The sequence below is a fragment of the Silene latifolia genome, chromosome 3, assembly GCF_048544455.1.
Source record: "Silene latifolia isolate original U9 population chromosome 3, ASM4854445v1, whole genome shotgun sequence".
NCBI lineage: Eukaryota > Viridiplantae > Streptophyta > Magnoliopsida > Caryophyllales > Caryophyllaceae > Silene > Silene latifolia.
Genome location: NC_133528.1, coordinates 142,842,445 through 142,913,994, shown reverse-complemented (window position 1 = coordinate 142,913,994; position 71,550 = coordinate 142,842,445). Strand labels below are relative to the sequence as shown.

The following is a 71,550-nucleotide window of genomic DNA, read 5'->3' as shown; positions in this document are numbered from 1 at the left end:
AAATGATAATTGAACACTCGCCTTATCGCTGCAAGAATGGTTACTTCTCCAAGTTTGTTATTATAAGAAGTCTTATACCTTCTTCAAGTTTGTCGAAATGTCACGAGATGGGGTGTAAACGCGTAGGAGCCTTAGGGAGTTGTTTAAGGTCCTCTTGACGTGTTTTAGCGTTATTGGTGTCGATTAACAAAATAAGGACGGGCAACTAGCACAACTTATAGTACGAAACGTGTGTAACAAGAGAAAATCAATACAATTTGATCGTTAATAATAAAATCGACCCATAAAAATCCAGAGAACGAATCTATACTAAATTATAAAACAAGAACCACTCATCACATATTTTCCCGCTTAACCAAAAACACTGCTTAACTCTATTTTAAAGGAAAACCTAAACCCATATTATTAGCCGTCATCCTCACATTTAATCCCAAAACTAATTTTCTATCATTGATCACCCAATTACCACCTTCTCAGAATCACATGCATGTGATATTTAATTATCAAATAAGATGGATTATTACTGATGTTGATAATTTCGGTTTTGAATAATTATTCTCCCCCCAAATTTTTAGAGGTAAAGTTGCTTTAATCCTCCGTAATTTCACTACTTTACTTTTAAATTGGTTGACAATCTTTTACAAAATTGAGTTTCTTCATCTTTATTGCATCTAATTTTTGGATATGGATCTAGGTTTGATTATTTATTATCCATGACAATAGCATAATTAAGGCTGTGATTTGATTGAGATTGCATAAGATTGATTATTGTAGGATTAAGTTCCTAATTCCCCAGATTCATCCTTACCTATTCACTCAACTTTACATGGACATCTTTAAGAAGAGTGATAGTAGTGATTGAGTTATGCGATAACTTTTTTGGGGACAACTTCATCTTGATCATGCAAACGTGCAAATTTAGCAACACCAATACACCATATGCTAATTTCACATAGTGATTTAATACTCCCTTCCGTCCGCTTTTATTGTGCCTTTTTTTATTTTAGGATGGTTTAAAAAAAGATGATTGAAATACCAAGTCTACCCCTTGAATTAAAGGAAATGGGGATAACATTATTGATGAAGATGGTGGTACCTAAACTATCTAGGGCAGTATTGAAAGTTTATAAATTTTTTCTTTACCAAATTTAGAAATAGACCAATAACTATGGGAAATTTAGGGGGGAAATGGGACAATAAAAATGGGATGGAAGGAGTGATATTTTTTTTGGTCTAAACCATCCGGTAATCCGAACCACATTGGGCCGTAATCCGGATTTCGGGGCGTGTCCAAGGATTACGGTATTTAAACCCCTCCCAATCGCAGTTGTGGGGGATCGATCCGCAGACCTCTCTACCAAGCGCAGTCCCATGCTACCACTGCGCCAACCAACGATTGGTAGGAGTGATATTAAAAAGCCTATTTTATTAAGAGATTAAATACTTTGTTGCTATAAATTCCTAGAAGACATTATTTAGAAGAGCCTTTTGTGGTTTTATTAGGAGATTATAAATACTTCATACCCCCAAAAGGAGGAACAGATATTTACTACTTCTACTTCTGAATCAAATAAGCAAACAAAAGTTGTATTAAAGTAGTTAGGCAAAACATATAAATTTTGTGAGAAACCGCTTTTACAAAAGTATGGCCAAACAACTAAAACTTTTCCGAAAAGTAACTTGTGAATAAACTCCTTTTAAAAAGGAAAATTCATTTTCGATAAGCAAGGCCAAACAGAACCTAAATTTGAGTTTCATTTGATTTTGTCTTATTGGGTAAGACAATCTTAATACAGTAAATTATACTCTCTCCTATTTTATATTTTTTTCCCTATTTCCTAAAACGGATTATTCAGGTTTTCTTTCCCTTTCTTATTTTGGAAACTTTTACTATTATTTTATTCATTCCTCTCTCCTATCACCAAACGCCACCCAACCCTTTTACTCATATTTTATTAATTTCTTTAATGGTTTGGCCCCATAATTCTTTATTTAACTTCTAATTATTTATCCCCTTCTCCTATCACCAAACCCCACTCAACTCTTTTATTCTTATTTTATTCTTTTCTTTAATATTGGTGCCCACTAACAAAGGGAAGAAAATATAAAATTGGAGGGAGTATCATAATTTCTCAACGACCCTACAAAATAATTGCACGTTGTACAAGTGCTTAGAGAAGTACTCCCCCCTTTTTAATCGTTTGTTAACTTTTTGTTTATATATATGTTTGAATTACACAAACACTTTGAAGAGACGGTCTCTTAATAATGTTATTAAGAGATCTCTCACTTAATGAGGTGATGGATTCACTGAATTTTTTTTCCCCTATTATATCTTCTACTAAATTAAATAAGAGACGATATCTCATAAGACATACTGGACCAAATGTGAAATAAATGATTCGGATATAGTGAGAAGGCACTAGATAGGCGTAATAGTCAAGGACTCCGGGATTAATAATTAATATTTTGTCTAATTGACGTCCAATTTACTTATTCGGTTTTGAATAATCCTTTACTCCATAATTTTTATTTGAGTGTATGTAAATTTATATTTGTTGCATTGTTAATAAATTAACCGGGCATTGATAATGCAGGCTAAGACTCTGTTTGGTAAAACTAAACTAACTGAAAAGGTTGCTGAAAACTGAAAACTAGCTGAATCCCGGAAAGGTAACTGATAAGGTAACAGAAAATTAGGAACTAATAAGGTAGTTGATTATATAAAAAAATGTTTGGCAAACTAAGGTAACTGATTTTTGATGAAATGACATAAAAGGATATGATAATTATTTAATAGTATAAATTTAAAGGGTAAAAACGAAAAATCAAACCAAATCAGGTAGCTGAAATCTCAAATGCTACCCTAGGTAGCATTTCATCAGGTAACTTATTTGGTTAAATAGGCTACTTGCCAAACGCTTACAAAAAAATAAGGTACCTGAAATTTTGGTCAAATAAACTACTTTGACCAAATCAGGTACCTGAAATGCCTTGCCAAATGGAGCCTAACACAAGGACTCGTGTAACATGGTTTTACAAATAAGACGAGGATACTTATGAGACAGTTTTATGATAGTATTATTCAGGGTTACCAAATTCATAATACGCCAAATTCGAATTCACGATTCGCTCTAAATAGGGAATCCGCTACGCAAAGTATTACGAAAAAAAAGCAATTCGCGAATTCGTAATTACTAATACGCTTCATTTACTTGCTGATAAAAACGAAAAAACAAAATAAAAAGTTTATTTTCATAAAGATTAGCATTACAAAACACAAAACACCAAAATAAGGTTGTTCCGGGTGTAATTCCAGAGCAGTTATTTGGTACCACCCGCGCTTGTAGAATGACGTCTTTGATTGAATCCTCCTTTCGGTCTCCTGAAATAATGAACAAACTGAGGGCTCGGCTTTGCACCGAGCGAACTCACTCCGACGCTCAAGTCAGTAAACTTAAAAGGATTAAGTTATGTGTTACTTGGCGAAGTATGTATTGTAGAGAGAGAAGGAAGATATTACCAGATTATAAGGTGTTTAGGTTAAATTGTCGATCCTTTCCTCAATGAGGGTTGAGGAGTATTTATAGACTTTCGCCTTTTGTCACGTAGTGGCCAAGTGGCTAGCAGGTGGAAAGACTGATCTACCCTCGGCCGAGGGACCCATGGCAGGCCGGCGGGCCCTGTTGACTCGCCGCCGAGGGGTCTTGGATATGAGTTCGCGGATGTGTGCCCCGGCTGGCTAGTTGTCCCAGCCGAGACCCAAGAGACAGGCCGACGGGCTGCGTCGGTTAGGCTGCCTAAGTCGTTGACTTGCTGTGGATACCTTTGACCTCGCCCAGTCTGTTGACTCGGTCAGCGGGTGCAGAATATGCCCCATCAATTTGCCCCCAGCGTAGTCTATGCCGTGGTATGGACCTTCGATGAGTGTTGAGCGTATTCTGCGCAAGTTTGAAAAAATTTCTGCCCCGGCTTCTTCTACCTCGGCTTGGTTCTGCTTAGGCCGTACCGTATTATATCCCCCCTCCGCATGAATGTGTAATGGATATCAGATGTGGAAAAGAAAGTGGCGCTGGCCGAGACCGAGGTTGTGAGTGCCGTGTGCTTTTGATTGCCCCCAGCCGGTGCTGCCAAGCTTGGTTGAATCAGCGGGCCGTTGGGCAAGTAGATACCAAGGAGCATGTTGAGGAAGATACGTCGATTGACATTCTGTCAAGGAGCGTGTTGAAGAAGCTTTGTGACTGTTTGTCGATTGACATTCCATGGCTGCATGCTTGACATGTGTCTCGTTGCTGATTGGTTGACGCTTCATGGGCTTTGCCCTGATTGGTCGGATTGAGTGGGCTTTGCCCTATAAATAGGAGAGTTAGCCCCTGAATTTTGGCCTTCCAAATTCATTTTCTCAAAAAATTTCTTCTTTCTAGCCCTCTTTGACGAAACTTCTCTCTAGCTTTCAGAATCGTTACTTCGGCGTAGCACTTTTTCTTCAAGGTAAACAAACAAATTTTCCAACTTTTATTGTTAAGTTTTTGTTGTGAACATGTCTTCTGCTGATGCCGGACCTAGTAACCCTGCGCCGAGGGGATCCCCGTCGCGTTTTGATGAAGAGGAGGCACTAGCCGCCATCCCGCTGAGGTCCGGGGGCCCTAGGTCTCCTTCTCCTGAAGTTGATCCTAAAGCTCTGGAGGATTGGGAGGATGATGATGATGTTGATGATGACGATGATGATGTCGGTGATGATGTTGGAAGGACTCGTCCTAATGAGAGGAGGCAGTACATCATGGATCACGGCGACGCCTGTAAGGTCTGCCCTGACCGTGCTTGGGCCCATAAGTTTGCCAGTTGTTCCGGCGAAACACTTTTCGAGGGCCATTTCTACTTCGGCAGGGGATACAAAATTGTTATCCCTGAGGAGGGTCAGGCCGTCTGTTGCCCTCCCCCGGGTTGCACCGGCGTATACATCCGGCACCTGGAGTACGGGCTCCGGTTTCCGCTGAATGAACACGTTATGGCCATCATTAGAGCCATGAACGTCGTCGTGGCCCAACTGCACCCGTTGGCTATTAGGACCATAGTCGGCTTTGTCTGGCTCTGTCTCTTCAAGGGGGAGGTCCCAACGGTTAATTTATTCCGTCGCCTTCACCACCTTCGGCCGTCGTTTCCTGGTCGCGTCGGGTGGTACAGCGTGCAGATGGAGCCGGGTTACGTCTCCGTGGATAAGCTTTCCTCCTGCAAGGACTGGAAAGATCGGTGGGTGTACGTTGAGGTGCCGGATGACTATCCGCTGCCCCGGTCCTTCCAGCACCAAGTCAATTTGCGGTGCGAGAGTAAGGCGGAGCATGACAAATGGGTCACCCGGAGTAAGCTTAAGATGGACGCCAGCAAGGTCCCTCTTAATGCGAATGAGAGGCTGGCGATGAGGCTGTTTGAGGCGGAGAAGAATGGGGTGCCGAAGAGATGGATTCCCCCGACGCAGATCATTCTTCAGGATGAGCTGCTCTGCCATGTCGGCCTCATACCGGCCCTCGGACGGGGTGAGTGGGGTCGGTGTGAGGCCCATTCTGCTCTTAATGTTTCTGTTTTTGAACTTTGATTTATTTCTTCTTCCTAACTCTTGCTTCGTTTCTTTTGCAGACCATTTTGGCCCGGACCTGTCAGAGGATATCCTCCGGAGAATGGGGCTTGCCAAGGACAAGACAGTCGTTGATTTGCATCCAAAGGCCCAGGCCCGTGATCGCAGGCCGGCGCCAAATGATCTCATGGATCAGCAGCGGAAAGGCTTAGATGTGAAGGCGGCCCAGGCGAAGGTTGCTGGTAACATGCCGCGTCGAACGCGGAAAACAAAGTCTTCGGTGGCGACGGCGTCGACACCGGTCCCACCTCCCATCCCTTCAGTCCAGAAAGAGACGGTGGAGGTCGTCGATATTACTGCCGAGGACGAGGTCACCGTGGCAGAAGAATCTCCTCTCTTTCGTAAGAGAAAGGAGACAGCTTCTGCTGCTGTTGTCGCTGCTGCTTCTGCTTCTGCTGCTACTATTGCCGGGGCCGGCAAAGAAACGGGTCCTCCGGCCAAGAAGGCCAAGACTGGTACAGATCTAACCTATGGCTCAGACTTAGCCGGTTCATTAGGCGTTCCTGATGACAGGCTCTCTGGTATGTCCATGATGATCGTGTGACACGATGCCTTGATTGAATTTTTTGTAGATAAACCACCGCCTCGTCTGCACACCGGCACACTGCTTGTTGAACGGCGTCTGAGAAGAAAACTGCGCAGTCAAGTGGTCAAGATGCCACCGTCGTCACCTCCTTCCCTCAGCCTACCCCCATCCAGGTTAGGTCGGAGGGGCTAAGTTTGGCCAGGATGCTTTGTCGAAATGGGCGATACGGCCGGTGCTCTTATTGTGGAGCAAGAGAAGGCCATTCTTGAAGCGCCCCACGCTCGAGCGGCTCGGGCTCGAACTCGACACCGCAAACAAGGAAGCCGAGAGGGCCAAGGCCGAGGCTGAAGAGGCGTCCGTGCTGAGAGAAAACTTAGGGAGGACGCTGAGAAGGCAGTCCTCGCTGAGAGAGCCAAGGCCGAGGCTGCGGCGGCTGAAGCTGTTAAGCTGCTGGAGGGGCGTGACCACCTTCAGAAAGTCGCCGACTTTCATGCTAAGTAGAGGGACGAATGGAGGGGCATGTTTCAGGCCCAGGGGAAGGTGGTCCGGAATAAGGATGCCATCATCGCCCAGAGGGAGGAGGACATTGAGACGCTTCAAACCGTTATCCTCCCTAACATGTGCGCCCAATACCGGGACCTGGCCGAAGAGGCCGCCAGGGAGGTGATAGGGGAGCTCTTTCTTGATGGCTCCTTTCCGTGGCCAAAATTCGACGAGCTGTTGGATGATAAGCTCGAAGCTAAGGAGAAGACCGCGGAGGCGAAGGCTGCTGAGGAGGCCAAGGTGAAGAGGGAGGAAGAGGAGGCTGCGGAGAAGGCGGCCCGTGCTGAAATTGCGAAGGCGGCCAAGGAGGAGGCTGAGAGGCTGAAGGCAGCCGAAGCTGAAGCTGACCAGTCAGCTTCCGGGTCGCCCACCAAAGATGATGCTGCTGACGTCGCTGATGGCGAGCAGCAGCAGCAACAGGCATAGGGAGACGGGCGGTTGTCACCAGGTTCCCCCGGCATCTCGGATAGCTCACTGCTCGGGGCCAATTATTAAGCCTTTCCTCCCTGCCATCTTTTGGCGCTTAAATGATATGTCTGTAACCTTTTGCTTTTCTTTTCCTTGTTTTTTGTAAAACTTTGGTAGGTTGTGTTTTGGCTTATCCCTATGGGGACGGCCGTCGTATGTATTCTCCTCACTTGTAATCATTTTTAATAAGACTTGTATTTTTCTTTTGGGCCCTCGGCTTTGGCCGGGGCTTTGATCACAATCCTTCACTTGTCTTCTTGCGTTATTAATTGAGCGCTTTTTCGTTTTTACCTTCGGCCTGGCCGAGGCAGTTAGAATGCGTATCTCAACTGTGTTTAACGTCTTTTTGAACATGTTGGCATGCTGGTCGCTTCCTCTTTCACTCTCGGTCTGGCCGAGGCGTCAGATTTGCGATTCCCAACCGCCGCTGTGAACATGTTAGCGTATTGACCGTTGTGTCCCCTGCCAGGCCTTCGGTTGGCCGAGGCGACTAGGGGTTACGGCGCGACAGCGTTCGTATCTGTAGACATATTGATCGCTTCCTCTGCCAGGCCTTCGGTTGGCCGAGGCGGCTAGATTTGCGTCTCAACTGTACTTATACGTTCCTAAGGCATGTTGGTCGCTTTCGCGAGTATTAATCTATTTGGTAGTGACTGTCGTGGCGTCTACTTCTTGGGGTGACTGCCCGGCTTGGGCCGTGGCGTCTACCTCGATATGACTACGGAGGGGATAAACACTTTGATGGAAAACTTGGACGATTCTTCATTAGATATAAACATGCGTTGAGGTGCCAACAATTTGTTTCGGACACCTCCGCCGCTATACAAAGTATTTCCTGAGATTGTCAGTGTTCCAATGGCTCATCAAAGGCACACCCTCCATGTCGGTCAGCCGGTATGTACCCGGCCTCATTTCTTTAACCACTTTGTAGGGACCTTCCCAGTTGGCCGTCAATTTACCATGAATGTTTCCTTTGTTGGTGGCGGCCGACTTTCTTAGGACTAGATCTCCTACTTTTAAATCCCTTTTGTGGACTCTCCGGTTGTAGGCTCTTCTCATTCGATTTTGGTATACTGCCAAGTTGAGGCGTGCTGTATCTCGGCTTTCTTCGACCAGGTCTAGGGAGGTTCTTAAACCTTCCTCATTTTCAACCGGGTTAAAGGTGGCCGTTCTGAATGTCGGCACCGTTGCTTCAATTGGCAGGACTGCTTCGGACCCGTAGACCAAGTGGAATGGACTGTACCCTGTTGCTTCTTTCTCCGTGGTTCGCAGGGACCACAGGACGCCGGGTAGTTCATCGACCCATCTTCCCTTTAGGTCTACAACTGTCTTTTTCAAACCGTTGAGAATTGTTTTATTGGCTGCCTCCGCCTGCCCGTTGCTCTGTGGGTGGCAGACGGAGGAGTATGCAAATTTGATACCAAGTTCTTCCAACCAGTTCATTATTGTGTCACTCCAAAACTCTCGGCCGTGGTCAAATACCATGACTTGGGGTAACCCAAAACGAGTTATGACATTTTCCCATTACCTTTCTTACGGCCGTTGTCTTCGGCCGGTATCTGCTACGACTTCAACCCATTTGGTGAAGTAGTCAACGGCGACAATCAAGTACTTTCTTCCTCCGGATGCCGTTGAAAATGGCCCTAGTAGATCCATCCCCCACTGTGCAAAAGGAAGGGGACTAAGTACCGCCGCAGTCTCGGGAAGGTGCATGTATCACCGGAGCATGCATTTGACAGTTGTTGCACTTTTTGGTTTTGGCTCTGGAATCCGCAAGCATGGTGGGCCAGAAGTAGCCGGCTCGGAGAGCTTTGTGGGCTAGTGTTCTTGCCCCCATGTGATGGCCGCAGATGCCTCCGTGGATTTCTGTCAGTATTAGCTCCGCGTCAGCTGGGCCGACACATTTCAAGAGTGGCCTTATCACGGACCTCCTGTACAGTTCCCCTTCAAACACCAAGTACCTTGCTGCGATCCTCTTTATCTTCTGCGAGAGACTGCGATCCTCCGGTAATTCATTTGTCAATTTGTATTTCATTATCGGGGTCATCCACGTCGTCTCGGTTTCTATGCTACCCACCATGCCGGCGGTCTCAGTAATGCTCTTGGCATTCCTGATGTCCACCAGCACGGTTCGGCTGACATTCTTGATGGTTGAACTGGCAAGCTTTGAGAGAGCGTCGGCTCGGTTGTTCTCAGACCTGGGAATGCATTGTATCTGAAAAGATTTCAACTTTGAAGTGTCAGCTTTTACCCTTTCCAGGTATCTTACCATCCCGTCGTCTCGAGTCTCGTACTCTCCTCTGATTTGATTAGCCACTAAAAGTGAATCTGTTTTCAAAATGATGTGCTCCGCCCCGGCAGCCCTAGCTAGCTCGACTCCGGTTATCACCGCCTCGTACTCGGATTCGTTGTTGGAGGCCGAGAAGGTAAATTTCAAGGCATACTCAAACTCGTCCCCGTTTGGGCTGATGATAAGGATGTCGGCTCCTGAACTGTTCGCCGTGGAGGACCCGTCGGTGTATACTTCCCATACACCGGGGTGTGATTCTTCTTGGTAAGTGCACTCGGCAAGGAAGTCTGCAAGTGTCTGCCCCTTTATCGAGGGCCTCGGCTTGTATTGAATGCCGAAGCCGGATAGCTCTACTGCCCATTTGATGAGCCTGCCGGATTGCTCAAATTTTTCCAATGCTTTCTCCAATGGTTGGTCGGTTAAGACCGTCACGGGATGTGCGTCGAAGTAGGGTTTCAGTTTCCTTGCGGCGACGACGACAAAGAAAGGCGCTTTTTCAATCGGCGGGTAATTTCTCTCGGCGGGCAACAACGTATGGTGACAAAGTAGATTGGGTGTTCTTGTTTGTCTTCTTCCCCGATGATCACGGACCGACCGTGGCCGAGGTAATCGCTATGTCTGAGATATAGCGTCTCCCCAAAGATCGGCCCGGACGGGGTTGGGAGAGTCCGAAGATGAGCTTTCGATTGCTTGAAAGCCGTGCTCTGTTCCCCCGGTGATGTCCTTATTCCCCTTCAACACTTTGAAGAATGGGGTGCTCTTGTCGGCTGACCGAGAGATGAAACGGGCTAGAGCCGCCATCCTCCCGGTCAGCATCATAACCTCTTTTCGATTCCTCGGCTCTGGTAGGTCCAGGATTGCTTGGACTTTCTCTGGATTGGCATAAATTCCCCTGGCGCTGACAAGTACGCCGAGGAACTTACCTGCCCGGACACCGAAGTTGCATTTCATTGGGTTAAGTTTCATCTTGTATTTCCTTAGTGAACAAAATGTCTCGTGTAAATCGGCTAAGTGCTCGCTGTCAGACTTGCTTTTTACAATAGCATCGTCGACGTAGGCGTCAATGTTTCGCCCTTTTTGATTTTGGAACACTTTGTCCACCAGTCTTGTGTAAGTTGCGCCGGCGTTCTTCAAACCGAACGGCATCATTTTATACATGTATGTGCCGTTAGCAGTGATGAATGCGTATTTAGGCATGTCTTCCTCGGCCATGAATACCTGATGATACCCTGAGAAGGCGTCCAGCAGGCTCAGCATAGTGTAGCCTGCCGTCGCGTCGATTAAACTATCTATTCGAGGCAAGGGATAGCAATCTTTGGGGCACGCTTTATTAAGATTGGTAAAATCTACACACATCCTCCACGCCCCCGATGACTTCCTCACCATTACAACATTAGCCAACCACCCAGGATAAGTACAAGGCATGATAAAGCCCGCCGCTAGTAATTTATCTACCTCGGCCTTAATGGCCTCATCCTTCTCGGCTGAGGAGTTCCTCATCCTCTGCTTGACAGGGCGAGCGGTGGAAAGCACGTTCAGCTTGTGAACAATTACCTCCCGGCTCACGCCTGGCATCTCGGCCGCTGAGTAGGCGAAGACGTCTTTGTTCTTCCTCAGCAGGTCTAGGAGAGCGGCCCTGAATTTTGGCTCCAGGTTGACACCGACGATTCTGACGCCCGGGTCAATTTCCACCTCTTCGGTCTCGGCCCCCTCGACCATGCTGACGTTGTTGGTGCTCATTGGGTCACCCTCCTGTTGTAAGGATGGGCTTTTCCCCTTCTCTGACTTCTTTGCCACTTTGAGGGATTGCATGTTGCACCCTCTGGCAGATATCTGGACGTTGACTACGTCGTCCTTCTCGTCCTTTGAGACGAGCTTATGCGCTTCCCCCCGATCTGAGACATACATCAGTGTCAGGGCCCGGATGGACATTACTGCATCGGCCTCGCTCAGAGTGACTCGGCCTATGAGAACGTTGTAGGCGGACGAGCCGTCAATGACAACGAACTCAGCTAGGACATTCTTAGCCGCATTCCCCTTGCCGAACATCACCGGATCCCGATTGACCCTGGGGTACCAGGCCGGCCCCTAAAAACCGTACAACGGATTGGTGCAGGGGCTCAAGTCCTCAACCTTCAAACCGAGGTTGAGAAAGCACTCTCTGAACATGATGTTCGTGTAGGCGCTGTGTCAATCGGCACCTCTTGACCAGTGGTTGGCTATGTCCAAGTGTAATACAAGTGGGTCGTCGTTTGTGGGGCGATGACTCCCTCGTAGTCCTTCTTTCCGATAGTCATATCGGGGATGTTGGAAGCGGGGATCGCTGTTTTGGGCACAAAGTTGATGGCCTGATACAGCTCGTTCAGGTGCCGTTTGTGCCCATGAGCGGACCCACCGTTCTCGTTGCCCCCGATGACAACATGGATTACTCCTATCCGTTCAAAGACGGATTTCTTATTTGAGCCGCCGGCATCAGTCTTTTGGCCTTTGGCAACATATTTGCCGAAGCTCCCCTTCCGGATCAGCTCTTCAATGGCATTCTTCAGATGCCGACAGTTGTCAGTTAAGTGACCGGTGTGGCCGTGGTACTCACAGTACTGGCTCGTGTCACCGTCACTCCTCGGCCTGGGAGGCCTTTCCCACTTCTGACCCTCGTTCTTGCTCAGGGCGAAGACCTCGGCGGCAGATACGACCAGGGGGGTGTGATCATTGTACCGCCTTTGGTAGTATGGTCCCGAACTTCCCCCGGCGCCCGCCGAGTTCTGTTTCCTGGCGGACCTGTCAGACCGTGGCCTATTATTGTCACGGCGTCTTTCATCCGGGTTGTCCTCCCGGCGGATCTTACTCTCTGAGTGCCCGGCCTCGCTGGGGCCTACCCAGGTTTTGTGGTAGTCCTCCACCTTAATGGCTTGGTCGGCCATCTTCCTGGCGGAGTCTAAGTTCAGGCCTCCGCACTTGATGAGCTCGTTTTTTAAGTCCCCTCTTGGGAGGCCTTTTATCAGCGCGAAGGCCGCCAGCTCGCTGTTCAGCTCACGAATCTGCTGAACCTTGGCGTCGAACCTCTTTACATAGCTTCGGAGAGACTCGCCTCCCTCCTGCTTGATAGTCAGGAGGTCCGATGTCTCGACGGCCCTCCTCTTATTGCAAGAATACTGGGCCAAAAGTATGTCCCTTAGGTCGCCATAACAGTATATCGACTCACTAGGTAGCCCCTTGTACCAACTTTGTGCCATCCCATGCAGGGTCGTTGGGAAGACACGGCACCAAACCTCATCAGGCTGCTCCCATACCGACATGTAAGACTCGAAAGCCTCGGCGTGGTCGGTTGGGTCGCTTTCTCCTTTGTATGATATGGGTGGCAACTTTAGCTTAGTCGGCACCGGGGTCTCTAAGACATAGGGGTTGAGGGGTCATCGACCACGTGTCGAACGACACGCGGCGATCGGCTCCTCGCATCCCTAGTCCGGCTCCTCTCCCCCGTGGCGGGAAGGGCTTCTTCTCCGACTCGGTGAGTCGGGCTTCTTCTCGACTCGGTGAGTCGACTCCTTTCACTCCTCTGGGGCATGCCTCGTCGGTGCTGCGGCGACGCCGTCCTCCCGCGAGTGCGGGAAGGACTCAGGTCTACCACTAGCACTCTGGGCTCCCCCGGCGTCTTGACAGGGTCAGCTTCCTCCAGTGCTCCGTTCAAGTTTCTCGGAGTCACATTTTGGGCCCTGGTCTCCTGTACGGGTGCCGCAGCTCTTGTCGGTGTGACAGTGTGAGTCGGCGTGCTACCAATTAGGTCCAGGAGTAGCTTCAGCTTAGCTGCATCAACCACATGTCCCATGATGGTGACTTGGTCGGCGGGTAGCGGCGTATCTGGTATTATTGGCATCCCGTACTCCGGTTGAATCACTCGGCCGGTGGGGGGTTGCACAACTCCAGAATTGTGGACGGTATCATCTTGGCAGAATTCTGTTTCGTCGGTCACAAATACTTCTTGTTGTTTCGACATCTTCTTAGCTTTTTGGGTGGGTTTTTGTGTGTGTGTTTTTTTTTTGTTTGGGAATGAATGTGACTAGCTTCTAGTATCTTTTCCCCACAGACGGCGCCAATTGTTCCGGGTGTATCTCCAGAGCAGTTATTTGGTACCACCCGCGCTTGTAGAATGACGTCTTTGATTGAATCCTCCTTTCGGTCTCCTGAAATAATGAACAAACTGAGGGCTCGGCTTTGCACCGAGCGAACTCACTCCGACGCTCAAGTCAGTAAACTTAAAAGGATTAAGTTATGTGTTACTTGGCGAAGTATGTATTGTAGAGAGAGAAGGAAGATATTACCAGATTATAAGGTGTTTAGGTTAAATTGTCGATCCTTTCCTCAATGAGGGTTGAGGAGTATTTATAAACTTTCGCCTTTTGTCACGTAGTGGCCAAGTGGCTAGCAGGTGGAAAGACTGATCTACCCTCGGCCGAGGGACCCATGGCAGGCCGGCGGGCCCTGTTGACTCGCCGCCGAGGGGTCTTGGATATGAGTTCGCGGATGTGTGCCCCGGCTGGCTAGTTGTCCCAGCCGAGACCCAAGAGACAGGCCGACGGGCTGCGTCGATTAGGCTGCCTAAGTCGTTGACTTGCTGTGGATACCTTTGACCTCGCCCAGTCTGTTGACTCGGTCAGCGGGTGCAGAATATGCCCCATCAAAGGTATTTCAAGTTTGCTACATCTTTTCCTTTCCCTTTGATGATCTTTGAAATTGATCACCACAATCAAGCATTTTCCTCAACTCTTCAAGCCTTATGGATGAATCTACTACTCAATGAAAGTTGATCATCACTATCAAACACAATTCACTGTTTTTTATATCTAATTCGAATTCGTGTTTATTAATTCGCAAACGAATTGCGAATTAATAGGTTGATCCTTTGCTAAAAAATGATATTCCATCTGTCTTATTATTTGTTGGAAAAGATTTCATATGGCTTGGTGGCTTTTCATGTACAAATATCATGAGCGGTATGTATTTGTAAGCTTTTTTATTTTCAATATTATCATAATATGAGACAAGAGTTTCAATATATGCTTACAAATGCTTGTGTAAAAAGCACAACACACAGGTGTAGACATGATATGAGACGCGAGTATAACATGTCCTCATGAATTCATGATTAAGGTTTTGTATAAATGTATAATGATTTATAAAGATCAAATAATTTTTAGTTTGGTATGTATATTAATTATTAGTCGAACTAGAGAATATTATTACTCCATATGATTGCCGAGTGTTATCAATATCATAAGTTCTCTTTTTTCTTATGAGGTTGATTTTCGAGTGTATAATTTTTCCTCTTATTATTAACCGTTTGCATACGTGTTATTAAATATTGAAACTAATAAAAAATTAAAGATTATCTATATATATTTTTATGCATGCCCGTGCAACTTTGCACGGGTATTAAACTAGTATTTATTATATTACAAGTTAAAAATTTAAACAATCGAATTGTAGAATTCCAGTCTAGTTATAATGTTGTAAATCAGGAAGGCCAGGAAGTGGGACGTACTGAAACACCAAATAAGCAAAATATGCAGCATACCTTAGAGCTGCATACATACAAAATAAAGCGATGACAGAAGCTATAACACCTAAAACTATTTGAACCAAGACGACAAGAATGTCGAATAACATATGCAAATAATACGCAGCAAACTCACACCACGGACCCCATCCTTGCTCGTTTATACTTACACTTACACTTATAGGTAGAACACCCCTACTGCTTCTGCTGCTCTTTGCCTTCGTCATTCTCTTTCTTTTTATTTAATCGACTCCTTCAGGAAATATTGGTATATGCTGTAAGAGATTTAAAACGTTTTGTTTTGTGATTGAATGTATGAATAATAATAATATGATGATACATAAGTTGTATTTATACGAGTTGTAGATTGTCGACTTCCGTCTTTCCTAATCTTAGACTAAATCGGAGACAAATAAACACAAGTAGGAATAAGAATAGAAAATTCATAATACTGAAAAACTAATGAAATTAGGAAAATAGTCCTTTAATTGGTTTAGGAATACTAAAATGTTAATGCAGGTTAATGCTTGAACGCGGTTTTGATGTCATTTTGATCCTACAATGTTACTTCCAGAAAAAACAAAGAATATTGGGAAAATGTATGTATCTGTATTCAGTTTGTGTAAGAATTTGTACAAAATTGATGATCTTTGTTCTAATTACTAACGATATTCAAAAGAGATGCTCTAGTTCTAACAAAATGCCTAAACAACGCTTCCAAGATTTCGTCAAGTTCCTGAATGTCTAACTCAAGGTTCACCATCTGGGTTTTCAAATCCTCAATCTGCAATGCACTGATGCTGTTCTTTTTCTTCTGGCAGATGACAGAGAGCGTATCATCAAGAGCCTCAAATTCACTGCAGGATGCAGCCTTCTCTTCCCTGTGGTGTACTAGTTTTGCGGCTACAGACCAACGACTCCTTGTTGATTTCATCTCGGCCCCATATAAGTTAGACAACAAGGATTTGAAGATATCAATAGTAATTTGTTCAACTTCTGCGAAAACGTCATTATTTGTCTCAGAGGATTTGATGCTTTGCAGGCACTTTCTGATTGTCTTTTTTGCTGTTTTTCGGGTGTTCAGGTACTTAGTAGCTTCATTGGCGATGTTCAGTTCGCCATTGCACCTTCTGCGAATAACTGATTGTATGTCTTGGAGATGTTCTTTCGAGTTTATCAAAATGTCACGAGATGTGGTGCAAATGTCGAGTACCCTTAGGGAGTTGTCTAAGGTCTCCTCAACATTCTTTGGTTGGTTGTAAGGTAGTTGGAGAAACTCATCGACACAAGAGTAGAGATCTTTAAGGCCATTTAGTTGGTTGGTTAGGGAGGATGATGACGTTGAGGCAGATTGAGATGATCTCAATCTGCACAACTTCTCGGATAGTTGCTCAACAACTGGATGAACTGTTGATGGCAAACTGATAGTACGAGCATGGTAAGAAGCTTTAGAAACTGAAGAAGAAGCCATTTTTCGCATTTATTTTTTTGTGAAATGAAATGCAAAAGAACTTGTAAGAAAGTCTTGGTTTGTTGAGTTCTCCTCATTGCATCTGCCTATATATATCAGAACAATAGATAGTCAGAAGGAATTAAAATACTTAAATTTTCCAACAAATGCTTCATTATTAGGGTTTGTTTTCGGATTGTCCCTACTTACTCAGCTTGCCAGCAAATTGATGATCAGATTCCTGATTATTATACATGGCATAGTATCCATGACGATCATAACAAGCGCTATCATAAGGGTAGTTGCGATGCTACTGTCTGTTACTTGTGCAAAATGAAGAGATTACTGGTTATCTGTAATGTTCCCATCAATAACACTTCTTGAGACTTAAATAAAGCTACTTGGATGCATTATGCTAAATTCTAATCCACATTTTGCTGAAATCCTTTTTCGGATCAGTTTCCAAAATATAAAATATTGGCCTGCACACGGGTGACATCGATGTATTGTCTGCTGTACAATAAACAGAAGTTCAAAATGAACTGTCAAAAATCTCAGAAGATGTGGCTGGTGCATCTACCAAATAATTTAGTTAATAAATGCACGAATGGCATTGACATTAATTGATTTTTTATTGAGATAAAGTATTGTTTATAGGTCCTGTAAGATGAATGCCTAGCATTTAAAGTCCAGTCAAGATTGTCTAGATGCACATGATTGACAGGTTAATCCTACATAACTGACTTATGATTAACATATTTTATCACTTATCGCGTTGTTAGTTCCATTATTTCGTTTGATAATCATCGTGTGGCTTCGTTCTCATTCCAGATCCTGCAAGATGAGTTTACCAAAGGATTATTTGCATTTAACAGGCGCTTAAAAACTCAATTTTGGAGATCTGGCATTAATACTGTGAACTAGAGCTATTCAAAAGCGGGCTTGGGCCGAATATGGGCCGGACGAAATGGAAATAATTGCCCTTTAAGACAATAGCGGGCGGGCTAGGCCAGAATAATGGGTCACTTATCCTTGGCCTTACCCGCCCTACGGATAAAAGTCGGGCAGCCCGTGGGTTACCAGGCTCCTACATATATCCGTTAATTTGTGAACCTATAAATTAATTGAAGACATCAAGTGATAAAATTACAAAGTTAATATTGAAATAAGTTCCTACTTCTTATGTCTTACTTAGCTATCCAAATCTAAAAAAAAACGAAGCAAAAATTAAAACTAAAAGTACAATAGTATAACCAAAATAATGAATGATAACATAAGAGTTTCTAGTACTCCAGTCCGTATAGAGTATGAGTATATATGTAGAGCTTTTTTAATGAGTAGGTTGGATTAAAGATACGAAATATTCAAGAGGTACTCGACTACTTGTAGTACTTTAGCGGGCCGGGTGGGCTAGCCCATCTTACAATTCCCTTGTCCGTATCCGGCCCATTTACTAAATTGGGCCGGACCGGGTTATCCCTTGGCCCATTTTAAAAAAAAATGGTTGTCCAAACCCAGTAAAAAATATGGGCCGGATTATCGGACGGTACACCCCATAAACAGCTCTATGAACAAAGGTTGATTAAACCCCATGAAATAACAGCAGTCTGATAAATGGAGGGACTTGGTGAACTTGGTGAACAGATGATTAATCTGTTGGTAAATTTCCGTAAAATTGTTTACAAGAAACTGTCATTACAGGAAATTCTACAGAAAAGTAAAACCATTTCAAGTAATGTTGTACTCCATGACATTCACATTCCTATTCCTGTCAACTCTGCCACTCTTCTCCAATAATCTCAAGAGCTGTCCAATTACCTTCTTGACCCCCTTTCTCGCGCTCACGTGCAGAAACAAGCGACTGGATTCCTCGCAGCGCTGACTTTACGCCTTCTAGGCAGTCCTTAATATCCACATGTGCATCCTAAACCACGCTACAGATGTCGATGAGGTTTAAACATCGCTATAATCCTACAATGTTACTTATGGAAAGGTTGAGCCGGACAACCCATTGTGATTGATTGGCTATATTTTTGGGTATGCTTAATGCTTTGTTGGTTGGAAAGGTTGAGCCGGACAAGAGGCGTAAAGTGACAGCATCCTTGCAGGTTAATGCTTGAACGCGGATTTAACATAATTTTGATCCCACAATGTTAACAATGATATAAAGAACATTGGGAAAAATGTATGTATCTGTATTCAGTTTGTGTATAAGAATCTCTACAAATTTGTTGATCTTTGTTCTAATTACTAAGGATATTTAAAAGAGATGCTCTAGTTTTTACAAAATGCCTAAACAACGCTTCCAAGATATCGTCAAGTTCCTGAATGTCGAACTCAAGATCGACCATCTGGGTTTTCAAATCCTCAATGTTGTTCTTTTTCTTCTGGCAGATTACAGAGAGTGTATCATCAAGTGCCTCAAATTTACTGCAGGATGGAACCTTCTCATCCCTGTGATGTGCTAATTTCGCCACTACTGACCAACGACTCCTCGTTGACTTCATCTCGGCCCCACCTAAGTAAGACAACAAGGACTTGAAAATGTCGAATGTAATTTGTTCAACTCCTGTGAAAACGTCATCGTTTATTTCAGAAGGTTTGATGCTTTGCAGGCACTTTCTGATCGTCTTTTTGGCTGTTTTCCGGTTGTTTAAGTACTTAGTAGCTTCGTTTGTGATGTTCAGCTCGCCATTGCACCTTCTACGAAGCACTGATTGTAAATCTTGGAGATGTTCCTTCGAGTTAGTCAAAATGTCACGAGATGTAGCACAAATTTCTAAGAGCCTTAGCGAGTTATCTAAGGTCTCCTCGACGCATTTCTGCTGTTGGTTTTGAGGTAGTTGGAGAAACAGAAACACATCGACACAAGAGTAGAGATCTTTAAGGCCGTTTAGCTGGTTGGTCAAGGAGGAGGATGACGTGGACGCAGATTGAGAAGATCTCAACCTGCACAACTTCTCGGCTAGTTGCTCCACAACTGGATGAACCGCTGATGGTAAACTGATAGTACGAGCATGGTAAGAAACTTTGGAAACCGAAGAAGCAGCCATTTTTGTGTGTTTATTTTTCGCGCAAAAAGAACTTGTAAATAAGTTTTTGTTTGTTGAGTTCTCTTCATTGCATCTGCCTATATATATCAGAAAAATAGATAGTCAGAAGGAATTAAAATACTTCAATAATTTTCCAACAAGTGCTTCATGATTAGGGTTTGTTTTCGGATTGTCCCTACTTACCCAGCTCGCCAGCAAATTAATGATCAGATTCCTGATTATTATACATTTCATAGTATATCCATGACGATCATAACAAGCGCTATCATAAGAGTAGTTGCGATGCTACTATCTGTTATCGTGCAAAGTGAAGAGATTATTGCCTTACTGGTTATCTGTAATGTTCCCCTCAATAACACTTCCTGAGACTTAAATAAAGCTACTTGGATGCATTATGCTAAATTTTAAGCCACATTTTCCTGAAATCCATTTTCGGATCAGTTTCCGAAATATAATACATCGGCCTGCACACGAGTGACATCAATGTATTGTCTGCTGTACAGTAAACAGAAGTTCAAAATGAACTGTCAAAAATCTGAGCAGAAGATGTGGCTGGTGCATCTACCAAATAATAATTTACTCGTAGTTAATAAATCATAAATGCACGAATGGCATTGACATTATTTGATTTTTTTATTAAGAGAAATTATTGTTTATAGGTCCTGTAAGTTGAATGCCTGGCATTTAAAGTCCAGTCAAGATTGTCTAGATGCACATGGTTGTTACTGAAAAATAACAGATTAATCCATCATAACTGATTTATGATTAACATATTTTATTACTAATCGCGTTGTTTTAGTTCCATTATTTCGTTTGATAATCATCGTGTGGCTTCGTTCTGATTGCGGATCCAGCTAAATAAGTTTACCAAAGGGTTATTTGCATTTAACAGCCCATGAAATGACAACATTCTGATAAATGAAGGGACTTGGCGAAAAAATGATTAATCTGTTGGTAAAATTGATTACCGTAAATTCTGAAGAGAAGTAAAACCATTTCCAGTAATGTTGGAGTAGCATTCACATTCCTACTCCTGTCAACTCTGCCACTCTTCTCCAATAATCTCAAGTCCTAAGCCACGCTACAGATGTCAACGAGGTTTGAAGACCGGTTAGCATATTCTCAACTGATTGCGATTATGGTTTTTTGGTTGGACAGGTTGAGCCAGACACAAGCCGTGCCCAACGTAGAATTTGTGGCCCACGGACAGCCAGGATGCCAGGTTAGGAACGAATTAACGGGTTTGGCATATGTAAATCTTTGAAAACACACTATTCTTATTTGCTTTTTTTTGAGGATGGTCCCAACAGACGAGACGATCCTTGAATAATTCTACGGAAAACCTAACTATGTTTACAGGAAGCAGCAACAGTTCATTATTCATTAACACAGTCAAACAGAGCTATAAGGCTTATTAGGGTATGATTAATTGATAAAATTCGAAACTAAAATACAGCAATATTAATAAGAAGATTATATGTTTATAAATTATTTTTATTTTTTAATTATACGAATATATTTCCCTTGATCACATTTTTACTTTGTACAATTCTCAAGTCAACAGAGTTTTCACTTCTCATTGACTAAGAATATTGAGCAGGGTTGCCCTGCTCCTTACAAGACACCTAAACAACCCTTCAAGCACTTCTTCCAAATCTTGCACACTCGAGTCTAATTTGACCATTTTACCCCTCAAAATCTCTGCTTGAAACCCATTGATGCAAATCCTCCTCTTTTGAGAAATTGTCAATGAACTCAAACTCGAATCAACATCATCAAACTCATTAACACATACTTCCTCTTCCGTCTCAATATCGATATTTTGATGAAGTATTAGCTTACACATAATTATAGACAAACTAGCACTTCTCTTATGAGTTTGTGCCTTAGTCCCTGAAATTACTTCCAATAATGACTCAAAAATCGCGGCTGTTACTCCTTCAACCTTCCTCAACACATCAATTGTCGCGAAATTCTCATCGTTTTCTACTTCTCCTAGAGAAATAGATTTCTTAGTCATGCCTTTAACATCCTTCAAGCATTTCTTACACACCATTTTAGTCTTTTTTCTCATGTTCATGTACGCAATAACTTCGTCACCAATGCTTAACTCCCCATTCGATCTTCTTCTAAGAGAAGATTGAATTTCTTGTGTATGCTCTTTAGTTTGTGACAAAACATCGTTAACATTGCCACAAACATCCAAGAGTTTCAATGATCCGTCGATCAACTCATCGACGCATTTAGCAACCGAAAGTTGCACTAATTTTTGTTGGTTTTGTGGGAGAAGAATGAAATCAACTAAGACATCATACAACTCTTTAAGGTTGTTAAGCTTGTGACCAAGTGAGGATATTTGAGACTCTGAAGTCGAGGAAACCTCGACCTCAGAGTCTAAAGATGTTAACCTTGATAAATGCTCGTCGATTCGAGGGACTAATGGATGAGGTCTAGATGGCAAACTAATGGAACGAATTGGTTGGTTTGAAGGAGAAGTAGCCATTTTGTATTATTGCAACAATTATGTGAGATTGTGATGTGTTGATGTGTTGATATAATTTTGTATGCTAAGGTTTATGTATTTATAGAGATCATATATAAATTAAAAAAGAGACAGAAAGAATCTGAGGGTTTATATTTTATTGGAAGTTTAACATGATTTTTAATGCAAATTTCAGCTGTTTTTATGGCTGGTCTTTCTCCTAAAGTCTAGTTTGATGACTGACTAGAAGTGAAATATAAATAACTAGGAAATGAAAATTTGTTAAATACTACCTCCGTCTCCGTCATTTGTCTACCTATTTCATTTTAGTGTGTCTCATTCATTTGGATATTAGGAATGTTTTTTTGTGGGTAAATTGATCATTGAATTGTCTAATTGTCCACTTGTCATCCATGAACTATACTCATAGATGGTCCCCCTCCCCTCCCCCTCCTTAATCCTTATGCCAAAAGTAAACGTAAATAAATGACGAAATATTACAGATTTACATTGTTCATGTCAATGTACACCCTAACTGATGAGAAAACTCCAAATTATGCTTAGATATTTCGGGTTAATGTTGTCAATTCCAACTTTTTAATTAACTAAGACGTTTTTTCTAACATATGTCCTAAAAAAAACTTAAATATGGTATCTTGTGAATCTTCACATATTTAGGTTTTTAATATGGTATTAAGACACGCGTTAAAAAAACCAATCACCCTTTTATAATTATTTCAAGATTCAATAGTCTACTTGAGCTTGCTTTGACGCGGCGACAATTTTGTCTCCTGAATCAAGAAAAGGTCAAAGGAATGCGTAGTGTAGTTTTTTGGAATTTGGGGATTTGTATAACATCTTGGATTCTGTTACTTCCAAGATATATTCCAGCTGTAAAAACGATCCTTCCATCAGCAAAAAAAAACTTTTTTTTTGGTGATGAAAGATAGAGTTGTGTATATAGTAGTTATATCATTATTATCCGTTCGACCACTGAAATTTTTCACACCCCAAAATTCAAATTCCGACTCTGCCACTACAACTCATAAGAATAAAACCATCTGACCTCATAATAAGAGCCTAATAGGGGGAAAACTTGTCATTCCTTTACTTATAGCGGTGTGAAGTTACTGTAGGTAATATTACACTACTGATCCACATTATGAAATTACTAACCAATATCGGTAATAATAACAAGGAACAAACATATATATAAAAAACTAAGAAAATCCGGTCTCGTAAATATTTGAGATTGACTAACCTAAACCAACATTGGAACAATTTAACAAGTTAAACGTAAAAGGAAAAAAAAATAACACGGCATAAATGTCGAGAAATAAACGTAAACTAATGAAAAGAGATTAAAATGAGGTAAAAAAATCATTGAAAATAATTTGGGACAGGTGATCAGATATGTCTCTGGCATTCCACGCTAGAGCATTACTAAGCAATAATAATGAAAAATGGAAGACAAGAAATCACATGATATGTCTGAAAAATGTATATCATGATCCTTGAATTATGCAAACTTCACGAGTGACAACTTATTTTCAAGAAACACCATGTTATTTACATTTGTTCTGAAATTTGTGATTTTCTCTTTTTTCAATGAGTGATTTCAGGTTGATTTTAGCCTTATACGAGGATTATTTTGAATCTTTATGTCAACTTGTTAAGTTATAAGTGTCAAAAGAAAAATAAAAAATGCAATACATAATATGTATGTTACGTGACACATGACGCCGTGTCAAATATGAGGTTGTGTCGGGTTTGGATCAGAGTAATGTAAGTCACTTGGATAAAACGAACTATGATGAGATCTCAGGTCGACTTACCGTTTACTGGTCTAACTCCGAGCAATTGACCATATGTTGAAATCCCAAGCTGAACTTTGTGAAGTGTCTGAAGACTCGGGTTCATTTCTGTAGAACTGCGTGTATCTGGGTTCTAAAATGTGAATAAAAGTGCAAGGACGTCAATGGTCACACAGTTACACAGCTTATACTGAATATTAATTCGCAAATTCTTGTTTCAAACGGCCAATTCCGTCTGAAACAAATAAGACAGGGTCTTTACATTTCAGTTTTGACTGGAACTATGGTTAACATCATGAACAATTAAGACCCGAAGAAATAATAAACCTTATTTTCATCAATCAGTTTGTATCACCTTTCTGCCTCTTTTCTAAGAAGGCAGTGACTTCATTTAGCATGTCGACGCCCCTTGAACATATAGCATATCTATCTTAGCCCGTGCATAAGCATTCTTAAACTCAGGTGAAACAGGAAAAGGTGGATGATTTTAAAACAAGTTTTTATGTCTATAAGCATTCAGCATTCTTAAACTCAGGTGAAACATGTTATTTGAAAGCACAAAGGTTACCACATGATAGGATACAACACGCAATGATTGAATGTCTCGCATTGGAGAAAGATGTTTTACAATAATGCAAGTAATAATAGAACTAACCTGTGTTAATGGTTCAGATGCAGCACATGTTTGAATAATGTGATCATTCATGGCCTGCCAGATGAAGCGAAGACAACTGACACATGATATAGTTAAGTTTCATTGTGATGGTTACATCAAATAAGAGACACATGTAGACGGCGTGACATACTTGTGGGTTGTCTCCAATGGCGGAGCCAAAACTTTTTGGTTGGGGTCGCAAATGTTTATGAATTTTACATTTGAGGGAAAATGTAAACAGCGTTGAGGAAAAACGAGAAATGGAAACAAAATGTTGATGGAAAGTACTGAATTCATTTGTAAAACGAGAAATGGTTTTACAAATGACAACCATTTCCTTCACTAATACCAAAATCAAAATGACAGTTTCGCATGAACTCTGTTATGAAGGACGGTGAGGCTGTAACATTCAATACTACCACATAAAGGCAAGGAAATCAGAGATGCTCAAGTATCAAGTATGAAACGTCTGTCTACCGCCTATATACTACAGCTCTACAGGAGTACGGGTAAATGCAGTAACCGAGACATAGAAGGGATTACCATTTCTAGGATATTCGGGAGAGGCGTACGCAAGATTGGTGCAGAAACTTTGTCTGTCGCCACCATTTCATTAATACAATACCTGAAAGTCTAGCATCAGCTTTCTGCCACAGCCACGATAAAAATCAGAAAATTAACAAGATTTGTTGATTTTACAATATAGTCAACATAATGCCTCTGATAAAATTAAAATAATTATAGGATCTTGGGAAGATTTTGTCCTACCTCATCAAAGAGTTCCCTAACTTAACAGAATCCTATAACCATTTGGATCATGGTACAATGGTCGTCCTTCAGAATTACATTGAAAACCTACTCTAAGCTGCATCGCCCGCTCAATAGCTTGTTTTCTTGGGGGGCAAACAGAAGACCTCAGATTGTATTACATGTACCTGAAACATAAGCAAATCTGATCTTGTAAAGTAAGCTTGATTTCAAGACTTTTAACCATAAAACATACTCCGTAACTTGCGTTATAAATTGCACGCAACTCATAAGGAACACATCAAAGAAGTTACTGGAGCATTATCCAAGGGAATCAAGTCAACCAACAAACAAAATCAATTTGTTAAAACATGCTTTGCCAAGATCATCTTGGGAATAAGGATCTACTCTAATGTTTTTGTTATTGTTGTTGTGAACGTATCGTGGACATAGTTTCAAGTCTAGCAGTTATCAAAGACTCGAATGTCATACGAGATTAACACGTTGATGACCTAAATCACAATTGCTCAGAATGAGATAAAATGTCTTGGAATTATGAATGCACAAACACCAGCTCGGTACCAGTCTTAGAATCTACAAATGATAGAAATTACATCTACATATACGGCTAGTTAGCTATAATCTAGGAATGATGCAAAATATACTCTAATATAATAATTACTGAGTACTAATCTAACAGAATCAGAACAGCCAACAAGAGCTTAGTGACAGTCTGTTCTTAATAAGATCGTCAATGCAATAATGCATTCAGAGATACGACCACCGGCTATCAAAAGGCAGTGTAACTAGTAACTTATCCTTTTGTCCACAAACTCAGGAGTCAGGAGACTCAGGACCACTACATAGAGAATGCCTCCCTTAAATAGAACATCAAATGTGCAATAACATGTTTGCACATACGAGTTAGTTTAGCAATCATGTGATTTTTAGATCATTATTCTTTGCTCGACAGATTCTTCCCTAGACATCAACCAGTGGAAGAATCAGAACAACATGACCGTTTGTAAACAGGTTCTTCTTTCTATAAAAATCCTTAACAAGGATGTATCATACCCACAAGATTTGTGAAAAATCTGTAGCAGAACATCAGTCTGTTTACCGTATTGACGATTTTGCAGCATTACTAGTTCCTCTTAACTTCCTGATTAACACCTCGTTCCAATTCTAATTGGATAGATACGTGCAACTCCAGATTGTAGGAAATTCATTCCTGCACAACTGATGGTATATATAATCTCCACAGCACATTACAATGCCACTTTACAGACCTGTCAGAAAATTGGTTCTTCAGACTTAATTATTTACCTTCTTGATCCGACACATCCACACGAATTACCAATGACAGGTTGACACTCTTCAATGCTGAGATATTTTCATTGGCTCGTTCAGCGAGAAATGTCGTTTTTGAGACATTCACATTCTTCACTGACATCATCTCTGAGGTACCCTACATTAACCACTCCAAGGTTAGAGGTCCAACCCTGAACATAGTAAATTGGTGAATGCAATAGAACCCATACACTATTTTAGTTGGAAAATCGATATAAGGACAACCATTATAGCAGAAATGTTTACATATGGTCAGTGGTCTGATAACCTAACATATACAACTACAGCGATTTTGTTTCGTTAACTGAGGCACAAGCTTGACTGAAAAAGCTTTACAGACGCAGTAGCCTATTAACGCATTTTCTGAGGTACAAGCTTGCAAATCATTCAGCAAACAATGATTGAACAATGTATAGTCAATGAGGGCATCACGTCACACCTTATGTAAATGATAAAATAAATCCTATTTTTACAAACAATCTTGATTCTTACACTATAAAGGCTTTACAGAGGCAGCATCAGATAACCGGCACTAGCTGACTAGCTCATAGTTCTGGGATTTTATCATGACTCCTTAAACTAAAATTTACAATAATCATTGAAATATGGCAAACAAATTTCCTAAGAATAGCTAAAGCTCCATGCAATCTTAGAGAAGCAAAAAGATTAATGTACTGCAATCAAAGCGACAGACCGCCATCACTCAGCCCGGTAACCACATCTCAAAAATCGAAAAATTATGTCCAGCACTAACCTAGACAAAGAACATCAACGTTCAATCACATAATCCTCGCGACTAGAAATCCATCACCCAAACACTCTCCATCATGTGAATTCTTATTTATGGAAACACATAATATATGATAACTATTCGAATTTCAGGGAAAGAAAACCCGAAATCTTCACGATAAAAACAGATTCAAAATTATCCGATATCTGCGTTGAAATACAATAATCGAGCAAAGAAACGGAAATTTAATCAACCTCTATTAAGCTTTGCCCTAATTTAAAAAAAATTAGGGGAATTTCAGTCCATCTCCATCACAAACTACACAACACACATAAACCCTAATTAACACAATACAAAATTGCGAATTCAATCAGAAATTATACCGAAATAACAACGCGATAAAGATCAAAATCAAAGACATGATGAACAAAGTATGAATTATGAATGAATACCTAGATTAAAATAGCGGTGTATAGTCTCGTAACTCCCTCTATTTTTATTTTTTATTTTTGAAGTTGCCGCGTTTTTTTCCCGTTGCACTCTTCTATTATTTGCATATATACTCTGTCATTTGTTTACCTTTTAGTTTGCTTCAAAGACGAACAAAAGAAAAGGGGAATGAGCACATCAAAAACATTTTTAAAATAAAAAGGTAATTAACTAAGACACCCAAAATAAAAATAAAAAAAAAGTAAATAAATGACCGGGATGGAGGAAGTATATACTTTATTTGATCAAATTCAGGTTTGATTATTTGGATTGGGTTAGTTTGAGTTTGTTCACTTTGCTGTATATTTTGTTTTCCGTTCAAGTAAAATTTTAGGTTAGTTTTGGATAGGGTTGAGAATCGGTCTGAGTGCGGACCGAAGACCGAAAATAAAAATTTAGTGGACCGAAGACCAGACCTAAAACTATCGGTTCTGGATCGGACCAAACCGGAAATATTTGGTCCGGTCCGGTTTTGGACCGAAATGGACCTAAAATTAGTTTTTTCACTATTTCGTATACGATAGTTACATTTTAATTCCGCTAAATAAAATACATTTAAATAATTAAACGACTCTTTTTATGAAAATCATTGACAATACTAATTTATTATGTCTTTTGAAGATAAAATATTAATTTGATTCATAATATTTTAATTTTGCGTCATTAAAAACATGAAATTTGGTCCATTCGATCCGGACCTAAATTAATGGTCTTGAACCGGACCGGACCGGACCAAAGACCAAACCTTGAAAAATTAGGACCAAGGACTGGACCAAAATAATTCTATCCCGATTTGGCCTAGACCAAATGGTCCGGTCCGGTCCATTTTACCGGTCCGGACCTAAATTTGCTCACCCCTAGTTTTGGATGAGCTACTATCAGTCTCTTTAGATTTGGGCTTGGATTACTTTTGTTCATGACTATTTTGGGTCGGTGGTTATAACGGTTACATTTGTAATAACAATTCTCATATAGGAACATTTTATAGCATGGGATTGGCTCAATAGGAGAATAGCCAAAAGTTACTAAATCCTGCACGTTGTTTACTAAATCTCACACACTTTGCCCTAATATTTCCAAACTACCCTTCCTCATAAAAAAGGCCTAAAAAGAGTTATCTTCCTTCTCTCTCATTGACCTAACCAATTCATTAACAATTCAACAATTATGAATCGTAATTCACACATATCACACGTAATTTCTCCGTTTTATCATCACTAATTTTATTTATCGTCTTTTAATTGATGTAATTAATATTTTTTTAAAATAATTAATTTTACAATTATGGTTTAGATTAATGGATTAATATTGATGTAGTGTTTTTGAAGTCGTGGTTGTGGGTCCCTACTGGCCGGAGTAGGGTGGTCGAGTGCACGGTGGGCGACCTGATTCGTGGTAGCGGTGGAACGTCGTTGAACATGCCGGAGTAGTTTGTGTGATGTTGTCGTTGTGTGTTAGGCGTTGGACGACAGGGATTGGGTGGTCGTTACGGTGGACTGTGGTCGGCGTTGGGAGGGGGCGGGGAATGGTGGTCGACGTTGGGAGAGTGATAATATTACTCAATCCCGTATATTTCTCCTTTATTTTTGGTAACTCGTTGTCTTATGATGACACTGACATATTTGAATATGCGAGTTATCAATATAAAACACTAAATATTTTTTCTTAAATTTATTAGCTAATTTATGGGAGCTTTTTGTTATTGGGCTAGTTTTATACATAAAATTGTTGTGTAACACCCATTTTATCAATAAAACTAGCCCAATAACATAAAAGCCAACCAAAATAGTTAATATACTTTTATAAAAATGTTTTATTTGATAATCTAATATTTTGTTTTGATAACTAAAACATTTAACTATATATCCGTATTCATCGTAAGATATCGTGTTGTCAAACGAAATTAAAATGTAAATAAAATTACATAATTTATTTTCGCAGTACGTTTTTTACTCAATACAATACTTTTTGCACCAAACTTTCCATTTGTTTGCCCTTTACTAAAAAAAATCACCCTATTTTTCTCTCCCTTCTCTCTAATATTGAAACCTTAGCCATCTTCAACCACATTAATATTTTCAATTATGAACGATTATTCAAGTGACAAACAGGTAATTAATTCGTTAATTCTATATTACTTAATAATTTGAATTTTTTTATGATTTAGTTTCTTTTTGAATTAGGCAGAATAATTGAAAATTTAATCGTGAACTATATCCTTTTAATCGTGTACTATGGCAGATTAATTGGAAATTTAATTAGTTAATGGGATTATATTAAACTTAAATGAAAAAAACGATTAAACGGGGATGGGATAGAGACTATGGTGATTAAATTTTTGTAATTTTTTGTATAAAAAAAACGTCATTGTAGTGCACAGACGGTTATGGTTACAGTAAGGGTGCACAGACGGCAAGGTTGGGAATGCGACGTCGGTGAGGATGGGACGGCGACAAGGTTTGGTCGCCGGCGAGGGTGGGTCTCCGGCAAGATTAGGTCACCGTTGAGGGTGCACCGATGATCATTGTTTTTTTTTTTTGTTTTTTTTTTTTTCCTTTTTTCTCATGGTAGTACAGTGATATGAATTACAAGGCTGGATATACAACATGATTAAGCATCAAAACTTAAAAAATACAAAATAATTATGATCAAATCAAAGTCTAAGATAGCAACATTAGATCATTGTAGATGAATATTGACACTTCTGTATACCCTCTTTTATATCGTTGTATGATAGAACCTTCCACGAGGGCTCTTTTGATCTAAAGTAGCGTTAACATAGAAATGAACTCGACATTTGCCGTCACACATGTAGAATTGACAACAGTCTCTACACTGCATAAATCATCATTAACAAAACAATTTTACACAAACAAAATACATATCTAACACCAGTCTCACCAAGCAAAGATATTAAATCCAACAAATGGGTAGACATAACCCAAAACTGGGTACAAAAACTCTCAAATAAAGAGAGAACAAGGCTTTTATTATCATAGAGAGTACAATACATAACTAAATATTAGGATTATATAAAATACGGGTTTTCTATTCTATGCCCAGTGGACATAGGTTAAGAAAGCAAAAATAGAAAGATTTAAATGTTTTCCTTAAAAAAAAAAAGCAAAAGTAATTGTTTATTACAATTACCTATAAAAACATTATTAAATTCTTTTTTTTTGGTTTTCTTAGAGCATGTACAATAGAGAGGAGATTATGATCATCTTATTTATTTTTTCCCCCTCTCTTTTTTGGACACCTTACTTTCTCTATCATTCACTTCCATCCTCACTATTTTCATCCTCTTCTTATTTATTTTTCCCTACAATAGAGAGGATCCTTTTTTTTATCCTCTAACATTTTAATTGCATTTCAACTTATATTAAAAGAAAAAAAATAAAAAGCAAATACTAAATATGGACAAATATAATTGGATAGTTGGCATAAGGGCCAATGTTCCAAAACTAGAGGAAGTGGAGAACATCCTCCTTCTAAGAGGATCCTTTATACATACTCCACAATAGAGAGGACCTCCTCTTAGATGAGAGAGAGAGAGTGCTAAGAGAAGAGTAAATCATCTCTATTGTACATGCTCTTAACCTATGCCTAGTGGACATAGATTAGAAAAAATTTATAAAATAAATGATCATCGTCAAATTTGATGAATGATAGCACCCATACCAAGGGGTTGTTTGGTTGACACTTGAATAACATAGGAATTGAAAAATCCCATGAATTGCAAAAATATGGGTTGTTTGGTTGCCATATTTTTTGGGAAATGGAGGAATTAGAAGTTCCCAGGAACTTCCAATGCCTACATAATGTAGGAATTGGCTTACCTACTCCCCCTTGGTCATTGGAAGTTCCCATGGAATTTAATTCCTACATGAGCAACCAAACACTTTTGTCAAATTCACCCGAATTATATGCAGGAACTTAATTCCCATGAAATTGAAGTTCCTAGGAAAATTAAGTCCCTTGATCAACCAAACGAATCCCAAGATTAAAAACCCATCTTATTAAACAGTTTGTGATATACGTAATAATAAGGAGTCGTTTGGTTACCACTTGAAAAACACATGCATTAGAAAATCCCATAATTTTAAAAAAACAAGGTTGTTTGGTTGCCATTTTTTTAGGAGAATGTAGGAATTGGAACTTCCCAGGAATTTCCAATGCCTACATGATGTGGGAAGTGGCTTACCTACTCCCCCCTTGGTCATTGGAAATGTCTGTGGAATTTAGTTCCTACATGGGCAACCAAACAATTTTGCCAAATTCACCCGAATTAGATGGTGGAACTTAATTCCTATGAATTGCAAGTTCCTAGGAAGTTGAGGTTCCTTGATCAACCAAACGACTCCTAAGTATTCGCATGGTTTAAATTACTTGTTTCGAATAGTGCTTATCAAGTTTAGGTCTGGTGGATTGGACCATTTGGTATGGACCTAACCCAAACCAAATACATTAAGACATGATTCTTTCTAAAGTTTCAGGTTTTGGTCGATTTATGGCCCAACACCAATTAGTTTATGTCCAGATTAAATGGACGGTATTTTATGCTATTCTAGACTAATATAGGAGCGTTCTATATAGCATAAGACTGACCTAAAAACAGAGAAACTCAAAGATAACATTTTAATTTAATTTATATTTAATTTTTTTTGTTAATAACCCGACATTTTTTTATGAAACTAACATTATTTAATTTGATAAAATATAAAAATAATCATTACATACTCCGTACTTAATAGTGGCAACTTACTTTTTATATATTCCCGTTCGATCTAAGACTGGAACAGACGAAAACAATAAGGTCAGTCCTTACTCGACCTAACTTTTTGTGTGAGATTATCTCACATAAAAATATACTTCCTCTATCTTGATCATTTGTTTAGTTTTGATTTTGGCACAAAAACCAAGAAAATAGGATCGAGTGAACTTAATATTTGATGACAATTTGAGCAAGTTGAGTGTAGATGATCAAATTATTCATCAATGATATTTCTAAAATAGTAAGGTAAACAATTGAATAAGACACTTAAAATGGAATAGTAGTTAAATAATTGATTGGGACTGAGGGAGTATAAAGAATGAAATTCTTGAATTGCTATAATATCCACAACTTTGATGAATTGACAAATGATGAGAATCAAGTGATCATATAATCATATCAAACCTTATCGTTTCTCTCATTGTTCCAATGTTGATCACCAAAAAAAAAAAAAATTCTTCATGTTAAGCACTTAACGTAGAATCCTGCATGAATAATTGGATTGAATATATTCAATTTGTTTTACCACAATAATATTTTCATGTTTAGTCATTTTCAATTTACCTTCTTTTCTCGACCTAAGATGTAATTGGAGATCTTGTTTCGGCCAGCTTTTTGCCTACCAAATATTCCGGTTCGAATTCTCTCCATTTCCTGAAAATAAATAGACCTCTATTTTTTATAAAGGGTTCGGATTAAAATCTTATGTCAATATTTATTAAATTGGCCACATAATCGAATGTGCATTGTCAAGGCTACATATAAATGTAGAATCAACACATACATATTCATCCCCTCCAAAAAAAAAAAACACATACATATTCATGCTTATGGAGATTTATAATCACAATTTATTTCATATTGTTTTGTGGTTTTTATTGTACCGAGAAGAGAAAGTCATTTTGTAGAAATTAAAGTAAACTAAAAGAAAACGTTTCATCATAAAACTAGCGTGTAATTTGATGAATAATGTACTCAATAATTCACACTAAACACCACCATGACGTTTAATAAAACCTTCTTTTGATCTATATTGTTTTTTTTTTTAAACTTTGACTTTGATTATAATTTCAAATATTTGAGTATTTGACCTATGATTGACCTAGTTTGCATTAAAGTGTTATTGATTAGAGGTGTTCAAATGCATGTTCAGGCTAGTAACGGGACCATGTTAAACATAAAATTTTGGTCTGCGAACAAGAGAGTAGGTGGGTTTGAGACAGACTCGTGGCTTGAGTCATTATATATTTTCGAAAATGCCTTATCTAAGATCGCTTCTTTTGCATGCCGGACCGGACGAGTTCGATGGTCTATTGTTAACAGCTCTAGTTTGGATTATGAGTTTATGACTATCTTAACTAATGGCTAAGGCTCTTTTTAGTATAGGCCTATAGCTAGGGGGTTACATATATAGACCATAGTGTTTCATTTATCTTTTGCCAAAATGGCCATTGTGTATTATCCACTAATCACCCCACTAAATCTAATGCGCATATATATACACCATTAGTTGATGCTAGTTTTTTGTTTTTACTCAATTAACCACATTGCTAAATTTTATTCACCATAACACGTACAAATCAAAAACAATATTTTATTTTCTAAAAATTAAACGATCACATTCCACATTTTAATTTTATAAGAAGTGGCTCCATTTAGATCACTTAGACTAATAGAAAACAAAATTAGTGCTAGTGCATGTATATAATTAATAATAGGGCCATTATCTCCAAAAAGGGTAAATAATTTTTTTTAACTCCATCATGCTTGGAGAAATTAAAGGTCCAAAGTAGCCCCCAAACAATATCTTTTTTTGTAAGGAAACGAAAAAAAAAAAAAGAGAAATCCTCTCATTGGACCTTCTCATCATAAAATATCTAAAACATGTAAAATGGCTCGGTTTTTTCCAAACTAATAATAATGATTATAAATAAACTAGTACTTCCTGCATCTCAGTCATTGGTAAACAAATAAATGATTTGAGAAAGAATAACTAACAATAGTTTAACAAATTTAGTTTATTGATATATACACTAACATCTTAAATTCTCTTTTTTTTTTTTTGTATCTATGTAAAACCGTCACATATAAAACTCGATCAAACGGATAATATAAACAATTTCATGCTTAATTAATAGGTTTTTCTCACAAATAATACACTTTCGTACAAATTTTATGACCTATATATAGTTTTTCAAGCTTGACCACCCACGATTGTGCATTCATCAAATTTAGCTAGCTAGCCATAACTAAAGAGCAATAAACATGAAATTAGAGCAATTACATAATCACAACTCCCCTAACAAATCATTTAATCATCCTATAACTAATTTCTCAACCAAATCATTCATTTCTTCTTTGTTTAACTCAATAGTTCTTCATGCCAACCCATTAGGGTTACACATTTGTTATTTTCTCACAATCACGGTACTTGGTTACTTGGCCTTGAAGCTTTCAAAGCCAAGAACCGATTACACCCCAACCGATTTTGATCTGTTTTTCACTGCAGCCTCAGCTAGCACCGTTGCAAGTCTATCAACCGTCGAAATGGAAGTTTTTTCTAATACACAACTTGTTATCATGTTCACTTTAATCTTCCTTGGCGGTGAAATTTTTATTTCCTTGCTTGGCCTTCAATTACGACGGTCCAAGCTAATTTCATCGTCTCTTCATAAAAATCGCGCTAATTCAAGCATAGCCGATCAAGAACAAAGTATTGAATTAGGTTCAGTCATGTTTCAAAAACCCGTAGAAAGTGATCACGACGATGAGACGAGGTTGTTACACAACTCGATAAAATCGTTAGGGTACGTTGTCACGGGATACATCCTAGTCGCGCATGTCCTAGGAACAAGTTTAGTATCCATGTACATTAGTCTCACTACTAATGCAAAAAGTGTCCTAGAGAATAAAGGACTAGTCCTACTAACATTTTATGTTTTCACCACGGTTTCGACTTTTGCCAATTGTGGTTTCATCCCAACAAACGAAAACATGATTGTTTTTAGGAACAATCCCGGCCTTCTATTGATTCTTATACCTTTTGGTCTAGTCGGCGAGACGTTGTACCCGCCATGCCTAAGATTAATCATTTGGGTTATGGAAAGGTATACTAAAAGAAAAGAGTACACTTACATGTTAGAGAATTATAAGGAATTAAATTATGGACACTTGATGTCTAGCAAAGAGTGTTGGTTTTTGGTTGCGACGGTTTTTGGGTTTTTAACGTTGCAATTTGTGACGTTTTGTATTATGGAATGGAGTTCCGGAGTTATGGAGGGGATGAGCTCGTACGAGAAGGTTGTAGGATCGTTGTTTCAGATGGCTAATGCAAGACATGCAGGGGAATCTGTAGTTGATCTCTCTGTTGTTTCCTCTGTTATTTTGGTGATATTCATCGTCATGATGTGAGTACTATTCTTTTCTCAACTCTTATATATAACGGGGTTTGAACAATCAAACGGGTATAATATTGAGTGTTAGAATATAAAACTGATCATGGACTTCAACTAAAAGCTTAAGTTGATGGTTGGAGTCTCATGATCGGTTTTATATTCCAATAAAAAGCTTAAGCAACGCTGATAGTTGGAGTCTTATGATCGGTTTTATATTCTAACAATGCGAATAGAATACCTAATTAATTTTAGAACGGAATCGATGCAGGTATTTTCCACCATATACGTCGTTTTTACCAATTGGGTATCAACAACAAGAAGAAGACATACAAAGTATCAAAAGTAGGAAAATGTATAAGAAGAAGAACATCATCCAAAATCTTATATTCTCTCAACTTTCCTATTTGACAATCTTTGTTATCCTAATATGCTTTACGGAGAGGAAAAGTTTAAAGGACGATCCACTCAACTTCAACGTTTTAAACATAGTCTTCGAAGTTATAAGGTAATACTCCCTCAGTCATAAACCTGGCAAAATCGACCCGACCCGATTGGCTCGACCGAAAAAGATTGTCCTCAAATTGACCCAAATTACAGAACCCGAAACCCAAATAGACCCGACCCGACCGAAAATGACCCGAGCTTTCTTGACTCGTAATAGACCCGACCCGAAATGAGCCGATCCGAAACCATCCAACCCGAAAATGACCCGGCAAAATATAACTCTAAATGATCCAAAAAGACCTTAAATGACTATTTTCTCTTAATCATGACCCGAAAATGACCCGATTCGAAATAACCCGACCCACTTGACCCGAAATAAATCCGACCAACAAACCCGAAACAGACCTGTAAACTGAAATGACCCGCCCGGCCTAAACTGAAACTGTGACAAACCCGAACTAGCCCGACCCGAAATAAACCCGACCAACAAACCCGAAACAGACCTGTAAACTGAAATGACCCGCCCGGCCTAAACCAAAACTGTGACAAACCCGAACTGGCCCGACCCCAACTGGCCCAACCGAACCCGACCTGACTGACACGTTTGCAAGGTCTTCAGTCGTCCCGTAATTTGTTTAGCTTTGATTTAGATTAACACAATAATAATGTTTATTATTGTTTTAATGAGTTGCATGCATGCAGTGCGTATGGAAGTGTGGGATTTTCAACGGGATATGGTTGCAAACGAAGACTGAAGTTGGATGAAAATTGCATTGATAAATCATATGGTTTGGCCGGATGGTTTAGTAAAGAGGGTAAAGCCATACTCATCTTGGCCATGTTTTATGGTCGATTTAAGAAATTTAACGTCCATGGTGGTCAAGCTTGGAGACTTATATAACATTATTCTTTTATCATAAATTCTTGTTTAAGATTTATTTATCTTAAACTTAAGACGGGTCAAATAGAAGGAATAAGACGAAATAGCAAAGCTACTACGGACTATAGCAAAACAATTGTCATAACTAGCCATGTGGAATGTTATTTATTTGACTTGTTTTAGTCTCAAAACAGATATATCCGTCTTATAAGACATAGTGTTATTTTATATATGCACTCGTAATTAGGGTTAGTTTGTTACGGGTTATGTACATTATTTTCCCCACACGTTTTATGATATAACAAAATTTTAAGCCCCTCAAAAGAGTATCGTTACTGGGGGCTTTTAAGGCCCTGGGTAACCACGGGTGTCGGGTCTCAGATTTTGGCCACCAAATTTACAAGCTTTAACGAAATTCAATACAAACCTCGACGTGTAATACACTCGTACATTTATATTTGAGGCCTTATTTTTTTATGGTATACCGGGCTTTCATTTACATAAGTAACTGCTAGGGTGCAAACCCATGTCCCACATCGGTAGAATAAAGATAGAAGATAATCTTTATAAGTTTGTACAAAATATAATAGTACGAGGCCTTTTGGGAAGGAGCCCAAGAGTAAATCCGTGAGGGCTTGGCCCAAAGCGGACAATATCGTACTATTATGGACAGTGGACACAGGTGCAGCAGAGGCCCAACACGACCTATCTCACGCTTCCGCAAAACAAGTGGTATCAGAGTCCAAGGTTCGACTTGGGCTAGATACGAGGATGCATCAGTAGGTCCAAGACTTGAAGTTTGTACAAAATATAATACTACGAGGCCTTTTGGGAAGGAGCCCAAGAGTAAATCCGTGAGGGCTTGAACCAAAGCGGACAATATCATACAATTATGGACAGTGGCCACAGGTGCAGCAGAGGCCCAACACGAGCTATCTCACGCTTCCGCACAACAAGTGGTATCAGAGCCCAAGGTTCGACTTGGGCTAGATACGAGGATGCATCAGTAGGTCTAAGACTTGAAGTTGTACACTGTAAGGCATGGAACTCCTAACTCGGAGGTGAGTCCTTGAGCAAGCCCGATCCAGGGCTAAATGGATAAAAAGGCGTCATAGGTCTTGTGAGACAAATATCATTTGTGTACTAAAACTGTTGATCAGGTGGACCCTTGTTAGGGATAAAAATATCATTTAAATATCCTGACGTGGCATCGTATTATCAGCAGAAAGAAGTGGCAAAAGCACGGCCACGTGTAGCACAGCGGTTGGTAGAAGAAGGGAGAGGGGGATTGCTGAGGTGGCACACTAAGGACCGCAGGATTAAATAAGCAACAAACACAATATAGCCCAAAAGAAAGAAGCCCACACACAAGAAAGGATAAAGGACTCAGTCAACCAACAAACTCCTATTTTGTAGAGAGTTGACCTGATATTCCGCAACAGACGCAGAGGCAGCTTCCAAACCCTAAGCTTTGACTCCAACAGCTATAAAAGGACAAGGAGAATAGTACTGAAGGCATTCACGAGATCATCAAGCAACACTATACTCTAAAAAAATTCATCAGCAATTGACGATAATTATCTAGCAACGTAAAAATTGTATTTCCTTACTTGGGCATTTTTGCATCGATTATAGTGCAAAGTTGGCGGGATTCCGACTCCCCCCGCGGTTGTTCCCACACCGGGTTTTCCGCGTCACCAAAAATCTCTCGTGTCATTCCTTTGTTTATATTTTCCTTCTTTACTTCATCGCATATCCACTCTTTAAATTAGTTATAATACAATATTAACCGGCCGTAGATCCATCACTATCACTCACCAATTAAATAAATAACTCGGTAAATTTTTACCAAAACAGTTTGGCGCCCACCGTGGGGCATAGTGATCACTTTCTATAGCCAAGCCTCGCGAAACCGAACCAGCCATTACAATGTCTGGAACCAGCCCGAATCCTTCCAGCAGCCAGAGTATGTCAGCCCCATCTTCTGCAGCAGGAATTACTTCTGCATCTGCAGGACCAGTCAGTGCATCCCCGGCATCCAGCCAAATGATCCCTGCCAGCATGTCGACCAGAGCCATGCCCCAGCCTCAGAAACCACCGCAGATTCCAAAGGCAACAGGTGCATCCAAATCGACCCAAATCCAAATAGGAAAGCAGCCCCAGCAGAGGAGGCGAAGCAGTATCCAGAAGCCCGACCCAGGAAAGCTCAGGCGCAGAAGTTCTCCGAAGCAGAGGGTCCTCAGCACTCGATCCGATGCAGGTGATGATTCAGGGGATGGACATTCTGCGTCGGGCTGTTGAGGATCTGAGGAAAGACAACCAGAACATGATGGCTCAAATCGTGACGGCAGTCCAGTCCAAACCAGCATCAGCACCAGAGGCTCCAGCCAGAACCAGCGGTGGAGGACTGGGTCGACCAATCCCGTCAGAACTAGTTACCAGGCTGGATCTTGCAGGGGTAGCACCCAGCGAACCAATCGAGCCAAGAGGATTGGGATGTCTGTCATTTGATAATCCACCCAGTCTGCAGCAGACAACAGGTAACGCTTTATTTAGCACCCCTTCTGGATCTGACCTTCCACCCTTTTCAGGTACCCCCGCACACCAGACACCAGGATGGCAGTCTGGACCTGTCTCCAATACAGCAATTCCATCCTGCAACCAGTTCACCAGTGGAGCCTGGATCGGAGGATTACAGCAGACACCAGGATGGCAGCCTGGATCCATAATCGATCAACACCAGAACCACCCCCAAAGATCGTGGCCAACTTTCTGGAGCACCCTGGCTAGGAGGTACACCTGCTGGTTCCTTCCCGCCTGTTTCTAACCCTCTTGCAGGAGCAGGTAACTCGCTGGAGCAGCAATACCAGGAGCTGAGGGAGCTAATGTATAGGATACCAGGCGTAGCCCGTCCGCTGGAGAAAGCAGCCAAAGATAGCTACGCAGACTCACCTTTCGTGGATGATATAGCTCTAATCGGTGTTCCTAAAGGATGTGTGCCGCCAGCTATGACACTCTATGACGGGACCACAGATCCACTTGACCATATCAACCACTACAAGCAGAAAATGATGGTGATAACCGCAACTGGATCTGTAAAGGAAGCTTGCATGTGCAAAGGTTTCAGATCAACACTATCGAGCAGACCTGCGCGGTTCGTCGGCTTACCGAACAAGAGCATATCCACTTCGCCGACCTAGTCAATGCCTTCAACCAATTCGCCGGAAAGCCAGAGCCGAGAAGCAAACCAAATGACCTCTACCGGCTAGTGCAGGGGTTTGAGGAATCTACCCGTGATTACTTGAACCGGTTCAACAAAGAGAAGGTGTCAATTCCAAGGTGTGATATAGCAACCGCTATACAAGCCTTCCGCCGAGGGTCGCACTGTGATTCACAGCTATACAAGGAACTAACCATGCATCCATGCACTACCTTTGAGGAGGTGCAATCGAAGGCGATTGCTGTCATGAGGCTGGAAGAAGACTCTGCGCCTGTAAGAGGCACTTATTGTAATACTCCGTATTTATAAGTCTTGGGGTACTCTATCGAGTAGGCCTTACTCTGTCGAGTAAGGGTAAGTTGCGAAATAAAATAGTTTCTGACCTGTTGGGTACTCGATCGAGTAAGGGGGTACTCGATCAAGTACCTTGGGTACTCGATCGAGTGTCCAGTTTTACGGGGAATTTTCTCGGGTTTTGTTAATTATGCGATTAAGGTATTTAAGTATCGTCGTCATTGTTTTAAATCACTTTTACAAAACCTAAAACCCTGTTTAAGAGAGAAAGCAACCAGTTCATCTTCCTAATCGCATTCTTAGCAATTCCCGGAGTTCAGACGGTCAGTTCTTGTCGTTATTCGTATCGTTGAGTTCCTTGCGTCGAGGGTAAGATCTACGTACCCTTTTTATTGTTTTTCCCTTGATTTGATTAAACCCTAATTTAGAGATTGGGGGTTTTTGTGTGTAGTATGTGATGTGTAGCCTCTATGTGTTATATGATAGGAGGAGGGTTCGTAGAAGAGGCTTTTTGATACAAAAGTTGATACCGTCCTGATCATTGTGCTTTCCGGTAGGATTTCCTACTCGCATTAGTCCCATAATGGGATATTGGTGATGTCTTTGTATTTGGTTGTTTGATATAATGATTGTCTTGTGTTTGTGGTTGTGATTGCTTTGTTGATGGTTCTCGAGATGCGTTCTCGGCTGAGTGGGGTCACTTGCGGGAGTGACTTCACGCCCTAGTTTCGCCCTTCGTGGAACCCGCCACGGAAGGGGATGTGCACATTAATGGACAGGGTTATCGCTCACTATGTGGAGCGGGGATTTGGTGGGTACGGCTGCGGTCCCCCATCGCGGGCTGGTCCAGGTGGACGTCGGGATTGAGATGATGGGAATTGGTTGGTGGTGGTGTGTGTGTGTGTGTGTGATGATTCAAATATCTTTTATCTTATTATTGTTATCTATATTGATTGTGTGATTAGTACTGACCCCGGTGTTGTTTTGTAAACTGCGGTAATCCATTCGGGGATGGTGAGCAGATATTGAGCAGGTATTGAGATGAGTACTGGGATAGCTGGGATGCCACGACATGATGATATGAGTCTTCCGCTGTAGCCTTAGTTTATTTACATTTCTGTTAGAACAGTCATTTGAGAATAATGTATCGTACTTTTGGTTTGGTTTTGAGGATTGTAACTGTTCGCTAAACTATTTATAATAAACGTTGTTTCTTTATTGTTGTTTGATTATCATTGCCTCGGGTAACCGAGATGGTAATGTCTTCATACCTGAGTGGTCCTGGTAAGGCACTTGGAGTATGGGGGTGTTACAAATGGTATCAGAGCGACGATCCTGAAACCTGTAACCAATGAACTTAATGAACATAGGGAGTCAATAAAAATGAACCCGGGGTAAAAGTTGTGGGAGCTAGTGCAAAGACTTGGGAGACGTCCTAAAGTCGCAGGGGTCGCCCTACAACTTTGAACCGGTCACATGGGGGAAGTGTTTGTCGAGTCGTATGTGTGTTTGGTTAACTTGTTTACGAATGTGATGGAATGTGTTAGTTGTTGGATGTTGAAGTAGAAAGTTGAGCATGTGAAAGAAAATGGTGATATGAGGAAATTTGTTGATGAAATGATAACATGTTGGATGATTTACAATGTGGCATTTAATAATATGATGAAATGGTTTCGTAGATAGTAGAAAAGATGCGTAGTATGCTTATTATGATATAAGGTGGTTTATAAAGTTTAGCATGTTAGCATATGACGTAACATGCGGGTAGCTCTTACGAATTAGTGTTACTCGATCGAGTGGGACTGACTCGATCGGGTGGGTTTTTGGCGATTTTGAGTCCAGAATCGAGTTTTGGGGCACTCGATCGAGTAACTAGGGTACTCGATCGAGTAGAAATCACTCGATCGAGTAGCCTAGATACTCGATCGAGTAGGTAAGAGATCGAAGGTCCTGTTTGGGTCTCAGTTTGGGTACTCGATCGAGTACGTGGGGCACTCGATCGAGTAGCCCGTTACTCGATCGAGTGTGTTTGGGAACTCGATCGAGTGGGTTCTGGGCAGCGTGTTTTCGTGTTTTGAGGTTAGTACGTGTGTTTATGTTTACCCTTTCTTATATAGCTTCAAGATGCCGCCCAAGAGAACTGCTTTGTATGCGAGAGCTGAGCTCATGACCGTAGATGACATCGTTAAGATGTTAGAGCACCAGGATGCTCTTACTAAGACCCTGAAGAGAGTGAATGAGGACAAGGATAAGAATAAGGAGAAGGAGGTTGATCATTCTAAAATCATCCTCTATATTGCGAGGTTTAACCCGAAAGAGTACAAGGGAGTTGGGGAGCCCAATCTGCTTGATAGTTGGCTGAGAGAGATGGAGAACATCTTAGACTTGGTTCATTGTCCTGATGAGATGAGAGTGGAACAGGCTGCATTCTATCTGAGGGAGGCAGCAGGCAAGTGGTGGGATTCAGTGAAGGTGAGTGCTAAGGAAATATATACCAACCAAGGCTTACCTGCTATACCTTGGGAGGAGTTTCGTAGGGCTGTGAGAAAGGAGTTTGTACCCGAACATGTGAGGAGTAAGTTGAGAGAAGAGTTTGATGGTTTTAAGATGACTGCTGAGATGTCTGTGGCTGAGTACTACAGGCTGTTCAATGAGAAGTCTAGGTATGCTGAAGACATGGGTTTGAGTGAGGAGAATTTGGCATTGAGGTTTGAGAGGGGGTTGACCACCAAGATTATGGATAAGTTACCCGTGGGGATCCTTACTGATGTTAAGGAAGCTTATGAGCGGGCTGGGAGAGCGGAGAGGTTGGTGGAGATGGCTCAGGAGAGGTCAGGTGGTGAGAAGAGGAAGTCTGAGAGCGAGGGTGGTGGCCAATCGAATCACAAGAAAGGCAACCACAATCAGTCTAAAGGATTTTCTTCTGGGTCTGGGTTTAGTGCTAGGGCTTCCTTTGGGCGTGGCCGTGGAAGTGTGAGTAATAGTTGGGGAGTGACCTGCTATGGTTGTGGTGGTGTAGGCCACAAGAGACATGAGTGCACGAGTGCACCAGGATCTTTTCAGAGACCTGCACAGAGCTTCGCGAGCAATAGACCGGCTGGAACATGGCCAAACCGGGGAAGTCAGAGTTACCAGAGTGGAGGCAACCGCAACGGCGGTAATTCTTATCAGAAGACACTGACGAACAACAACAACAATCAAGGGTCGGGTGCTAAGCCGACCGCATCAGCCAGTACTGTCCAGGGAGGTGGACAGAAGACCAGTGGCAAGTTATTCATGATGGAGAAAAAGGCAGCTGAGGAGGATGCGCACATTATCACCGGTACATTCCTTGTTAATGGTATTCCTACCTTTGTTTTGTTTGATTCGGGGGCTTCTCAGTCATTTGTGTCTTCGAGTCATGTAAAACAGTTGGGTTTGAGAGTATATGAGTCTGTTAGTGAGCAAGTTTTCATACCTTCGGGTGAGTCTGTATCGTGTGGGAGATTGTATAGAGATGTATCTTTGATAGTTGGGCAAGTTGATTTCCCTGTAGACTTGCTAGAGTTTCCTTTTAACGGTTTTGAGATGATAGTTGGGATGGATTGGTTAGGAAAGTATAAAGCTAAGATAGACTGTCATCAAAAGAAAGTGTCCTTAAGAGGTCCGAAGGGTGTTAGTGTGTCTTATCGTGGGTTTCTAGTCAAACCCAAAGTTAAGTTGATTGCAACTGTTACCTTGAAGTCTTATCTGAGGAAGGGATGTCCTTTGATCCTGTGCCATGAGAGAGATGATCGGATAGAGAGCCCGGCAGTGGATGAGATACCAGTGGTGGGGGGAGTTTGCGGATGTTTTTCCAGAGGAGATTCCGGGGTTACCACTGAAGAGGGAGATAGATTTCACCGTCGAGTTGAAGCCAGGGATGGGGCCAATCTCTAAGGCACCGTACCGTATGGGTCCTAAGGAGATGGAGGAACTTAGGAAGCAGTTGGATGATTTGATAGAGAAGGGATACATTAGACCAAGTGTATCGCCGTGGGGAGCACCAGTTCTGTTCGTGAAGAAGAAAGATGGGAGTTTGAGGTTATGCATAGATTACAGGGAGCTAAACCGTGTGACGATAAAGAACAAGTATCCTTTGCCAAGGATAGATGACCTGTTTGATCAGTTGAGCGGTGCAACAGTCTTTTCTAAGATTGATTTGAGGTCGGGGTACCATCAGGTGAAGATTAGAGAGGTGGACATACCAAAGACAGCTTTCACGTCAAGGTATGGCCATTATGAGTATGTGGTGATGCCGTTTGGGTTGTCTAATGCGTCGGCAGTGTTTATGGATTTGATGAACAGAATCTTCAGACAGTTTTTGGACCAGTTTGTAGTGGTATTCATTGACGATATCTTAGTCTACTCTAAGACTAAGAAGGAGCATGAGGAGCATTTGAGGATCGTGTTGCAGACTTTGAGGGATCATGAGTTGTATGCCAAGCTGTCCAAGTGTGAGTTCTGGTTAGAGAAAGTTGCTTTTCTGGGGCATGTGATCTCTAAAGATGGGGTAGCTGTGGATCCGGCGAAGATTGAGGCAGTGACAAAGTGGGAAGCACCAAAGAATGTTGCTGAGGTTAGGAGTTTCTTGGGTTTAGCTGGATACTACAGACGGTTCGTGAAAGATTTCTCCAAGATAGCTAGACCGATGACAGCGTTGATGAGGAAAGAGAACAGGTTTCGTTGGGATGAGAGTTGTGAGACGGCGTTCCAAACATTAAAGGAGCGTTTGACCACAGCTCCTGTCTTAGCATTGTCTGAAGGGAGCGAGAATTTTGAGGTTTATACAGATGCCTCGAAGAATGGGCTGGGATGTGTGTTGATGCAGAATGGTAAAGTGATTGCCTATGCTTCTAGGCAATTGAAGCCTTATGAGGAGAATTACCCTACTCATGATCTGGAGTTGGGTGCAGTGGTGTTTGCTCTCAAGATTTGGAGACATTACCTTTATGGAGCAATCTTTAAGGTATTTTCTGATCACAAGAGTCTCAAGTACATCTTCACGCAGAAGGAGTTGAACATGAGACAGAGGAGGTGGATGGAGCTGATTGGCGATTACGACATGGAGATTATCTACCATGAAGGGAAGGCCAATGTTGTTCTTTGATGCTTTGAGTAGGAAGAGTGTACATTCCTTGTGTACAGCTCTATCTTTGATGAGGGCCGAGGATGAAGTAGCGAGCTTTGGGATACATATGATGCGAAAGGAGATGCCATGGGGATATGACGGTACAGACTTGAGTTTTATGATGATATTCGGGATAAGCGAGGCTTTGGATCCTAAGATAGTGGAGTGGAGAGTGGAGTAGAAAGGGGCTGTGTCCTTGTTTTCTATTCATACAGATGGTAGTTTAAGGTTTGATGGTAGGTGGTGTGTTCCTAATGACGAGGAGTTGAAAAAGACAATCATGACGGAGGCGCATTGCACACCATATTCATTCATCCAGTGGAGACAAGCTATACAAGGATTTGAAGAAAACGTTTTGGTGGCCTGGGATGAAGAAAGAGACAATGAGTTTGTGTCCGTTGTTTGACATGCCAGAGAGTTAAAGGTGAACAGCGACGACCACAAGGTAAGATTCAGTCTTTAGAGGTGCCTGAGTGGAAGTGGGAATCCATTTCCATGGATTTCATTGTGGGTTTGCCTAAGAGTCAACAAGGTAACAACATGATTTGGGTGATAGTGGATCGTCTGACCAAGTCAGCTCACTTTGTTCCAATGAAAGATACATGGACTAAAGCACAATTGGCTATGGCCTATCGAAAGAACGTGCTTAAGTTACATGGAGTCCCTAAGGACATAGTGTCCGACAGAGATGCGAGGTTTATATCGAGGTTTTGGAAGGAGTTGCGGGAATCGTTGGGAACAACTTTGAAGATGAGTACAAAGATTTCATCCTGCGCGACAGACGGGCAGACTGAGAGAACAATCAAGACACTTGAGGATATGTTGCGAGCTTGTGTGATGGATTTCGGTGGTAGGCCGGGAGCAGAGGTTGGACTTGATAGAGTTTTCTTACAACAACATGCTATCACACCATTTGGCATGGCACCGTTTGAGGCTTTGTATGGGAGGAGATGTAGGAGTCCAATCTGTTGGGACGATAGTCTTGAGGCAAAGGGTTTTAGGACCAGAGATGGTGCATGAGATGGTGGAACAGATTAAGATGATCAGGGAACGGATGAGAGCAGCCCAAGATCGACAAAAGAGTTATGCAGATCTACATCGTCGGGACATAGAGTTTCAAGTTGGGGACAAAGTTCTTTTGAAAGTGTCTCCTATGCGTGGGGTTATGAGATTTGGGAAGAAAGGCAAGTTAAGTCAGAAGTTTATAGGGCCTTATGAGATCTTAGAGCGAGTTGGGGAAGTTGCTTATCGTCTGGCTTTACCAAAGCTGCGTTAGAGAGAGAGTGCATAATGTGTTTCATGTATCGCAGCTGCGGAAGTATGTGAGTGACCCGTCACATGTGTTGGAGGTAGAGAGCTTAGAGCTAGATGAGTCCTTATCATATCTTGAGGTGCCTAAACAGATTCTAGACCGAAAGGTTAGAAAGACTAGGAGTGGTGAGACAGTTTTGCTTAAGATCCTGTGGTCTAACCACGAGACCGAGGAAGCTACATGGGAGCCAGAGGAAGCTATGAAAGAGCGTTACCCTTTCCTTTTTGATCAGGTATGTATGGTTACGGGGACGTAACCTTGTTTCTTTTAGGGGGGTAGGAGATGATCGCGAGCAGTTTTAAGAGTTTTATACACCTTTTATATGTAGCGTCGGTATGTTTGTCGGGATGAGTTGGGTTGGTATCATGTTTTATGTTAAATTTTGTTTGGCTTTTGAGTCGGGAATGTTGTGGGAGTACCTTTGTTAGTAGTGGTTTGAACTTCGGGGACGAAGTTCCTTTTAAGGAGGGAAGACTGTAATACTCCGTATTTATAAGTCTTGGGGTACTCTATCGAGTAGGCCTTACTCTGTCGAGTAAGGGTAAGTTGCGAAATAAAATAGTTTCGACTGTTGGGTACTCGATCGAGTAGTCAGTACTCGATCGAGTAGGAGGGTACTCGATCGAGTACCTTGGGTACTCGATCGAGTGTCCGGTTTTACGGGAATTTTCTCGGGTTTTGTTAATTATGCGATTAAGGTATTTAAGTATCGTCGTCATTGTTTTAAATCACTTTTACAAAACCTAAAACCCTGTTTAAGAGAGAAAGCAACCAGTTCATCTTCCTAATCGCATTCTTAGCAATTCCCGGAGTTCAGACGGTCAGTTCTTGTCGTTATTCGTATCGTTGAGTTCCTTGCGTCGAGGGTAAGATCTACGTACCCTTTTTATTGTTTTTCCCTTGATTTGATTAAACCCTAATTTAGAGATTGAGGGTTTTTGTGTGTAGTATGTGATGTGTAGCCTCTATATGTTATATGATAGGAGGAGGGTTCGTAGAAGAGGCTTTTTGATACAAATTTGTTGATACCGTCATCATTGTGCTTTCCGTGTAGGATTTCCTACTCGCATTAGTCCCATAATGGGATATTGGTGATGTGCTGTATTTGGTTGTTTGATATAATGATTGTACTGTGTTTGTTGTTGTGATTGCTGTTGAAGGTTCTCGAGATGCGTTCTCGGCTGAGTGGGGTCACTTGCGGGAGTGACTTCACGCCCTAGTTTCGCCCTTCGTGGAACCCGCCACGGAAGGGGATGTGCATATTAATGGACAGGGTTATCGCTCACTATGTGGAGCGGGGATTTGGTGGGTACGGCTGCGGTCCCCCACTGGCAGGGCTGGTCCAGTGGACAGTCAGGATTGAGATGATGGGAATTGGTTGGTGGTGGTGGTGTGTGTGTGTGTGTGACAGTTCAGCTGTCTGTTTATCTTATTATTGTTATCTATATTGATTGTGTGATTAGTACTGACCCCGGTGTTGTTTTGTAAACCTGCGGTAATCCATTCGGGGATGGTGAGCAGATATTGAGCAGGTATTGAGATGAGTACTGGGATAGCTGGGATACCACGACATGATGATAGGAGTCTTCCGCTGTAGCCTTAGTTTATTTACATTTCTGTTAGAACAGTCATTTGAGAATAATGTATCGTACTTTTGGTTTGGTTTTGAGGATTGTAACTGTTCGCTAAACTATTTATAATAAACGTTGTTTCTTTATTGTTGTTTGATTATTATTGCCTCGGGTAACCGAGATGGTAATGTCTTCATACCTGAGTGGTCCTGGTAAGGCACTTGGAGTATGGGGGTGTTACACTTATGATTCAGACCCAGTATCCAGAAAGGCTCCAGTAGAGAAGAAGAGCGAAAGATCCAAACCCTACAGCAGAAGCGTGAATAAAGTTTCTGGAAATTCAGAAGGAAAGTCCGAAGCAGATCCGCCTCCGAAAGTAAGTGAGTATGGTTTCACTACCAATCTTGCAGGACTATTCAAAGCCTTGAAGGAGCCGGGACGCAGAGTCGATGATGGCCAAAACTTCCGAAAGGAAACCCCAAAGAGAGACACGGGCAAAAAGTGTGAGTTCCACGGCAGCAACACTCACAACACCGATGAATGCCACTCCCTCCGAAAGGAAGTCAAATTTCACTATGACCAAGGAAACCTGGATCATCTCCTACCCAGAAACACAACCAGAGTGAATTCAGCGGATCAGGTTCTGCCCTCCCCTCCTTCTCATTGCTCTAGAACTGTGAATGTCATTACAGGTGGATCGGAGCTGTGTGGGCTGACATACTCAGCAGCTAAGAGGCATGCAACCAGGACTAAGGGAGACAGACCAGAGAGCTCCTGCAGAGTTAACCACCAGAATCTGCCGCCAGTCACCTTCGACGAAACAGACGCAAGATCTACTCCTGAACAGCACCACGATGCTCTAATCATCACGCTTCCCATAGGAAATTGCAAGGTGAAAAAGATCCTGGTGGATACCGGAAGCTCCGTCAACTTGATCATGATGGAAACACTCAAAGGAATGGGATTCACCGAGAATGATCTAGCAAAGAAGGCAATTCCCTTGGTTGGTTTCAGCGACGAAACAAAGCACTCCCTAGGAGAAATCATCATCCCAACCTACGCCGGGGTGTAAACAAACAGGTAAGGTATCTGGTTATTGATGGGCCCTCTACTTACAATGTAATCCTTGGCAGGCCCTGGATCCACGAGATGAAAGCAATTCCCTCAACGTACCACCAATGCCTGAAATTCCCAACACCTTGGGGGGTGCAAGAAATACGTGGGGACCAGGAAGAAGCTAAGGATTGCTACAAGGTGGCTCTAAAGCCGACAATAGGTTCGCCCGCATAGCAATTACAGAGCCAGCGCATCCAGGACGAGTACATTGAGCCTCAGCAGGCAGAACTAGACGAAGTCATCCTGGACTCGCTGCATCCAGAACGAACTGTTCTCATTGGATCTGAGTGTAGAGGTAAGATTCGTGAAGAGCTCATTCGGTTGTTGAGAACTAACATAGACTGCTTTGCTTGGTCACATGATGATATGATAGGGATAGACCCAAGTGTGATAACCCACAAGCTAAGTGTGGATCCAAGCTATAAACCTGTGCAGCAGAAAAGAAGAAAATTTGCTTATGAAAGAAACCAGGTTATAAATCAAGAAGTAGATAACCTGCTTGCTGCAGAAAAGATTCGTGAAGTAAAATACCTAGAGTGGTTGTCTAATGTGGTAGTAGTCCCAAAGAAGAATGGCAAGTGGAGGGTCTGCGTCGATTTCACGGATTTAAACAAAGCTTGCCCAAAGGATCCATTCCCTCTACCACACATAGACGCCATGGTAGATGCTACTGCGGGCCACGAGATGCTGACATTCCTGGATGCCTGGAGTGGATATAACCAGATAAAGATGCACCCCAGTGACCAGGAAAAGACAGCGTTCAGATCCGAGAGAGGTATCTATTGTTATAATGTCATGCCTTTTGGACTGAAAAATGCAGGATCTACCTATCAGAGGTTGGTGAACATGATGTTTAAAGAACAAATAGGCCAAACCATGGAAGTATATATAGACGATATGGTCGTCAAATCGAAGCAGGCTTCACAGCACCACCAGCACCTGGCAGAAACTTTCAATACCCTCAGGAAATACCAAATGAAGCTGAATCCTACGAAGTGCACCTTCGGAGTATCCAGTGGAAAGTTCCTAGGGTACATGGTGACCCGTAGGGGAATAGAGGCCAAGACCGAGCAAATAAGAGCAATTCTGCAGCTGGAATCACCGCAGAAACCAAAAGACGTCCAGCGCCTGACTGGAAGAGTGGTAACCTTAAACAGATTCATATCCAGATCCTCGGACAGATGCAGGCTATTCTATGATATACTCAAAAAAAGCCAAAGATTTGAATGGACGGACGACCACGAGAAAGCATTTCAGGAGGTGAAGCGCTATCTCAGCACCCCACCTCTCCTGTCGAAACCAGAGCCAGGAGAACCACTTTTCCTGTATCTGTCAGTCACAGAAGCAGCAGTTAGTACAGTGCTAGTACGAGAGCAGAAAGGATCACAGCACCCGGTATACTACATCAGTAAGTCTCTGCTTCCCGCAGAGACCAGGTACACATCACTAGAAAAACTTGTCCTTGCACTAGTTATTGCATCCTATAAGCTACGTCCCTACTTCGAATCTCATACTATTTCTGTGATAACTAATTACCCTCTTAAAACTATCATGAGAAAACCAGAATTGTCAGGACGTATGGCTAAATGGTCCGTGCATTTGAGCGGGTACGATTTGAAGTTCGAACCCCGTACGGCCATAAAGTCTCAGGCTCTGGCAGACTTTGTGTCTGACTTCTGCCCAGCGCTCCAGACCCAGGTCGAACAAGACATCCTGAATCTGGAAGAAGACAAAGGAGAACAAGTATGGGAGTTACATGTGGACGGAGCCTCAAACGCCAAAGGAGCAGGAGTAGGGCTGGTCCTCAAATCACCCCAGGGAGACCTCATAGTCCAGGCCGTACGATGTGAATTCAAAGCCACAAACAACGAAGCAGAATATGAGGCACTAATCCTGGGTCTGAAGCTGGCTCTGGATCTGAAAATCAGACACCTTCAGGTTTGCAGTGATTCTAAGCTTATAGTTAACCATGTAAATGACTGCTATGAAGCCAGGGACCCCAGGATGATGGCATATTTAGATATAGCAAAAGAGCTGAAAGTCAAGTTTGTCACATTCAACATCAAGCAAATCCCCGGAGCGAGAATGCGAAGCGGCGCACTAGCCACCCCCGGGGCAACCTTCAAGACAGAAACTATCTCCACGATACCAATTGTCCACGTCTTTGGAGCCAAAGAACACTAAAATCTCAAAGCGAAGCGAGAAAAAGTGTGCGGCAAAGACCAAGAAGAAGAAAAAGTACTCCAGACCGAGGAAACCCTACCTAGACCGGTTGCGAGAATGACGTCCTACCAAGATAAAAAAAGGAGGTAAGGGGCTTTAAAATGAAAGCATCCAGATTCCTACTAATCGATAATGTTCTTTTCAGAAATCCCTCGCTGGACCCTACCTCGGTGCCTGGATCGGGAAGAGTCTCAGTCGCTTTTGCATGCTCTCCACAGTGGAGAATGTGGAAACCATACGGGGGGGAGCACATCCAACAAGGCACCGAGGCGGGGATACTTCGGCCCACAATGCGCAAAGATGCCATGGAATTCGCAAAAGATGCGACGCTTGCCGAGGGCACGCCCATGTTAGCCACCGGCCAAGCCTCTCGCACCAGGTTATCTCACCATGGCCTTTCATGAAGTGGGGGATGGATATCGTGGGACCACTATCCGAGCACCAGAAACAAAGTCTACATGCTCGCCATGACGGATTACTTTTCCAAATGGATAGAAGCGAAATCATTCTCCCAGGTTACGAAACCCGGTGATATCTTTCATTAAACGCAATATCATATGCAGGTTTGGCATTCCATCTGAAATTATATGCGATAATGGGTCTCAATTCATTGGAAATAAGACGGAAGCTTTTTGTGCTAGGTGGAACATCTCGTTGCAGAAATCTACTCCCAGAACCCCAGGTCCAACGGACAAGTCTGAATCCGAATAAGATTATCATTGAAAACTTGAAAAAGAAACTAGAGGAGATTGGGGGCAAATGGGCGGAAGAGCTACCTCGGTTCTCTCAATGTGACGAGAACCACACCAAAGGTTGCAACGGGGCAAACCCCCTTTAGCCTGGTGTTCGGAGCAGAAGCAGTCATCCCATCTGAAGTCAGGGTCCCAACCCATAGATATGGATGCATCACAGAAGATCGGAACCAGGTGGAAATGGCAAGTAGCCTGGACACGATAGATGAACTCAGAACCAGCGCCCAGATCAGGATGGCTTCCTACCGACAGACTGTGGCTAAAAGCTACAACAAGAACGTAAAAGTAAGAACTCTGCAGGTAGGAGATCTAGTCCTGAGGAAAGTCTTCCAGAATACCAAGAACTAGCAAGCAGGGAAATTCGCCTACAACTGGGAGGGACCATACCAAGTAGAAAGCACAGTTGGAAATGGAGCCTACCGACTCATGACCATGGAGGGGCAAATGGTTCCCAGATCCTGGAATATCACCCACTTGAAAAAATATTTTACTTAAATCACCAGCATGGTCAACAACTGGGTACTCAGCCTACCAGATACAGTCCAGCCAGGTTCTAGATATTGTCTTACATATTTTCTGGCTCTGAATATTTTTCTGTCTCTGAGTATCTTTATATCTCCAAATATTTTTCTGGCCCTAAAGATATTTTCCTGCTTCTGAAATATTTTTCTATTTTTGAATATTTTTCTGGGTCTAAATATCTCCTGATTCTGAATATTTTCTGGCTCCAAAACGCTATTTTTTGAATTCAACATTTATGGTTCTAATAGCCTTGCTCGTATTTTAAATCTAACAAGTTTTAAATTGAAAAAACCACCTTGAATAATTTAAATTTTTTCAAATAAGCCAAGGAAATAAGATGCAAACTAATCTGGCAGAGCCTGTATTTCATTACAGAAGGCGTGTGTCCGTGGCTAAGCACGTACAACCGGGACAACCAGCCTCCCGCGATGCATTATCACCCACGCAAGCCTGGCTCCTCTGAACGAGTGGGCATACTAGACCCCTTAGCCAGCAATCTAACAGCGATGGCCAAACAAGCGACGTGCATGCACAAATCAAAGCACCAGGAACGGTACGACACAAAGAGATAACCATTAGGAAATACTTAAGTTTCAAAAGCAAAGTATGTCTGGCACCAGAGCCAGACCAAAAGTACATAAGCTGTCCAAAATAAAAATATCATGCCCCGTAGGGCCAAAAACTAACTAAGCATAGGATAAGTCTGTCAGATGCAGGAAAAAACTAATCTATGTCAATATGCTCCACAGCTTCAGAAGCAGCTACCTGAGCATCAGGAGCAGGAGAATTCACCTCTTCCTCAGCGCCTGGGTCATCAGTAGGAACGATCTGCACTGCTCCACCAAGCCAGCCAATATATCCAGATTCGACTGTCCGGAAAGGTAGCAATGAGCCTCCCCTCTTCAGCTCCTAAATCCCAGGCCGAATGCTCCCCCTTCTGGAACATCTTTATACAGCTGATCTTCGTTTCCAGAGCAGCATATGACAGAGCATCCACTAGAGTCTTTTTCAACTCCTGCACATCAGAAGCCTTCTCCTCCTGAATCTGGGCAGCACGAGCCTCCGCATCAGAAGCACGTTTCTCCACCTCTGAGATACGCCTCTCAGCTTCTGAGGCACGCTTTTCAGCTTCAGCAGCCTTCCTTTTAGCATCAGCAGCCTCCTTCTCGGCATCAGCAGCCTTCTTCTCAACACCAGAAACCCGCTCTTCAAAGAAAGAAAGATTGCTCGCAAACTCGCTGCTTCGAGCGACCTCCTCCAAAGAAGAAACTTTGGGATCTATCCAGATCAGCCTGAATCTTAAGCCTATCCTCATTTGCTTCTTTCGCCAGCTTCTGAAATTTGGCATTCTCCGCTTCCATAAGAGGAACCTTCTTCCTCAGATACAGGGACATCTGGAAGGACTGCCAGACCAAAGCGAAATGTCAAAAGAGAAAAGGGGGATTCTTCAGAGACAATCAAACATATGTTACCTCGAAAGACTGCTCTGTGTGGACAGCGGGCCGCCCACGGGGGCGCTTGGTGAAGGGCTCGAAAACAAGCGTTTGCATTTTGTATGGAGTCGCCACCAATTTTTATGGGAAATTGGAACCGTTCGAATACCTCGTGTCATGTCAAGACACAAAGTAGTGACATGAACACTAAGCAATCGTTACCCTTAGCATTCTATGTCTAGAATGACTCTCGTGGATGCCAATGAACACGGGTGCTCACGGAGATCTGGAGTAAGGGGTGAGGGTACGTATTAGGAAGCTCTTTTGATCGAACACCTAATCCCGCCCGCCTCGATAGCGGCCTCTACTAATGATTAGGGAAGTTATTCGTACTTGATATATCGTCGGCTATATGCATGCATGCAACATCCATAGATTAATCCTAGCATGTGAGAATTAGACTAAGTCGGTTGACATGTAATTAGCATACAATTGGGTCGAAGTTGAGATTTAATGCTCATTTACATGTGAAGCATACAAATGATACGAAAAATACAATAATGATAAATATAAACTACAATAATTACATTGGAATAGGCGATTTATGTCGAAAATACCTTTAAAACGGATAATTTGAGAAAAAAGAAATAAGAATAAAACACGACGATCGAAGGTGATAATACAGATATTAGTTGATACATACGTAATCTAATTAAACTAGGTCAAGGCGAAAAGGAGTTCGGGGACGAATTCACCCTGAACAAAGCGCGTGAAGAGCACTGCGCCCTTTGGAAGAGGCGCGGCCGATTCTTTGCGTCTGTTCCAAGGGTGAGTTCTCAAGCTGTGGCGGAGCTTTAATCGCAAAACCGTTAATGTTATTTGTTAATTTTAAGGATTGATTACGATTTTAGACTCGGATGAAAGTTATTAGCAGATTATTTACATACGATTGAGGTCATAAAACAGTAAAACATGATTAAGACGGAAATAAGACGGATTAATTATGTGAAGGGTCGATGTTAATGAATGATTAATTAAACTAACTAACTAAACGAATTATTAACTAAACAGGATGAACGACGCGGATTAATGAACAAACAGGTGAAAATATATCAACAATGAATCCCAGAAACTCAATATGAACGAATTGAATCCCTAAAACTCGAATTGAATCTTAATGACGAAAACCCGCAAATATTGATTATTAGGGATTTGAGTCGGTTTTATGACGATTAAAACATGTTAATGATGATGGTTAATATACATATGAATTATTAAACTATCATGTGAACGAATTAACAGACGAACAAAACAAAAGAAATAGATTTGACACGAATTACGAGAGGACGGAGGAAGAAGAAAAGAAGCGAGAATCTGCGCGGCCTCACGAAGAGGCGCGCGTGAGTGCTGCGCTCCTTCGAAGAGGCGCGGCGGTTGCTGCGTCTTTTCTCGACGTCTGTCTCTTTGGAAATCCGCAAAAAAGGTTTTAAAGACGGTTTTAGAAATCGGTTTTAATGAGGTACTTTCGACATAAACCTTACAATTGTTATACAATAATAAAATACAATAAATAAAAGAGAGATTAATACACCCTCAGACTTACATGTTGACGGAACGAGAAGAACTAAGAAGATCGATTAGTGAATGCTCGACGCGAATGCAAGGAAAGAGTGCCCTCGAAAGAGGAAAACGATTTAACAAGATTGATTAATTAGATTGATTGAGTGTAGTGGTCAAATTGGTCGGTCATGCAACGGAGAGGCTGGTACCCGGAAAGATCCGAGCTTACGTGGTCGGAAGTCCAAGCACGTAGGCGCCAATTAGTAAGAACGAAGTCTAGAATGCAAAGGGAGAAGAGAAGGGCGGACACTCGCGTGAGAAATATGAGGAACGAAAGCTCCTATTTATACTAATCACGTGAAGGAATAGGGTTTCGGAGACTCTTTGGAAGTGAATCTCGGAAAGATATGAAAAAGATACGTAAATCATGCAAAGAAGGGCCTGGGAAGAGGCGCGCGAGCCACATGCGTCTCTTGGAAGAGGCGCAGCACCTGCTGCGTCTATTCCCAGGAGGTTTCCTCCTGCTTAAGAAAGATTTCCGTGTTTAAGTTATGGTAGGACGGAAATAATTCGATTTATCTTATGAATATTATGGGATATTATTTGCCAAAAGATAAAATTTGAGAAATATGGAATAGAAATATCCGGAACATTCCAGAACATTCGACTCGGATTTAACAAATATCGAAAAATGGAGACGGTTTTTGACCCGGACTCCGAATGTACTCTAATTACTGCCAAAACGACCGTATCGGGACGTAGATGACAACTAAGAGGTTGACATTAATATTTGAGCAATCACTTGACGATAATCTTACGAACTGTCACAAATCGTTCCGCGTATCAAACATGCGGCCCAATCATCACCGGGTGGTTTGCGAGGGGTGCAGAAACGAGGTGTCTACAGAGCCCCCACTTTGACTGAGGCTTGGACAAGGCGAAAGTCAAAGTATAGCCATCAGGTCAATCGAAGATTACAACCTGACGACTATGGCGACGCGAGGTGGCTCAAGGGGTCTGAGCCAAGGACCTGTCGTCGGGAACATTTTAGAGTCTGTCGACTATCGGGGAGGGTCGTTTAAAGTCCATTAGACTACGTAAGGAAGCTCGCCAGCCATAAGAGGAGACCATACCTGAGATTTAATCGGACTTTGCGGGGAATGAGAGATATTGAAAGCAGCAGGACGTCGGTAGAAACTGCTGGGGATCCGCTTGCGTCGGTCTCAAGCGAACTCTGGCGAAATTTGGAGGTTGAATCTGCTTGCGTTGGTCTCAAGCGGACTCTAGGTTGGGGAACATACCGACGACTAGGAACATCTTGATCGTCATGAAAGGAAGTCTTGAGTGAGCAGTACTGCAAAATACTACTGTGCTGGGGACAGACGACTAGGAACATCTTGATCGTCGTAGAAAGAAAGTCTTGAGTGAGCAGTACTGCAAAATACTACTGCGCTGGACATAAAAATTGAGCAATACTGCGAAATACTGCTGCGCGGGATAAAATGAATTCGGACAATACTGCAAAATACTGTCGCGCTGGATAAAACGTGGGCCGGAACGAAAGAAAATCGTCGAAACGGACCAAAATGATAAAACATCATCGAGGAAGAGGTGCACCAAAGATGGGCCCACGAATAACGAACTCATAACGGATTTTTGAAAATCCATATGGAGGGAAACAAAGGAAGAGGCGCAGCAAGAGCTGCGTCTCTTGGAAGAGGCGCAGCACCTGCTGCGTCTGTTCCCCAATTTGGCAATTCTGCGTAAAAACGCGAAATCAGAAGAGATTTATTTCATTATTTCGAAACACAATTTTTGCAATTTCTCTCTCAAATCTTCACCATTTCCGCCAAGGTTTGATTCAAAAGCTTGCTTTAAACATGACTAATCGAGGTATGTGTTTTAATCTTGCATTAATCTTCCATATTTGTCGAATTTTGAGCCGCGAACATTAGGGTTTTCGACCCTTTTGATCGAAAATTTGGGGCTTTTCCCCCAAATGGATTTGTCTTGCCAAATTGATGCTAGAAATGGATAATAGGTAATGTTAGGAACATAACCATGTATTTACTTCGAATTTTCATCGCGTTTTGAGCCCTTGAGCGAATTTTGAGACGGTTTCACAGCTAGATCGTAAATTGCTTCGAAAATGGCCTTAGGATTGCCCATTTGTGATGAAATTTGATATTTGGGACCCTTGGATGATGGGTAAACTTTCTACCATCTTGGAAGTTTGGTTTGTGACAACTTTTTCAGGACACTTTTTAGGGCATAACCGCCATTATAGCGAAATGCTGCCGAATTTTCGGCTCGAACCCGGAACTAGGCTTTGACTCGGACTTGACTTGACCCAATTTGTCACATGAGTGATCGGGTTGGTGAGAACATGGCCAAGGATGGCCAGAAATGGGGAATTCCCGGGCCTTGAAGGCTCGAAAATTTCTTAACAAAGGCTTGTCGTCATGGGACGTGGCCTGGATTTGCTTTAATGTTTGTAGGTGACGATGCTTCTACTTCTGGGAGGGATCCCATGGATATAGATGCTGCTGTTGTTGAGGAGGCGCTAGAGCAGGCCTTCACCGCTGCGGTGATGGCTGCTGCAGACGAGGTTCCCGAGGAGGAGGCTGCTGATGAGGAGGAGATTCCGAGACGGGCCCACCTCGGACGAGGGGGTCGTCAGCTGAGAGGAGCTCCCGCGTGGGCTGAGACCTGGGAGAGTAGGCACCTTGTGTGGGCTGCAGAGGGTCACTTGTCCTACAGGACGGTGAAGAGCTTGGTAAATAGGAATTCCCTAACTCATTACCTATCCTTTTCTATCTTTGTTCAAATTTCTTTCAAATTTACTCAAAACTAAAGATAGCTTTGCTTCAAATCATAATAGGAGGCTGGGAACATCCGGTCGTTCTCGGGGTATACGACAGCGATGGAGCATTACGAGCGGCTGTCGGCGGAGGAGAGGGCCATGATCGAGCGTGGAGCGTTTGGTCCTCTGGTTCAGGTCTGAAGGGATATCGTGAAGAGGAAGTTGCGGGCCAACCTTAGCCTGGTCCGCGCTTTCTTGGATCGATTTTGGGATACGACTTCCACGTTTCACTTGCCTTTTGGTGAGGTGGGAGTCACCTTGGAGGACTACGGCATGATTTACAGTCCGCCGTGTGGGATGAGGAGATGGTGTGGCCGAGAGACGGCATGAGGGCGGATTCGGCCGAGGCGAGGAGGTTGATCGGCTGGAACCTGTCGCCGAAGGCTGTTGCGGTGCCGGGTTTGGTACCCAGTTCCTACGTTCGAGACTACTTTGCGGGGAAGACCCCGGCATCGGTGGTGATCGATGGGAGGGAGACGGCTCCTCCTCCTTGTACAGCTGAGCAGAGGGCTCGTCTGTGGCTTTGGTGGTTCTTGTCTTCGATTTACCTCGGAGACAAGGGTGAGAGGTTGTCGACGAAGCTTTTCCCCTTTCTTTCTGACCTGAGCTCCCTAGGGCGTTGGGACCGGGTCATCACTTGGTTTTGCGGTCCTCATCCGCTTTATGAGGGCCATGGTTCGTCCGGAGTTGATGGAGAAGGGGACTTCTCCCGGCGCCGTCGGACACAGGCTCTTGTTGGAGGTATGAACCTTCCTTTAGACCAAAGTAAATTCCTTTCTTTTATCAAAGATCGAAAGATCGTCATTGACTATTCATTTTTACGGGCGTGGGTGTACTCTTACTTTTCGGGCCTCGCGCCCAAGAGGACGGAGCCGTTGGAGAGGGCCTATCCCGTGGTGAAGGATTGGGTCATGTGCCGGACGAAGAGCAAGCGTTCTTCTCACAATGTCTACCGGCGGGATGTGAACGCTCTTGATTGAGCGCGTGAGTATCCCATTTGTATTCATTCACACCTTCTTATACTTTGTTTTAAATTGATCATAGGAATGACCTTTGCCTTTATATTGTCGCGCAGTGGGTGCCCAGACCTTGGGCGGAGTACGCTGGAGCGCCTCCTTTTGTCGCCGAGGTCCTTCGACCTAGGAGCTCGAGTCGGCTGTTGTTGTGGACGTCGATGGGTCTGTGTGGTATCCGGGCGGCGGTTGCTCGTCGGTGCTTTCGGGCGCGTTGACGGTTCCCGTCGATCCTCCTAGGACGATGTTTAGGAGCCTTCGAGGCCGAGAGGAGGCGGACTTGGGCGGCGCTAGTGGCGACGACCTTCTTCTCCCTGACGAGGATTACTCGGCGTTCCTTTACGGGAGGTTGGCGTATTGGCCGGTAGTGGTGAGTATCTTTTGTTTTCTTGTTGGATCTTGATTCTCGAGAATTGCGACGAAAGATCATCGATTAACGAGAGCCATTTGTCTTTGCAGGAGGTTGAGGCGGCGGGCATCGAGCCCCCAGAGTACCCCGAGACCCTCGAGTACACCGACGCTACGGGAGGACGACGATCTCCGAGTTACGTGACTTTGACGTAGCCGTGACGAGGATCTTTGGCCTAGATGACTGCGAAGATCTCGATTCGGAGGGTGAGTTCTTATTTTGCATAGTTTTCGTGTAAGAACACATTTGATTGAATTTGTTCAATTTACTGAGAATTCTTTTGAAATACAGGTCGCGCCATCTCGGTTTGTGGCACTATGGAGGGTGGCCAACCGGCTACGAGCTACGGCCATCGAGGCATTCGTCGGCGGTCGAGGTCGTCAGGTATGAACCTCATTTGTTTTTCCTTGATCTTTGGTTTTTCAGTTTTGTTTGAATTGATTGACATGGGCCAATTTCTTGTTGTCCACAGGCCGATCGTGAGCTGGAGCGAGAGTTGACCCAGTCTCGGGAGGAGACGGCTCGTTTGTCGAGGGAGCTCGAGTTTCGGGACGCCGAGATTGCCGCTCTTACGGCGAGGGTTGCCGAGCTGGAGGGTGCCCAGCAGTAGCTTTTGTGTACATTTGGACATCTGTTTTGAAACATTTTTGGACTTGTTTGGGCGCAAGCCCCGATTACTTCGGACTTTTGAATTGTTTGGGGCGAAGCCCCGTTACTTGCACATTTGGACTGTTTGGGGCGAAGCCCCCAGTTTGCTTGTACATTTGCTTTTTTTGTTGTATATACGACAGCCTGAGTGCCTTTTGCTGCTGGGTTGTGTTGTTTGTACCTGCGGGTTAGCTTTTGAACAGGTTTGGTAGACAACGGTTTATGCCGTCATGCTGCCGGAATTTACATAGAAAATCACGTAATACATACATTTTTATATACACATAGGGCCTTTAATTAGTGCAAAATGAGACTCGAAAGGACGTGAAAATGCAAAAATTTTGTCGGAAATGACCGGACGGTAGGGAGGGTTACCCCCGAAAAAAAGAAAAAGAGAAATCTATAAGTTAGAAAATGGAAAAAAAAAATAGAAATTAAGAAAATGAAATGACTAAGTAAATGTTGAAATAAAAAAGAATTAAAATGAAAACTAAATATAAAAGTGTGAGAAAAATGGCGGAAAATGTCGATGTCGCCTCGAAATGCGCGTCCGCGGATTAAGGAAACCTGAAGCATGGTAAATTTCTCGGATTTACCAAAATAAAATCCCGTAGGAATAGGAAATTATTCGTTTATAGAATTAGGAAAGATCCAAACGCGGAAATCACAGAAGTGAGGTCAGGAAGAGGCGCGCATGAGTGCGTCCCTTTGAAGAGGCGCAAGAGTGCCGCGCTGTTCCCAAGCGGTCGGTTCGACGGATTTTTTGGAAACAAAGAATTAGTATAAATAGAAGCGTCGACGAAGCTTTAAATCATATAATTCTTCCTTCTCTTCTTCGTCGATTCACACATAAAAACTCCCAATAAATTTTCAAGAGAAAATTATCATCATGAATACTTTGGAGAATCGCTTGAAGGAATGGACTAATGAGTTTTCGAACATTGAGAAACATGATATGGGTGCTTATAACCTTGGGTCTTTATTGAGTTTGAAACTCATTAAGGTTGTAAAACCGTTCTTGGATGCTTGCCTTGATTATTGGGACCCAAATTATCATGTTTTTGCGTTCCCAGGAGGTGATATTTGTCCTTTTCCGGAGGAAATTGCTGCTATTGGCGGGTGGGACCCTGAACATCTACCTGCCATCCCTTCTACTGCTCAAGGGTATAAGAGCAAGTTTAGAGATTTGCTTGGACTTACTAGACTTGAGGTGGATCGCTTAGTTACCCCGAAAGGCGTGAGAATGTTGGACTTTGTAGACCGATTCATCAACAGGGCCGACCCTACTGTCTCTTATGTTGCTAGGAGGAGAGCATTTGGCTTCTGTTTGCTTCATGTATATGTCTTCCAGGGACATGTTGATGAAGAACTGCGAGGTGATCCCCGTCTATTGGGTCTTATTGAGCAAATGGAGCTGCGCAGGAGCCCAGCTTGTCTATGCTTAGGGGAGATCATTTTGGGCTTGGACAATAGGAAATCCAACCGTGATCTTCCATTTTTGGGGAGTCCCGTTATCCTACAGGTAAAAGACACCCTTCTTTTTCTTTTTTCGTTTTTTTTTTTTTTTTTTTTTTTTTTTTTTTTTTTGCGGTGTCTAATACCTTTTTTTGGTAGGTTTGGCTTATGGAACGGCTCCGATTGCTCGAGCCCCCGGTTCATGCACTTTCCTATCATGCCCGTATGATTTCGATGAGGACACGGCGTACATGGTGGACTTCACCCGGTCTGCGACTATTGGAAGAACAAGTCAAGAATGATGATGGCCCGCCGATCGGGTGGGTCGTTCCGTGGTGGCACCTCAAGTCTGTCACTGGAGTGTCTTCTTTGGATCCTACTAGGTCCGTGCGCATTCCTGGATTGGAGTTTATGGTATGCATCTTTCCTGAGAGATTGATGAGGCAAGTCGGGTTGAAGCAGATGATCCCTAGGCTTGACACCGTTCCGCAGACTGCTATGGCGCTTACTACAGAAAGCCGAAGAGAGTGGGCTATGAAATGGACCCAAAGAAACATGTGGTTCTTGAGCTTCTCTGCCAATGCCTTGTGGGTGTCGGACTCTTATCTGAGGTGGAGAAAGGCTGCAACTTCGGAAGAGCGCGAAAAACTGAGGAAGCGCGAGCCCGTTGACTACAAGGTGCGCGAGGGAGATAAAGAGAAGGAGAAGCATCTGACTGAAGGAGAAGAAGAAGCCGGGTTTCAAGTCCTTCATCCTTCCAAGAAATCGAAGACTACTCCTGTCGCAGAGATGGTGGTTGGCAAGAATGGAAGAGTCAGGCCTCGAGAAAGACCATTGGTGATTAGGTCTGAAGTGGTGCAAGAGCGCCCGGCTCGAGGTCGTGACAAGAAATATGACAAGAACGACAAGGGCAAGGGAAAGATGGAGGAATAGCCCAAGTCTTATTTATTATTTGATTATTATTATTATTGTTGTAACAAGAGGAGGGATTTTTAGAATCCTAGCCTATCTATTTTTATTATTTGCCGTATTATTATTATTAGAAATTGAATGAAATAAGAAGGTTAAGTGGTTATGAAACCGTTGTGATTTTCTACTTATTACTCTTGTCGAATTTCAAATGCGATGCAAATGTCCTTCTATTTACATTTTAAATATAATGGTGGGTTGAATCCCGTGAAGGATTGCCTACGTATTCACTTAAAAAAAGCGAAATCAAACCCTTGCGCGTAGTTCGAGTAAATGTAAAAGAATAATTGTTCGAAGCAAGAGCTTGTAATGAACATAGAAAATAAGCATGAGCTTTTGCTTACTCGGGAGGTGCGAATTTAGTTTGTTTGATGATATGAGGATGACAAGTTTGCCAAGATGCAAGAGCATAGTGACATTCAAATGGGCCAGGGGCCGTTTATTTAGTGCCACAAGAGCGACACTTAGGTTTACGCGAGGCGCGTTTTTATTCCTATTCTAGGCATAGTATCGTTTCAGTTGGTCGAGATTTGTGGGGTTTGAAAACTCATTCCCATCTAGGTCTGTGATTCTAACCGCGCCTCCTGGGAGTATGGATTTGACTAGATATGGTCCGGCCCAATTAGGTTTGAATTTTCCCCTCGGGTCGACAGGTAAAAGAGCTCTAACCGATTTGAGTACTAAGTCTCCTTCTTTGATGTTTCTTGGCCTAACCCTTTTGTTGAAAGCTCGTTTGATACGTGCTTGATATGTTTGGACATTATGTAAGGCGCGTAGCCTACGTTCATCCAGGAGGATGAGTTCTTCGTATCTATCTTTCTTCCAATCGGCCTCCGGGATTTGACTCTCTAGCAGAATACGCAAAGATGGTATTTCCAGCTCGACTGGTTGTACGGCTTCCATGCCGTAAGTCAAATAGAAAGGAGTAGCCCCAGTGGGCGTCCTGACGGATGTTCGATACCCCCACAAAGCGAAGGGTATTTTGCTTGGCCAATCTCTATAATTGTCAGTCATTTTCTTGAGGATTGTGACGACATTCTTGTTAGCCGCCTCTACCGCGCCGTTAGTCTGTGGTCTATAGGGCGATGAGTGATGATGCTTGATCTTGTACTTGGCTAGCAATTGTTCGGTTTCGGCTTGGAAGTGGGACCCATTATCGCTAATGATCTCATGTGGGCAACCATATCGGCAGATGATGTTATTTTGTATGAATCTGGCTACATTTTTGGCCGTAAGAGCGGTGTAGGAAGCCGCTTCTACCCATTTGGTGAAGTAGTCAATTGCTACTAGGATGAAACAGTGACCTCCTGTTCCGGCTGGGGTTATTTTTCCAATTATGTCAATTCCCCATGCGGAGAATGGCCAAGGAGATGTCATCGTATAGAGCAACGAAGGAGGGACATGTTGTACGTTCCCGAATATTTGACAGTTGTGGCAATGTCTCACATATTTGATGCAATCCGATTCCATTGTGGTCCAATAGTACCCTAGACGTGTGATTTTCTTTGCCATCATAGGTCCATTCATGTGAGGACCGCATTCTCCGTCGTGGACTTCTTCCATCACTTTTCGTGCCTGTGAATGATCAAGGCAACGTAGGACTACACCAAGAGGTGTTCTTTTGTACAATTCTCCTTGCATTAGGATGTATTGGGAGGCTAGTAGGCGTATAGCGCGTTGTCCCCTTTTGTCCATATCTGGTGGATAGGTACCATTAAGCTTGAAGTTCAGGATTGCTTGGAACCAGGGTTCCTGTGCGATTTCTTCTTCATCGGTAATTTGATGGACATAAGCCGGCTCCGACCGTCGTTCGATACACAAAGGCATTTCCATCATGTAATCTGGCATGTTTATCAAAGATGCAAGTTTCGCAAGAGCGTCTGCAAATTGATTTTCTTCTCGAGGTAGGTGTATATAGGTTACGTGATCAAAGAATTGAGCGACTTGGTCTATTCTAGCCTGATAGGGTGCTAGGCTTTCACTTCGGATTTTCCAGGATCCTGTAATTTGGTTGATGATCAGTGATGAATCTCCATGCACTCGGAGGTTTTTGATGCCTAAGCTTACTGCCGCTTGTAGTCCAATTAGACAAGCCTCATACTCTGCGGCGTTGTTTGTCACCTCGAAGTCGAGTTTGACAGCGATCGGTGTATGCTCACCTTCAGGAGAAATGAGCAACACTCCTATCCCAAATCCTCTTAGGTTTGATGCTCCATCAAAGTATAGGTCCCAGGAGTCTACATCTGTTTGAAGTATATCCTCGTCGGGAAATGACCAAGTATCTATGGTTTGTGCGTCGTTGATGGGATTTTCTGCGAAGAATTCGGCGACGGCGCGACCCTTTATTACTTTCAGTGGCACATATTTGAGGTCAAATTCCGAGAGCATCATGGTCCATCTTGCCAGGCGTCCGTTGAGGACGGGTTTCTCGAAGAGGTATTTGACTGGATCCATCTTGGAGAATATCTTGACGGAGTAGCTAAGCATGTAGTGACGTAGCTTCTTCGTTGCCCACACAAGAGCGAGGCATGTCTTTTCGAGTTGTGAGTATTTGCACTCGTATTCCAAGAACTTCTTACTTAGGTAGTAAATAGCTCTTTCTTCACTTCCTACGGTTTGAGCTAACATGGCACCCATGGCGGTTTCGGTTACCGTGAGATATAAACCAAGAGGTTGATCTTGTTGTGGTGGCATGAGCACTGGTGGTTTAGCCAATATCTCCTTGATTCGGTCGAACGCCTTTTGACAATCATCATCCCACATGGTGTGGTCTGTTTTCTTGAGTTTCTTGAAGATAGGCTCGCAAATCATCGTAAGTTTCGATATGAATCGACTTATGTATTGCACTTTTCCCAGGAATCCCCTGACTTCCTTTTCTGTTTGAGGTTGTGGCATTTCGATCAGAGCTTTGATTTTGGAAGGATCTATTTCTATGCCTCGTTGGCTAACGACGTATCCTAGGAGTTTGCCCGATGTCACCCCGAATGTGCACTTTTGAGGGTTGAGTCTCATGTTGTACTTCCGTAGCCTTGCGAAGAACTTGCGAAGGTTCGCAATATGTCCCTCTCTCTTCTTGGATTTGACGATCATGTCATCTACATATACCTCGACTTCTTTATGCATCATGTCATGTAGGAGTGTAGTCGCGGTGCGTTGGTATGTAGCTCCGGCGTTGATCAATCCGAACGGCATTACTGTATAGCAATAGGTTTCCCATTGGGTGACGAACGCGGTCTTATGCATGTCTTCCATGGCCATTTTGATTTGGCTATAACCCGCATATCCATCCATGAAGGATAGTAATGCGTGGTCTGCAGTATTGTCCACTAATATGTCGATGTGAGGCAGAGGGAAGTCATCTTTTGGACTCGCTTTCCCTAAAGTCAACACAAACTCGGATTCTCCCATCCTTTTTGGGTACGGGTACTATGTTAGCTACCCAGTCAGAATACTCGGAAACTTTGATGAACCCGGCTTTGAATTGTTTGTCAACTTCTTCCTTAATCTTTAGAGCCCACTCTGTTCTCATTCGTCGGAGCTTCTGTTTCACAGGTTTGAAACCTGGCTTAATCGGAATTCTATGTTCGGCGATATCCCTGTCGATCCCTGGCATGTCTTTGTAGGACCAAGCGAAAACGTCTTTGAATTCATTTAGGAGGTCTATGAGGTCGGCCCGTTCGGTAGAGCTCAAGGTAGTCCCTATCCTAAGTTCTTTGGGTTCTAGTTCAGTTCCTACATTGATGGGTTCGGTGTCCTCAATTACTGGTCCCCCTTCCCCTTCCTGTAGTATTTCTTTGGCTACGTAGGGAGGTATTTCGGTCAAGTCTGGGTCTTAGTCATCCTCGGTATCGTCATAAACAGAATTGCACTCAAGATAACGCAAAGAGTAAGCAGAACCTGATTTATTCATGTTAAGATTTGAGTAAAGTTGAAACAAAGAAGCCAACTGATCCATGGTCAGTGGCGGTAAAGGGACAGTAATTGGGGCATTTCCCGAACTACTGTGGCTACTTGAAAACAAGCTAGGAGAAACGAAGGGAGTGGGGATGACGACAGGAGTAGACTCTCTAATGACTTCTCTAGACTCTGACTCTGACTCCGACTCCGATTCTGATTCGAACTCGTCGTCTTCTGGTTCTTCTTTGAACATCTCTCCTTCTCCAGTGGTGAGCTTGAAGAGTCTTCCTTGATTGTTGGTCCATTTGATTGATTTTCTCCATCCTTTCTGCTGCTTTGTGTCGATTTCTGTGATCAATGCGGTGGGGTTGAAGCGATCGTCTTGAAGTATCGTAGTAATGATCTCATCCTCGCGCGCCTTAACAAATCGGTCCTCTCCAAACAGGAGGCTCACAGCTTGCTCGTCTAAGCAAGGTGCTTGACGGGTTTTGACGGTAGGAACCGTTTCTGGAGGGATGAAGTAGCAATCGTGAAAGATCTCGATTCCGGCTAACTTCCTCTCGAGGTAATGCCAAGGTTCGGGAAATCCATGAAAGAGTTCCGAACTTCCTTCTTGAACGAAGTATCCATTTAAGGTGGGGAGATATGGCCTCATTTGGACTCCTACATACTTGCGATTTTGGACTTGGGCAAGCATTTCGAGAACTTCTTCTGTTGTGGGTTTGTACCCTAGTCCAAGTGGTATTCTCGATGAGTTGCCTTTCTTGTATGGCGCGAAGGTGTTCTTCCGAGTCGGGTTCAAAGGCATTCCAGGGAAGTATCCCTGATTTTTGAGTATGTGGTTGACCACCAAGTTAGAGTAGGGATTATAGTATAAGGGTGCCAACTCACTTTCTATGACATTTACACTTTGGAAGCCCCCAAGTTCGTATATGGGATCCACAAGGACTTGATTATTTGATTGCTTCTCGATTATGGCCTTGATGGGTGATGAAGTGATCGTCACAACTTTGCCATTTAGTGGGATCTTGATCTTCTGATGAAGGGTGGATGTTACTGCTTTGGAAGCATGAATCCAAGGCCTTCCCAGAAGTATGTTGAATGAAGCTTCGATGTCCACTATTTGGAAGTTAACCTTTCGTTCGATTGGTCCCGTTGCTATGGTTAGGTTAGCAAGTCCTACCACTTTTCGTCGTGTACCGTCATATGCACGTACACCTTGATTTGTAGGGGTCCAGTCCGACTCTTTCATGCCTAGTTTGTATGCCGTTTTGAGGGGTATGACGTTGACCGCGGAGCCATCATCTACCAAGGTCATTGGCACATTTTTCTTTAGACAGATGACAAGATGTATAGAGCAAGGTTGTGGACTGGCGCCGAAAGGTGGCAAGTCTTAAATCGAGAAAGTAATAGGATTACTTAGCTTCGGTGATTCTTGGAAGACCAAGTTGACTACATCTTCAGGAGTAGAGTTATGCGCTACATTCAATTTGGCCAAAGCTTGCAGTAAAGCTTGGCGGTGTGGAAAGGAACTTGCCACTAATTGCCAGACTGAAAGATCAGCCTTGGTTCTTTGTAATTGCTTGAGCAAATGATCAGTGGGGTCGTCTTCGTTGTTATTTGGTGTGATGACATTGGTTGGACCGTTTTGAGTGGTGCTTTGATATGGGCGACCCGAACGAGTTAGGTGATCCACATCTTGGTCTTCACCATTTTGGACTATTTCCTTTACCAAAGAGTTTTCAATGAGATATTCGTCTTCATCGTCATCGGCCCAAACTCCATTGATTGCAGCTAGTTCCTTCATCCTCATGATGTCACTTTCTAGTTGTATGATTTGATCGACTAGCTTGTCGACCACGGCGACTACTTCTTGCATAGTGGCATTTTGAGAGAAGGTCAATGGTACGCGTTCTTTAGGCGTTGCCTTGGGATCGCGTAAGATCGTTACCATGTTTTCTAGTTCCCACACTTGTCTATCTACACTCCTTGCCCATGCGATGAAGTCGGAAATGGTAGGGGAGATGGTAGAGTAGAGTCTTTCTTTCTCAATTGCATGAATTTCATTTTCGGTGGGAGAAATGAGATGTGAGCAATCTAAGGTAGATTCGTCACTTGTAATCACTAGAACTCCAAGAGGATTCTGAGTGTTGTTGGGCTTACCTCCTGGTGGAATTGGAAGTCGACCATCTTCAATCATATCCTGAAGTACGTGTTTCAACTTGTAGCATTTTTCTGTGTCATGCCCCTTGCCCCTATGGTATTCACAGTAGGAATTTTCATCCCAGAATTTGGACTTCCTTTCAGGTTCGGGAGTAGGCCCAATGGGTTGGAGTTTACCTTGCTTCATTAGTCTTTTTAGAGCGTTGGAGTACGTATCTCCAAGGTTTGTGAACTTCCTTGGTGGGCTAGTTTTCTTGGATGGCTCGAGAAGGTTAACTTCGTCGGTCTTGCTAGTAGAGCCGTATGAACGACTCGTGGACCCTTGGTATCCTCGACCTACCGTTTTGGACAAGAGTCCTTTACGGATGTCATCTTCAATTCGTGTCCCTAGTACAGTTAAGTCCTTGAAGGTCTTGATGTTTTGATATCTCAAATGGTTGGCATATATGGGCTTGAGATTATCCACAAACTTTTCTACAAGAGTAGCCTCATCCGGGCGTTCAACTAGTTGGGTACTAGTCTTCCTCCACCTACTTAGAAAGTCGGTGAATCCTTCCTTGTCATTTTGGGTAAGAACCTCTAGAGTGCGCATGTTGACTTGGATCTCGGCATTATCCGCGTATTGTTTCGAGAACTCGATGGCGGCGTCCTCCCAAGTAGCGACCTTTTTGTGATCTAAAGTGTAGAACCATTGCTTTGGGATGGTGTCAAGAGATGAAGGAAAGATCCTTAAGAACATCTCGGGTTTGATGCCTTTGATAGACATGTAGTCCTTGAAAGCTCGGATATGGTTCAAAGGGTTCTCATGTCCTTTAAACTTAGGGATATCCGTCATGCTAAAGTTAGTGGGCAATTTGGAATTGACGGCTTCATACTTACGATTGTTCTCCCTGTAAATGTCATCCCCTTTAAGGTACATCAATTGCTCCTCTAGGTATTGGAGTCTTTTCTCAGCTGCGGTTGTTCCTAGGACAGGATTCTCATCTTTAGACTCGTCATCGGAAAATTGTAGCACTCCACCTTTAGGGGGAGGTAGCTTTCCCTCTACATCAAAGATACGGCCTTCGATAAGCTCAAGGCGGTCATAGGTTTGTTCTTGGGTAATTTGCATTTGGGCTATAGCGGCTAGGATTCGATCATTACTCTCTTGAATTTGCTGGAGGTTCGTATCACCACTTGACCCAGGCATCTTGGAAACTGGATAAGAGATCGGCGACGAATCAAAACACGATCGACCATTCCATCACACTTGCTAAAAGAGGAAAAGACTTGACTCGTGAAGTGGGTGTGTGCCACTTGTGTTGAGTGAGTTTTGAAGAAAGACAAGGTCTTTGAAAATGTGTGTCCTAGCCAACTGTAGTGTAGTTGTAGGAGTGGACTCGAAGTGAGGTTTGAAATGGGCTTGTGGCCCGAATTTTGACACGACAAATGGACAGAGTTTTGACCGGATTTTGTACTAATTAAAGGCCCTATTTCGAAATTCTTGATTGAAATTGGGTTTTGATTTTTGAAAATTCGTCCTGATTTGTTTTGAAATGGTGATCACGTAAGGTTTACATATTTATACAAGCATTATAACGGGATGCTGAGTGCTTTTAGAAGGGTTTTGGTTTAAAGGGTGGGTTGCCATACCGAACCATCAAACCCGAAGTCTGTGGAGAGGCTCGTGCCAAACAAGAGTAAGGCCGATTCCTAGTCCATTTCC

The 71,550-nt window shown here is 42.6% G+C and overlaps 4 protein-coding genes across 7 annotated transcripts; 2 read left to right on the top strand and 2 right to left on the bottom strand.

Annotated features, from left to right (window-relative positions):
* Window positions 1-18,648: 18,648 nt before the first annotated feature.
* Window positions 18,649-27,844, bottom strand: LOC141648234 (uncharacterized). Of its 4 annotated transcripts, none has more exons than XM_074456747.1 (7): window positions 27,747-27,844; window positions 26,289-26,682; window positions 25,236-25,402; window positions 25,011-25,114; window positions 24,468-24,521; window positions 23,834-23,945; window positions 18,649-19,593 (listed from the first exon to the last, which is right to left on the bottom strand). In XM_074456747.1, the coding sequence occupies exons 4-7, from the start codon at window positions 25,074-25,076 to the stop codon at window positions 18,707-18,709; spliced, it is 1,119 nt and encodes a 372-aa protein (XP_074312848.1). In that variant the 5' UTR covers window positions 25,077-25,114; window positions 25,236-25,402; window positions 26,289-26,682; window positions 27,747-27,844; the 3' UTR covers window positions 18,649-18,706. The 4 variants fall into 4 exon arrangements, with proteins under 4 accessions (XP_074312848.1, XP_074312849.1, XP_074312850.1 ...); XM_074456748.1 differs by having other exon boundaries at window positions 26,335-26,682; XM_074456749.1 differs by having other exon boundaries at window positions 26,541-26,682.
* LOC141648235 (uncharacterized) lies at window positions 20,918-22,376 on the bottom strand. The gene has a single exon (XM_074456751.1). It carries the CDS (start codon window positions 22,017-22,019, stop codon window positions 21,093-21,095), a length of 927 nt encoding a protein of 308 aa, XP_074312852.1. The 5' UTR covers window positions 22,020-22,376; the 3' UTR covers window positions 20,918-21,092.
* Window positions 27,845-34,771: 6,927 nt separating the features above from the next.
* Window positions 34,772-37,592, top strand: LOC141646368 (sodium transporter HKT1). The gene is made up of 3 exons (XM_074454280.1): window positions 34,772-35,964; window positions 36,221-36,457; window positions 37,099-37,592. The coding sequence occupies exons 1-3, from the start codon at window positions 34,823-34,825 to the stop codon at window positions 37,295-37,297; spliced, it is 1,578 nt and encodes a 525-aa protein (XP_074310381.1). The 5' UTR covers window positions 34,772-34,822; the 3' UTR covers window positions 37,298-37,592.
* A 2,569-nt stretch (window positions 37,593-40,161) lies between these two features.
* Window positions 40,162-49,894, top strand: LOC141649844 (uncharacterized). Its single transcript, XM_074458516.1, has 3 exons — window positions 40,162-40,272; window positions 40,404-40,785; window positions 49,077-49,894. The coding sequence occupies exons 1-3, from the start codon at window positions 40,162-40,164 to the stop codon at window positions 49,892-49,894; spliced, it is 1,311 nt and encodes a 436-aa protein (XP_074314617.1).
* Window positions 49,895-71,550: the final 21,656 nt, after the last annotated feature.

Bases quoted from the DNA above. Each gene is read 5' to 3' on its own strand.
- LOC141648235 (XM_074456751.1), bottom strand. From the start codon at position 22,019: ATGGCTACTTCTCCTTCAAACCAACCAATTCGTTCCATTAGTTTGCCA.
- LOC141648234 (XM_074456747.1), bottom strand. From the start codon at position 25,076: ATGGTGGCGACAGACAAAGTTTCTGCACCAATCTTGCGTACGCCTCTC. The intron at 23,946-24,467 runs GTTAGTTCTATT...TTCACATTTTAG, and splicing joins CATCTGAACCATTAACACAG to AACCCAGATACACGCAGTTC. The intron at 19,594-23,833 runs GTAAGTCGACCT...TGATATATATAG, and splicing joins CGGAGTTAGACCAGTAAACG to GCAGATGCAATGAAGAGAAC.
- LOC141646368 (XM_074454280.1), top strand. From the start codon at position 34,823: ATGAAATTAGAGCAATTACATAATCACAACTCCCCTAACAAATCATTT. The intron at 35,965-36,220 runs GTGAGTACTATT...GAATCGATGCAG, and splicing joins GTGATATTCATCGTCATGAT to GTATTTTCCACCATATACGT. The intron at 36,458-37,098 runs GTAATACTCCCT...GCATGCATGCAG, and splicing joins ATAGTCTTCGAAGTTATAAG to TGCGTATGGAAGTGTGGGAT.
- LOC141649844 (XM_074458516.1), top strand. From the start codon at position 40,162: ATGTATAGGATACCAGGCGTAGCCCGTCCGCTGGAGAAAGCAGCCAAA. The intron at 40,273-40,403 runs GTGCCGCCAGCT...CAAAGGTTTCAG, and splicing joins TCGGTGTTCCTAAAGGATGT to ATCAACACTATCGAGCAGAC. The intron at 40,786-49,076 runs GTAATACTCCGT...CTTATGATTCAG, and splicing joins GCCTGTAAGAGGCACTTATT to ACCCAGTATCCAGAAAGGCT.